The 72,089-nt window shown below is 40.1% G+C and overlaps 1 protein-coding gene across 1 annotated transcript; it reads left to right on the top strand.

The window, feature by feature from the left end:
- The first annotated feature begins 32,453 nt into the window (after positions 1 to 32,453).
- On the top strand, positions 32,454 to 41,112 carry LOC134004764 (pleckstrin homology domain-containing family A member 5-like). The gene is made up of 4 exons (XM_062444150.1): positions 32,454 to 32,571; positions 32,702 to 32,778; positions 33,748 to 33,805; positions 40,979 to 41,112. The coding sequence occupies exons 1-4, from the start codon at positions 32,480 to 32,482 to the stop codon at positions 41,061 to 41,063; spliced, it is 312 nt and encodes a 103-aa protein (XP_062300134.1). The 5' UTR covers positions 32,454 to 32,479; the 3' UTR covers positions 41,064 to 41,112.
- Positions 41,113 to 72,089: the final 30,977 nt, after the last annotated feature.

Consider the following 72,089-nt stretch of genomic DNA (forward strand, 5'->3'; position numbering starts at 1 on the left):
GACCTTTGTTAAGGTATGTAGTATTGAAAATGTGAGTAACGAGGAAAAGAGACAGAGAGAGAAAGAACAATAGCAAGAAATATAGAAGCACTGCAGGATGATAAAGAGTAAGCAAAAATGATTAATATAATGTTTAAAATAACAAAACTGTCTTGGATTAGTTTGATTGTGAGAATGTGGATCGGGCTTTATGGAACCGCTGTAGCCTGATCTCATTTGTTAGGCTCATTCAAGTCAGGTCTTCAACAATAAGCGCCGCTTTTCTGAGCTTGCTTTATGGAACGGACCCCAGAGATAGATCAAATAAGCTATTGTATGCTAAACAACTTACTGATAGGAGTAAAGGAAAATGATTAAGTTTGTATGATAAGATATGGGAAGTGGGATGTTTAACCACTTAATGGAAAGAGTCAGTATTGTCCCCATATGTAAAGCAAGTAAGGATACAAGTTTAGCGAAAAATGACGGAAGAAATGATTAATGAGAGATTCAGGTATCATATAGAGACAAATGAACTATTAAAGAATAACCAAAGTAGATTTAGTAAAAGAAGAGGCACAACTTATCCAGCTCTGTGTTTCAGAAATGAAATGAGGGAAGCTCAAATTAATAAAGAGAGTTTAGTAGCTATACTTTTGATGTTGGGAATGGGTATGACATGATTTGGAAGCAAAGCTTAATGATTAATTTAAGTTAAATGGGAAGAAGAGGGACAATGTATAGATTGGTTAAAAACTTCTCAGGCTGATATCAGGGAAAGATTATAATACCAAGTATTGAGCGGAAAATGGATCTCCTCAAGGGAGTAAAGTCAGTCTACTTGTTTTCAGTCATGATAAATGAAGTGTTTAGTGGTGTCGATAGGTCTATTGGTTTTGCATTATTTGCGGATGACAGAGTTTCGTGAGAAAAGGGGATGGAATATAGATTTTATGGTTGAAAAAATACAGGAGGCAATAAGGGAAGTAGAGACATGGGCACTGGAGTGGAGTTTTAGATTTTCAGTGGCAAAGACAAAGGACATTCAGGGTCAGGTTAACCTTAAACTTTATAGAGAATGTTTAAAGTAGTTAGGTATCTAGAATATTACTTTGAAAAATGGTTGAAAATGAAAAAAAAAAGTATTGATTAGGTTATTCTAAGATGTTTGAGGGCCAGAAAGTGGGAAGCACGTAGGCTTTCTTTGAAGACCAGATATACTGGGTTAATCAGGGCAGTTATATAGACTATGGCTGCATAATTTATCTGATTCAGTTGCATATAATTCAACATCAGGCCTTGAGACTCTGCTGTGGTGCCATAAATACAACCTCAGTTTCAGCCTTGCAGGTAGAAATGAATGAAATGACTTTGGAAACCACATCAGCATGAACATAGAGGGCCATACGGGGAATCATTATACTCAGAAAGAAGATAATGGAACAGGGATGGGGGATATAATATTAAACCCCACTGTACCTTTCTCTGTTGTCCCACCTTGGTTTTTTAGAGGAGATTGTGGTTCACCTGTTTCCAATAAGTTCATCAGTCCTCTCACTCGGTCCTCTCAGCCGTTGTGTCTCCGTTACAGAGTAGGACCTTGATAGGACCCACCAGACTCTGGAGATGACCTAATCTTTCTTCATAGGTTTCGATCGTCGCGTAATCATTGTGCAACAGTTTTGACCGTGATGTCACCGAGGCGACGCACCAAAAGCATAACAACTCAACAAAGAAAACGATAATCTCATCGTCAGGCCACTTATCATACATCTTCTTGTCCATCTTCATCTCCTACTACTTCTCTTCCACTGGGTTTTTGGTGCTTTCTGTTGACGTCACATCCGCTTTGAGCATACCCAATAGACACCGAGTCAGCCTCAAGCCCCACCCAGACATTTTTCAGGGCCACACAGAGTACATACCCCGAGGCAGGGACTCGTTTTGCCCCTTTAAAAAGTTCCAGGAGATTGTCCTTCAGGTGTGGTTCCTGCCACACAGAGTACATACCCCGAGGCAGGGACTCGTTTTGCCCCTTTAAAAAGTTCCAGGAGATTGTCCTTCAGGTGTGGTTCCTGCTATGGAGACATGCCCCAATTGTCAGGGCCTTGTAAAAATTCCTAGAGTGGAAACAGCCCTCATGAACTTCGTAAAGACCACTCACAGGTAAAATACCTAGGACTCCCCACCAGTCGGTCATGAACTGAAGAAGTGTGAAAGGTGAAACGTCTTCAAGTATCTTCAATCAAGTCCAGTTACCCCGATCCTACAAAATATAAGTGCTAATGTAACTGAGTTTAATATGAACAGGAGTTTTAGGAGGCATTCTAAAATGACAGAATCAAAATGTAAGCTGTGTCATCTGTCATCTGTCAGTAGTAAATCCGCTTAAATCTTTTCCTCTTGCCATGCTTAGATCTCATCTGGCCTGTTCGTCATCCACAAATATCCTGATTATCCATTTTTGACAAGTGTGTTATGGTGTCAGCTGTCTGCAGTCGAGTCTCCTGGGAGGCTGTCAGAGGAGCCAAACGTGTCCCTGGCCTCTCCGAAGGAATTCGATGACAGAATCTTTGGTACACTGATACATTTGATTGAGTTGATTCAGTCTAATCACTGGATACACAAAGCCAAGGAGGTCAAAAGAGTTCAAGAGGGAGAACGTTGTTAGTCATAAAACTGTATGAATTGAATTTGTAAAATGGTCACAGAGGTTATTATTCTTGAAAGTATCACAGCTGAGCGCACACATGCCCTGTAACAATCACAGATAAAGTTGTGTTGCAGTGAAGTGAATTACCTTTTCGAAAAAATGACATTACCTGACCGCCTCCAGCTAAAACCAATCCCACCCAGTCAGAGGACACAGCTTGGATTCATTTTACACTCAAAATCACTTATTTCATTACCTACTTACAGCCTCAAATTGCTTTCAACTTCAGTTCGGTGTCTCTCTGTGAGGATCAATCAGACATGCAGCACTTTCTAATTCATCCCCACATGAACCGAGGAAGCTCTAAAAGACAGAAGGGTTATTACGTCACTGGGTAGTCTGTGAACGCACATTGGTGTCACGCTAGAAAGCTCTTGGCGCCATCACCATGGTGGTGAATGGACAGAGTGTCAGTTTAAGACAAAGGTTATTGATCTGGGTGATGGAGACGGCGGTATGTTGGTGTGTCGTTGTTTAGCTGATTTCATGCTAAGGACAAACAATCAATCAATGTGACATTATTAATACAGCAGCTTTCATACAGGTTCATGTGGAAATAGGATGAGGAAATAATATACATAAAAATAAGAGAGAATAAGAAAAAAAGACAATAAATACTTCTTAACCAAAAGCCAGGCTGAACATGTAGGTTTTGAGGTTTTTTTTTAAATAACCAACCAACACCCAACAGATCATTTACTTTTAGTTCCAGGGTTTTCAGTCTATTTCTCAACCTCTGCATGTCTCATTCACTCACCAAACAGTCACGGACAGTAAATCTGAGGATACAACACAAAAACTCTGTTGTTTTGAACTGCCAGCTCAAAAAACTGCCAGATTTTGGACTGCCAGATTCAGGCTGTTCTCACCAGGAAAACAACAGATTTATCATTTGTTCAAGCATTTGAACTGTCCAACTGTTTAACCAACCTCGTTATTGTCACGACTCCCTCTATACCCCTGATTTTGTTCAGTTTGCCCCTTTGTCACAGTCTTTAATCACTTTCCATTTCCCTTCTGGCCTTTTCCCAACCTGACAGTACTGGTGGTGCAAATACTGACTGCTCTTTGTGAAAAGCAGAAGTGGAAGTAGCATGACCTTGTCATATATCCTACTAACAATCAGCGTTGGTTTCTTTTAACCCTTACATACTGTTCATATACTGCACCCTAGCGGTATGTTCTGGGTCAATTTTGGACCTGGTATAAGAATCCCCTCATAAAAAGTGTCTATACCAAATGTTGAACCACAGATCTGTTTAGAAAGCATCAATAGTGGATCTGCTCATGTGATGATAATGTAACTTTGATTACACTAACTACCTTTAACTCAATATTTACTGTGATGATCACCTGAAAAAATGGCACAAAGTGTATCTCCTTTATTGGTATTAAAATACAATACACAATATACTGTAGGTCTAAATGTCATAGAGAGTTTACATAGGGAATATCTCCGCATTTCCAAAGGTCTTACAATTCACTAAAAAATGATAATACAATTTTATTTATCTAGACTATAATACTTGCTATAATCAATCACATTTAATTAGCCAAATTCTTACTATTCCATCTGTGCCAAGTGTCCTCAGACACAAGGTCAAGCATTTGAGCCCCGCCTGGATAAGACAGATCAGGGACCGTCTCCTCCCTGAATCTCCCCCCCAACACTCCCATATCTTTATACCCTGCTTATTCTAATACGCCTTAATGCTGAAGTGAAAATAAGCTCCTCTCCCTCTTCAGCCCTTATTTTTCTCCCTTTTCCATTTCACCTCCTTTCTAGAACTGATTATTCTAGGGTCACAGGACAGCTGCAGCTCTTCCACGTCTTATTTGTGGTAGACTAAGCTTCATTTTTCTTACTGTCGTTGTCATTGCTTTTGTTAAAATGTAAATGTACTAACCCTATTATTCAGCACTTTTGCACGAACTTTAACACGGTTTCACAGCAGGCGCCTGTTTTTTTTTGGGAGAAAAAGCTCTAAAAAGTTACACTGTACACTACAGCAAACACACACAGTTAGCTGGAGACTAGCTGGTGAACATAGTGGAGCATTTAGCAGCTAAAGAGATGGATATTTCCCTCAGGAGTTGGTAGAGAGTATAAACAGAGGTAAAAGAGAGTGAATGTTGGACTTACATTCAGCAGGTGAACACAAACACAGCTCCAAATGTTGCTCCATAACTGCTGGATGTGGAAATGAGCAACTATCAATTTGAAAGGTAATTTGTCAGTGTTGTGTTCACAGATTGTTTCCTCAGTTATTGCAGGTTTAACAAAGTAGCGATCTTTCTTTAACTTTAACCACGTTGTTTTTGTGCTTAAATCTAACCAAAGCCACAGCGTCGTCATGAATTTCTCCTTCATCAGCTGGCAGGGTTGGGAAGGTTACTTTGGATGTTAATAGGTTACAGATTACTAGTTACTCTATTTGTACATGTAATAAGTAATGTAACTAATTACATTTCATTCATTTTTGATGACTTTTCCAATTTTCTAACCAATGTTTTCAGCTGTTAGGGTAAATGTTCCCATTAAGCACTAAAATCTAAGTTCGGCTGTTTTTCATGGATACTGACATGATTTATAAGAGAGATCATTTCTTATAAAGAAGATTTATCTCTCATTTGAAAATGTATTCATTAGTTCATGTAGATTTTGGAATATAAAATAAAGATATTTGATGAATAAAGTGGGTTTAATTGGTACTGTGACACCATTTAAACCCATATGTGCTCGAAATAAGCCCACGTCAGGATTTATTTACTAAATATAAAATAATACTGTTTTCAAAGAATAAAAAATAAATAAAAGAATAAAATGTGCTGCAGAGACGAGAAATGAGTGAGTGATCCATAAAGACAGAAGTACATTCATACACACACTCTCAGATACATCACATATTCTGTAGACTGTATTGTGTAATGAAATGTCACAGGTACATCAGTCATCCTATGTGTGGACAGTGTGAGTGGGAGCTGTTGCAGACCTTGCAGGCTGCAGGGCAGGAACCTGAGCAGCCTGTGGGCCGCTGAAATGAAATGGAGGTCAAACGGTGTGCTTATAAGGGAGGAGAAGAGACAGAGTGACATTATGGAGGAGGGACGGGGGAGAAGGATGGAGGAGGATGGAGCGCAGGTACTGTGGTGAGTGATGAGGATGCAGTCAGACAGAGGAAATGTATGGTATACTGAAAATTGAGGGAGGTGAAGAAATATGTAGATGGATGAAACTAACATTTGATTTCTGTCAATCCAGAGTTCATCATCAACACAATGTTCCTGCCCTGGCTGCTTTAACCCTCCTGTTGTCCTTGAGTCAAGAAAGGAAGGGAGGAAGGAAAGGAGGAAGGAAGGGAGGTAGGAGGGAGGAAGGGAGGAAGGAAGGAAGAAAGAAGGAAAGGAGGGAGGAAGGAAGGAAGGAAGAAGGAAGGAAAGGAGGGAGGAAGGAAGGAAGGAAAGGAGGAAGGGAGGGAGGTAGAAGGAAGGAAAGGAGGAAGGGAGGAAGAAGGGAGGAAGGAAGGAAGAAGGACGGAAAGGAGGGAGGAAGGAAAGGAGGAAGAAGGAAGGAAAGGAGGAAGGAAGGGAGGTAGAAGGAAGGAAAGGAGGAAGGGAGGAAGGAAGAAAGAAGGAAAGGAGGGAAGGAAGGAAGGAAGGAAGAAGGAAGGAAGGAAAGAAGGAAGGAGGGAGGGACAGAAGGAGGGAGGAAATAAGGAAGGAGCAAGGGAGGGAGAAAGGTAGGAAAGAAGACAGAGGAAAGAAGGAAGGGAGGAAGGAAGGAAGGAGGGAAGTAAAGAAGGAACAGTCAAAACAGACGGGGTCAATTTGACCCGGGAGGCCGACACGAAGGTTAAAGTCATGTGGTTTAGTTACAGCAACTGAATGGGGAGCCAATTAAAGGTGATTACATACAACACTGTAAAAAAAATCCGTAGAATTTACGGTGAAAAACTGTCAAATGGCAACAGTCAAAGACCGTAAAATCTAAAATAGTAATACACCGTAATAAATACATTTAATTACTCTGAATCAAGAAACAATACATAACTTTAATTTTTACAGTGGTACTATGTAGAAAACACAGCCTCTTTCTGTCAAAATGAAAAAAAGAGTATAATTCATGGGGAAATACCGTAAAGTCACAAAAGAAAAATTATTGTAAAATTAACGGCATTATAAAGCACCTTAAAAATCTTATTAATTTTAGAGGCATCTCAAAACATGATTTTAAAAGCATCTCAAAACTACAGTATTTAAAAGCATCTCAAATTTAGGGAATGTTATAAATAAAAATAAAAAGTTATATTTCCACCACTACAGCTTGAAAATTGTGCATTGGTTGACATTAACGCGCCGAGTTTCAAATAGGCCAATCAGGATTGTGCATTGGTTGACATTAACGCGCCGAGTTTCAAATAGGCCAATCAGCGCACTTCATCTGACTCCTGTCTGACCTCGGTCAACCTGCATGCATCTCCGGAGCAGCGGAGCTGGCTAACGTCGTGTTCGCCCTCAACCGTGTTCAACCGAATCTCAGCAGCGGTTTTGGAGTTTGGGACTTTGCCTCAGCCAGAAGTTCGGTAAGTGAATCAACACTTAAATGCTTTAGTTTAATTGTGTTTATTCGGTTTATTAAGAGGGTTGCATTACAGAGAGTTAACATTGTGCTGTCCCTTGTGCTTTACGTTTAACGTTACATTAACGTTAAGCTTGATTTACTGTCAACAGCCTGGATAGGCTATAACGTTAATACATGTGCAGACGATTTTAGGAGACAGACTGTTTAACTAGTAATTGTTTTTCATTAGTTTGACTGCTTTTAAAAAATGCGGTGTGAGTTTATCCGCCCTGCGGGCTAAAACAGGATCCGTCTATGTGGAGCCCGTGGCTAACTAGTTTGCAGTGTTTACCCGCCTGGCGGGCTAAAGCATGATCAGGCTATGTGCTGAAGCTTATTGTGGATATAACGGCGGTGGATTTGACTATCTATGATGTACTCTTGTAACATATGTGGAGAAAACGTTCAGTCTTTAAAAGCATATGTTTTGCATTGCAAACTACACCGCAATGAACCCAGACATATTTTTAAATGTGTCGGAGCAAATTGTAAGCAGGTGTTTTCAGGCTATACAGCTTTAAAGTCGCACTTCTATCGCCACCACAACAGTAACGTTACTCCAACCGTTACTCAGGATGTGACCATAACGCCATTAAAATGCACCGTCTCACTTTGTGAACGCCAGTGTGAGGGAACTAAACCGCTGATTGCTCACTTGAAGGAGCACATAGCAGAAGGGCGCCATGTCGCTTGTCCAGTGAGCGGATGCAAAAGTGTATTCACGGGAAAGACGTCTTTTACCTCTCACATGTCCAGAAAGCACAGACATTGGTCTGAAAATGTGATTTGTGCAGCAATCCAAGATACACACTGTGAGACTACCACTACAAGTGCTACCATACAGGAAGCTGCAAGTGTGACAGATGCTGAAGACACTGTAGGGGATGTGTCTAATTTCTGCGACCTGTATCTGAGAAATATATGCATGTTTTACATGAAACTTCAGGGACAGCATCTTCTTCCAGTGTCTACCATCCAGAACATTGTTGAAGAAATGCAGAATATACATGAGCTGGGACAGACATATACTTTGAATCGTCTAAATTTGCTACTAAAAGATATGTCAGTTTCAGATGAAGACATTGTAAAAATTAGTGACACAATGAAACAATCTGACCTGTTTACAGCTTGCCACACAGGGCCCATGAGAACTGCTTACTCAAGAACCCAGTACTTTAAAGACATGTTCAAATATGTGGAGCCCAAAAAAATCTTGTTGGGCAGAGATGAGAACAGGACAGAGAGGTGTGCCTATTATATTCCTGTGCTAAAAACTTTAAAGAGTATGCACGAGTCCGGTTTTTGGCAGGGCCTCATGTCAGTGGATCCTAATAATGTTTCCAAAACAGATGTTCTCTCTGACTGTTGTGATGGTAAGGTGTTTATGTCAAACACATTTTTTCAGGAAAACCCAAGTTGTCTCAAACTGGTTTTGTACCAGGATGCTTTCGAAGTTGTTAACCCATTGGGTTCTGCCAAAAAAAAGCACAAGGTTTTGGCTGTGTACTTCTCTCTTCTCAACATGCCCCCCCATGTACGATCAAATGTTGATCACATGCAGCTGGTATTATTGTGTAGAGAGAAGGATTTTAAGGATTTTGGCCATGCCAAGGTTTTTTCTGAACTGCTCACTGATCTGAAAGAACTGGAGGAAAATGGGATAACAATGGGAGATGAACTTGTAGTAAAGGGAGCTCTCTACTGCATTGCTGGCGACAACCTGGGCTCTCACACCATTGGTGGTTTCACAGAAAATTTCAGTTCATCTAAGTACTTCTGCAGATATTGTCTGATTTCTCGAACTGATTTTCAGGGTGCTGATCCTAACGTCTGTGGTCTGGAGCGGACTCCAGAAACCTACAGCTCTGCCATTGAACAGCTGGAGACAGAGAATGCTCCACAAGTGCAAGGGATAAAATTCAGGTCAGTATTTAATACTCTACAAAACTTTGATGTTTGTTCACCTGGCATGCCCCCCTGTCTTGGTCACGACATCTTTGAGGGTGTCCTCTCATACGATGTTGCTCTGTACCTCAAGCACTTAATCAACAAAAAGAAATGGTTCAACTACACAATTTTGAACAGGCGAATCAAGCAGTTAAAATACAAAGCAACAGATGCTTCCTCCAAACCTTGTGAGGTCAGTCCTCACGTACTGAAACTGAGTGGACATGCTGTCCAAAATTGGAACTTTTTGAGACTTTTGCCTCTTATAATTGGAGACAAAGTGCAGGACTCCCAAGATAATGTGTGGCAATTAATATTGCAGCTTAAGGACATTGTTGACCTGATTTGCGCTCAGCAAATTTCCAAGGCTCAGGTCGCCTATCTGGATGTTCTCATCCAGGAATATTTGGAAACCAGGAAGGCACTATTTCCAGAAATCAACTTGAGACCTAAACACCATTTTTTGCGGCATTACCCAGGACTGATCCTGAAATTTGGCCCACTCATCAGACTATGGACTATGCGTTTTGAAAGTAAACACAGTTACTTCAAAAGATGTACAAGACATCTGAAGAATTTCAAAAATCTGTGTTCGACTCTTTCAGAGAGGCATCAGATGTTTCAGGCCTTTCTTTCAGCTGGGTCAGTGAGTCCTCAAGCCTTGCAAATAAAAGACGGATCACCATTTTACTCAGAGCTTTACAGTGAGCAAGTTAAAAGCACAATGCTCCATTTTGGCTTCACTGAAAGAAACACAAAAAATCCTAATGATGTGCAGTATAATGGGATAAATTACAAGAAGGGCCAATTTGTTGTCACCAAGAATGATGATTCAGTGGAGTTTGGTGAAATCATCCTCATTCTTGTGAAAGATGACTGTTCACTTCATTTTCTGATGAGAGTGTATGATGGGGAATTTCTTTCACACTACCACATGTACTCTGTAAAAAACACTGGAAGATTAGAATGCAGACTTGTTAGTGAACTAATTGACATGTGGCCTTTATCATATTACATGAACAATGGATACCAGATTGTCCCATTGAAGCACAGTCTCTTGTCACACTAAATCAGTAGGCCAAACTGTTTCTTTTTTTCTTTTGTGTCTCTTAACAGATATGGCTGAATCACAGCAGATAATCGGTGCCATAGCAGCAATTCTACCAGATCTTCCTGATCAAGTTGTCAAGTCAGTAGAAGATACTTTGAAGACACTTGGTGCAGTAACGACAGATGATTTGCAGTACATTACAGAGGGAGACTTGGTGCCAATATTAAAGCCCATACAGGCCAGGAGACTGGTGGCTGCCTGGGCCCAAAAGGGTGAGTGTAAAACATTGACACTACCACACAGCACATTTCTCTAATACGGCTTCACAAGTAATTTAATAGTTAAGCACTTAAGAGTAGAAACAGTCCGGGTATAAAAGTATAATATGATTTTCTGTGAAAAACAACAAAAATGTAAACAGCGCCTTCTTTTCCTTTTTTCATTTTAAACCAAAAATGGAAAAACATTTTTTCCTGTCAGCATCAATAAAACAATAATATGAAAAAACCAAAATCAAATAACGGCCCAAATATGTTTTTGTTCTATTCTTTTCTCATCAATGTAATGGCAGACAGACCGGAAGCGCAAGTGAAGTGTAAAAACTTCAAAATAAAAGTAGCGCGCTAACTTATTATCATACAAATTATAGCGTTCTCTTTATACCCCCAGGTAGTAGCTACAAACAAAAAAGTCAAAGAGGGCGCTGAAAATCGGATTATACTTTTATAACTGGACCAAAAACATTAAAGGCTTTATGATTTCAAGTCTCTTTTGTTGTATTTTTACAGACTCATTCACTCCAACTCCGGCCCCGCCATGTTCCTCTCCAGTGTCTGGCATTTCCTCTCTGTCATCAGTCTCTTCCTCACCAGCATCATCCACAGCGACATCACCAGCCTCAGGAAGCAGTTATCGACTTGCGCCAAACTGGATAGACAATTTTAAAATACCTTGGCAGAAGCTATCTGAAGAGTTAGTACAGAGTTTAGAGAGAGAGAAAAGACCAAGTGCAAAATTACGACGGGAAATGATAAGGATTGTGGTCTCTGAGATGATGAAGATTTGTAAGAATCCAACCAAACACCACACCACAGAGATAGCAAAAAGAATCGTGGCCAGGTATCCCAAGTCTTTTCAAGATGTCATTGATGGTGACGTTATTGGACGTGGATATCATTCCCTGGCAAAGCAATTCCAGTCAAGAGTTGAAAACGTCAAACGACCTGACACACCAAAGATACATAAACGCAAATCAGTGTCAGATGATGACACTGATGAAATATCTGCTGAACAAAGAGCAAGTGTTCAAGACACGTATGGCTGTGTCAACTGGATGCCAAAACACCTGCCACTCCCTGAGACTGTGGAGAGTCAGCTAGAAAAAAAAGAAAAAATGAAGATGTTTGAAAATATGAATGACAATACAGATGCTGTGAAAGACTTAATCAAGTCCACCTATTTCACGCAGCGTAAAGAGATCAATAATGGTGCAAGCATCACAAATTTAAGCCAGGAATGGCCACTTTTGTTTAAGGAAGTTGGTATGGCAGCACACTTCAAGGAACTGACTGGTGTGAGTTTGATTGAGTCCTTCCTTGCCAATGTGGACAAAAAGGGTGCACGTCTCTTAAACTTCTTCAAACGTGTTGATGCACATAAACACAAACAAGTTCTGGATGCTCTTCTCAAGCTTCAGACTGAAAGAGGTCAGTCCACTGGTTGCTCAGAAGAGGTCATACAGATGGTGCTTCTATTACTGGCTCATTTTGATGAGAAGGAAGAGCATCTGTTCCATTTCGTTGAGAAGACAAGCCTTGCTGAGGAGGTTCAGATGGAGAATGTTCCACCAACACCCTGCCTTATTGTGTGTGGTAAGTAAACTGAACCAAACCTGCAAGCTTTCTCTATCGGTATACTAGCACCCACTTGTACTTGGCTTGTTTATTTTCATGTTAGCTTGTAGCCCACTTTGAGACACTGGCTAACATTTTACCTTATAAAAAGTTCTACCAACAGTAGATTGTATGACTCTCATCAATGTATTTGTTTTTTTATTCATGTTTATTCTTAGGGTCCTCCTGCTTTGCTGCTGAGACATTTATGTTGAGCATCGACAAAGTGGTTGTCAACGACAACATCACTTCCTTCACATCTGCCATCTGCCTGATGTTTGGCAGTTACTACTGCCTCAACATACACTACCCAGTGGAGCTACGGTCTACACTGGAGTTTCTCCAACGGTACATTTTTTTTTTCCTTTTTATAACATTGAAAAATGCAAGCTATTTGATATCCCACCTGAGATTGTTCTCTGTCTCTCTCCCTCTCCCCCCATAAAGGTGTTTCTTTGCAATAAATCCCGAGAAAGGCACCAAAGTCGAGTGGAAGAAGAAGAAAAAAGTGTTCTCAGTCAATCCCAGAGTCCTCACTCTGATCTCAGACCTGGCTGACCATGAGTGGACCTTCCAGTGAAGTTGAGGGAAAATATGATAAAAGGTTTTGTTTTGTTCCAAAAAGTGCACTTAAGTGTTCTCAAATTAAGTGTAAAGATTTTCTTGTTACAGTTTGTAAGCAAAGTATGTTCAGTTAACTACACTGGTTTTGAAATTAGAACAGTATAGGTTATATTGTGTAAGGTATATTGTGTAAGAATTACTCCCATCTAGCGCTGCACATGTATATGGCAAGAAACGCAGTCATTTTTTTCATGCTGCATTCATAGACGGACAACAGCGCCTGCTGGTAAAATTTTAAACAAGCCTTTATGTAAACAAGTTACCGGAACACTTCAGTTTATTGATGGGGGTAATTATTGATTGAATCGATATTCTTGAATAGGAAAACTTGTACCTTTTAAAATAAATTTGTGAACAGTTCTTAGAATGTTGTTATCATTCATTCATTTTCTTTACTTGATAATTTTAGTTCTGAATTTCAGGGTTTTCTTATTACAAAAAGAAGCACATTTTTTAAATTTAAAATCAACAGTAACAAAATATTTTTTTACCATAGAAGAGGAAAATGTTTTACCGTAATTTAACGGTAGAGTTCTGGCAACCACTGCTGCCAGTATTGTACTGTAAAAAATAACAAGTTTTCATGTAAATTTTCAGGTAAAACATAGTTTTTTTAAAATGTAAAAATTTTAATTTTTACGGTAAAATATTGAATTAAGCACATTTTTTAACTGTAAAATGAACAACTTAATGTAAATTTTAAGGTAAAACAATGTTTTTTTTAAATGTAATTTACTTATTTTTTACGTTAAAATATTGAATTAAGCACATTTTGTAACTGTAAAATCAACGGTACCAATACGTGTTTACCGTACACGACAAAAATGTTTTACCGTAATTTAACGGTCGAGTTCTGGCAACCACAGCTGCCGGAATTTTACCGTAAAAACAACATTTTTTTTTTTTACAGTGAAGATATATGGAAAAACACAAACACAGATTTACTGTAGGCTGTACAAACTCATATGAGATGTGAGTTGGATATTTTTGCACTTGTGTGAAAAATTGGTGCTTATCCCGAGGCATGTGTAACTTTACTTCATAAAGGTACAAAGAGAAGAGGAAACAGAGAGAATGGAGTTCCTGGTGAGTTCAGAGATCAGTCAGAGGCTGAGCTGCCATAGACACACGTATGTTGTTAACTAGCTTACGGCTAACATCTGTACAGTTGGCACAGACTGCAAAAAGACTCCATTAGCAAAAGTCATGCCATGAATGCAAAGCGGTAAATATGATCAAACCATGAGTAGAGATGTCATTATTAACATTTTAACTGCCAACTGCCAACCGATAGCCATGAATGTTAGTATGGATATTCATGGTGCACTGAGGATTTATCCTAATGATTTTGGCGTTCCCCTGAACACTCCTTTCCTTACCTTTACAATACATTAAGTTATCCCAACTAGAACTAAAAGAAGTCCAGATACTGGAAGAAATACATTCCACTATCCCAAACACTGCCATTAAATTAACTGAGCACATTCATGCTCCCTAGAGGATGCACTAAAGCTTTCTACTAACACTGACTAGAGGCTAAATTATGAAATGGTTTATTTGGTATCTGGTAAAATAAGCTACCACATGCACGGACTGCAAAAAGACTCCATTAGCAAAAGTCAGTTAGTTAGTAAAACATTTTAAGAAAGGCACCTGAACAACTACTGCCAACCGATAGCCATGAATGTTAGTATGGATATTCATGGTACACTGAGGATTTATCCTAATGATTTTTGCGTTCCCCTGAACACTCCTTTCCTTACCTTTACAATACAAAGGTATTCCAACTACAACTAAAAGAAGTCTAGATACTGGAAGAAATACATTCCACTATCCCAAACACTGCCATTAAATTAATTGAGCACAATCATGCTCCCTAGAGGATGCACTAAAGCTTTCTACTAACACTGACTAGAGGCCAAATTATGAAATCATATTGGTATCTGGTAATCTAATGGGAGATTGCAATGCAATTAACTGAGAACATTGAATGATCCCATGACCTTTCCTTCTGTGCTAGTCTTACAACAATCTCACATATGCACAGTTCAGCCCCCGCTGGTAAAGCTCTAATAATAGAAACAAGTGTGTGGCTTGGTCTGTCTGATACTTTAGACTGTTTGGTTGTAATCAACGTTGCAGCTTCTAGGGGCTGATGGTAAGGCTTTAGATTCACTGTGTTGTGTTTAGATGTCGTATGTAAGACAAACTCAATTCAACTTAATTCTTTGCAAAAAAAAAAAGGTTATTTGGTATTAAAAGCAGGACAAAGAGTTTAACTGATGTGATGGCACGTTGTATTAAGACAAAGCTGTGTAAGTGGTTTCTTAACCCTTACCAACTCTTCATATTCTGACTCTTAATTCATTAATATTAATGATAATAAATGTTTGATTAATCCTTAATGAAGCTGTCAGAGAGTGTATTCTATTTATTAATGATTTAAAAAAAAATCAGAATCACTATATTATGGTCCAGGAGAACATTTTATAGAATATGAAAAATACATGTTTGAATGGTGATTTTCTTTAATAAACACAGGTCGTATATATTGGCATATACAAAAAATGTGTTTCAGCTGCACACACACACACACACACACACACACACACACACACACACACACACACACACACACACACACACACACACACACACACACACACACACACACACACACACACACACACACACACAATGCATTTTCTTTCTTTTTTGTATATTCTAGGTTACATTAGGAAAAGTCCAGGAAAAAGAAATGTGTATAGGATGTTTTTTTTTTACAGCTCTCAAATGTAAAATATGGGACCCTGAACAGTATGTAAGGGTTAATTCAAATTAAATGGAAAGTGATGAGACATTTTCATCTCAGGTCTTTTATTTAACTTTTGAAACACAACAGCAAACAGCAAACAGCATAAGCACAACATAACAAACATTAGAAAAGAAAATATACAGAAAAGAAGGCAATGACGTGTGACAGATCTCACAGTGTAGCCTTATGTACCGTATGCTGTTTTTATTGTGTAATATATTAAGGGGAAGGGGTCACCGAAAACAAGGCAATATGTAAAATGTGGTTAAATTGGATGGGAACAGTGGTCACAGCAGACCATCATTAAGGGTAACAGCAAGACACACCATGATGTTTACTTAATATTCCATTACAAACACTGCAAACTACAGCTTCAATAATGACCGCTGGGCTGAATAACATCTCTGGCAGTCTAATATAACATTATGCGCTTCAACAAATGGGTATTTCATGCAAGGCAGTGTACTGTAATTGATTGTCCACCTCATGGAGAATCAGAGTAAAGGCGCAATTAAATACCAGGCACACATCGCCTGTTCCGTGCGTTTAGTATATGTTGGACATGTTTGCATGTTCTCTTCACGCTCAATTAAATCTGTCAGATGTGTTCATACTTTGTGTTTCTGCATCCATGCCTGCACATTAATGTCATTGGACAGTATTGTTGGGGTTTAAGCATGTAAAATAGGTCATACATGGCGTTGCAGAGCTAATCTGTGGAAGTAACCCCCCTGACCAGCGGCCGGTGGCCCCCGTAATGTGGCTACTTAACTACAATTATTAACAGCCAGTGGGTTTGAGAGGATTTTCAGCCTGTTGCGTAATGTTATTTACTAAGCTGCTGTCTTTGAAGAAGAAAACTTGCTGAGACGGTTGTTGAAGGAAAAATAGCGGATGGGGAAGTCACTAGGGAAATTATTTATATGAGGAGTTTGAGTGTGAAGCCAGATATCCGTTATTTGAAAATTGTGACATGTACTCTGACAAATTGACTGCCAGCATGAAAGCAAAACTCAGCTCTTAATATATTTCTAGGAGCTCTCTGCTTGAAAAATAATAAAAATGTTAAAGAACGCTCGTCCGTATTCTCTTAACTGCTACTCTTGTATAGGTCAGAGGAGGGCTGGAGCCTTTCCCAGCATGCACAGACCAACTCTGTCTGCTACTCAATATGTTCATATACTGCTTATTAGATTTGACAAACGCACTCTCAAGGACGCATGGTTGCTGCCTGGAATACGTTGAATGGAAACAGTATTTTGTAAAGCTTTAGATTACGGTCTGTAATATAGAGCATCATAATTTCCAATTTACAGGGTCATTTCTTGTACTGACAGTACAGTACTGATACATACAAGTTAATAGGGAACAAAATGTATGTTTTTTTTCAAGTAAAATAAATCTTTCTACCCTGAAACTAAAAAAGCTAAATGGAATTCTTTAATTTTATTATTTACACCTGTGATTTTCCGTTTGTCACATGCCAAAATTTCTTCTGTGAAAAACAGCAATTATTTGGTGTAAATTGTCAATAGACGTATCAAAACTACCTGTTTTTGGAATAAAGTCACCTGTAACCCAGGTTACTATGCCCTTATTAGAAGTCCAGTTATTAGTGAAATGAATAAATTCATACTTTTATGTGACAGATGAATAAATAGGATTTATGATTTAAAATCTTAAAATGTGTCAATAAATAGGAAAAATAATGATGTACACACATTCATTTTATATCTGTCAAAAAGGGTGTTTTATTTCATTTCAAAGTGTGGTGAACGTGCTTTTCTTAAAGTGTACAAGATTCAGGTGACATGAGGGAGTTCACATGATGTAATGTAGCCAATCAGACGCCGTTACGTGTCACCGTGTGTTTTTTTTTCTCTGGCTCTCTCTGCTGGACTGTCGTTGAGGTGACCGCATGCTGATTTTGTTGCTACAGATTATTTAATATTTGTGGAAGAGAGCAAGATATTCTGGTTTATTCCTGCTTTAATCGGCGCAGAGAGACAAATCCTTATTTTTTTCTTACCGTGGATTGATAGCGGACCGTGTATTCTGCAAAGAAAAACGTGAGTTGTTTATTAGCAGCCATGGCGCTAGCTTAAACTATTAGCTACATGAACCTAGCTAAATTTCATTTGTAAAAAAAATACACATTTCTGAACTCCCGTGTCCCTTCTTCTTCTAAAGTGATATCTGGACTGATGAGAGCTGTGTGATCTGCAGGGGATGTGTGTGTATATATGATTGAGCCTCTGGTGAGTAAACTGTACTGACATTAGTTACATTAATGGAGTAAAATGTGCATTTGTTAGTGTTAATATGGATTAACAAGACATTCATTTCATGTATGTTGTGTTTTAAAAAGAAAAGAAAAATTGTTTTTAGGCAGTGTTTTATTTACATTACTCTTACTCTATGGTTTCTGTGAGAGTGAGTGGCGGTAAAAAAAAGATGAACAGAGAAGAAATGTTAGCCATTTTGTTTCATGTTAATATCTAAAGTATGTTCAGTTCATTTGATGGACAGTAAGAATTTTGAGTTATAATGATCATTGAGAAACAATATTATGATGTACATATGTTTATATATGTGTGTTTATATGCATATATTTTTATGTAAAGGTATATTTTGGTTATGAGAATACTATAGTAACCTATTTCTGGCCTATATAAGCCGGGTCTTTTTCTTTTCTTGGTTCCTTCCTTTGAATGGTCCCTGGTTTGAAGATTTGTATGAAGACTTCCTCTACTGGGATTCTTCCTGTTGTGTAAGGTAGAGGGGAATCTCAGTGGTTGTGGCGAGCCAACCAACCAAAGAACTGATTTTTCACTGATCTGGGATTTATTGTTGTAAACTGTGATCTCATGTGTTACTGACACTTTATTGTTTTATTTTGGTTATTTTTTAAATTTTGATCAAGTCAATACAACACGCATAAACGTACCTGTTGGTTGTGAGAGTTCTTTATTCTGTCACTAAATGTAAATTGCTAATACCCCTTTCTCCTATAGCGGGTCTAGACTTTTGATTTTGCTGGTCCACAAGGTAATTAGTGCACTGACGAAATATATCTGTATCATCCAGTCTTTACCACTAACAGTAAGAGCTGAGGTGGGTTACACACCCCACTAGGTATTGTGTGATTTTGTCAACATGAATAAACTGAATAAGTGGAGGAAATGTGCAAAATCACAAAATAATACTTACAATAAACAATATAAGTTAACTTATGTTAACATGGAAGCATTAATCATGAATAAAAACATGAATTGTTTTTATTTTGGAGCTTTATCATCAAACTATTTTTACCCATAGAACTAGCAGCTAGGAAAGGCCTATACTGTAGCTACCAATCAGCAGCAGCCTCAGAGGAAGATGTTGCGCTGCATGGCTGACACAGAGTCCAGAGAACTGTGACTCAGACCTGTTACCTCCAGGCCAGTTAGACAGAACACTCTCATGAGGGACAAACAGAAACATCTTGTCATATTTGGCCCCAGGTTCCTGGCTACTGAGTGACTGTACCTCCCTGTTTTAGAGACAAGACAGTCAAATGTGTCAATGTTGACTTTTAATCATCAGGAGCTGCTTGCACCAACTATTCATGAGATCAAAGCTAATAGAAATGTACCCATCATTAGAATAAAACCAGTTGCACCACTCAAAGTTCTTCCATTCTAATGTTAAGTAAAGATTAGTTGTAATATTATATTCATCAGGCACAACTGCTGAATGGACCAACTGGCAAAACTAATGTTAGCTTGCTAATATCTGACATGTTTAGACGGAAGTCTTTAGAGTTTGACAGCTGGACCATTTATGTCTCCCTTAACAGTCTATCCTAGGGTGACCAGACGTCCCCGAATTCCGGGGACAGTCCCCGTTTTGGGTGACCTGTCCCCTGTCAAAGCTGTCCCCGAAAATGTCCCCGATTTTGACACTGAATGAGGGAAAAATGTGTGCTGACCCAAACACCAGTTATTACGGTAGCCATCTAACGCATCGCCAGAGAAGACGTCGTATGACGTACAGACGTCAGGACGTACGACCAGACGCAGCAGCGTCAACAACAACATCTAGAGGCGGCAAAAAGGAAAGAAAAGAAGACCAGCGGCCGCAATAATTGGTATGTTTTGTATGAACTTATTTATTTTGTGAATTGGCAGTAGACTTGTCTGTGTGTGTTTGTGTCTGAAGTGATGTAACGTTAAAGTAAGTATGATTGTTTATCTGAACTGAAGACCTAACGTAACGTTATAAAAGTCAGTGAACGTTAACATTATGACAATGTTTTCATATCTGTCATTAGTGAAGCTGTAACGTTAACGTTAGCATAGATTACCAGGTGATGACATTGTATGTGGCTCTGTTTTGGAAGAGGGGGAGGTGGAAGACTGCTTTTGTAGCATATGATTTTCCTGTAGGCATAGGAACATGAGACTGTTAAAAATAATTAATTCATTAATAATAAGTCAATGGTTGACTGTAGTAGTTATATATGCAGACCATCTGATCAGCTGATGCCCTGAGTCACTGTTTCGTATGTCACTGTTGTTAGTAAAGGTGTAACTTGTTATATTAGATTACCATGAGATTACAATAGTATCTCTATATTCTCTATTAGGGAGAAGACAAGTATAGGAGAGACTGATAGTAAAGAGTGAAGGAGAGAAAAGGAAAAGAGCAGGAGAACAGTGTGGAAAGGCAGAAATAAAGAAGTAAATAACAGAGTGATGAGTGACTTTTGTGGATGCACTTTATAAATGTAGGTTTTGATTTTAATACACTAGTAAACTATTACTATTGGCTCTGTTCTTACAGTTTTTCTCATGTTCTCTGCTCTTATTCTACCCAGGCTCCTGAGGCGGAGGTGGGTGAATGAGGGGATCACGGTAATGTCACCCATTTTTTTGATTGCCACCTTTTGTGTCATAAATATCAGTTCAGTATTCAGTTGTGAGTAGAAACTTTTGACCAAAAAATCCATCCTAACTCAAGCTAACAAGACTAAGATATTGTTGTCTTCCTCAGTGGATGGATGGTTGGTGATGTCACCCATTTGTTCTTTGTTTGATTGCAACCTTTTGTGTACAGCCTTCTTACTACAGATGTTTTCTTGTTGTGACTTTTTTTGTACTATTTGGGCCAGGCCCACAGTTTCCAGTGGCACACATTATGTGATCCACTTACATCTTTTTATATGTTTTGACTTGGTAATTATTATTAATTACATCTTGATGATATTTACTAGCTACTGGTCTGGCAGCTGTCTTTGCACATGACACTTAACTTTGGAAGAGAGATGTTTTTTCTCATGTATTATTCTATATTTGTGTTTTTGACACTTCTGTGCGCTACTGATACATGATATTTGTGGGTGCTGATATTTTGATTTATTAACCAGGTCCTTTTGTGTAATAAAAGCTGGTTAAAATACATGAAAAGTACTTGTTTAATATTTAATGATTTTTCACCGCCGCATTGAAAATGTCCCCGATTTTCATTTCAGAAAACTGGTCACCTTAGTCTAACCCTAACCCTTAACAGTTAAACACGACAAAACAAATACACGTTTCCAATTCATGAAGACGCTTATTTGTGTCAGTTGCATCGCTTCACACCACGGTGCTACACGTGGCCGTCTTGTGCCTTCTGGCATCTTTGCCTTCACTTCCCACATCTCAAATGAGCTTTGTGTTGTGTCTGAACAGTCAGGGGTAGTAGTGTGAAATATGGTGGACATAGCTGGCCTCACACTTTACATCTCACATAAGTAATTCAAATAGCAAAACATTATGTCGTCGATGTTAGCCTAAATGACCAAATAACATTGGTTAGCTTAGCATCTTAGCTTAGCAATCAGATATCTCCCTCTCAATGTAGACTGCATGAGTACTTCTATAAAATATGATATAAACACATGCATTTCTACAAGTATGACCATAGTATTATAACAAAATTGTAGTAATATTCACAAACTCCTGTGGCTTGTTTAAAAAAAAAAAAAAAAAAAATTGACAAAAGTTTTCTTTATGCTGAAGCATCCCAAGCTTCATGCTAAAGCTTGGGATGCTACATGACTTCCTTTTGACATGATTGATTATTAAAGTGTTTGCTGGTTAATCATATCAAGTTTTAATGGTGCAACCTGATTTAGTAAATGAGTTTGAATCTAGTCAGTTTCTAAGAATTTAAGAAGGCTTACAAAGTTAATGATGGATTTATGAACAGCTGATGCAACACAGTCCTGATCCCTGTTTTATTTCCACTGAACAGAATGAAACATGCACACACCATATTTCCACACCTTAAATCAGCCGTAGTAGAACTTTATCTCCAACTGAAAAACAGTTGAGAAAAAACAGAAAAATGAGTGAGTCTGAATCATGTACAGGAAGAAGAGCAAGATGGAGAGCAAGGGGGAGGAGTGTGTCATTCCATCACTGCTTCCATATCTATTCAGTATAAACACACAGCAAGCAGACAGCTAGTTATTGTATCAATGATATATATGTATAGTATACTGCTGCTGTGACTGATGAGCAGCATTAATCATGTGTTGTTTAATCTCCATTTTCCTAAAACTTTAGATAAAAAAAATAAACATTAGCATATCTTTTATATAAATGATACTCATTGGCTAACCCTAACCCCATCAGAGTCGTCGTTAATTGAGGCACATTTTAGTCAAACTGTTAAATTTAAGTTTAACTGAAAGATAAATGAGCCTTAATGAGTCTGCTGGTGTGTGTGTGTGTGTGTGACAGTGATCTGATTTGATCTGAAGGAGCACATTAGTGAAGATTTATGTCATTTCTAATGTTGATCTAATTTGTTGTTTGCTTAGAGAGCAGAGTGTCTGCTGCTGTGTGAAATATCTGTGATTATTACTCTTCACTGTTTTGAGTGTTCACAGCAGAGGTAAGTGTTTTATCAAACACGCACCATGCACCATGTCTAAAACTAAATAACATAAGTGGACCAAGACTGCACCCATTTTCAGCATGTTTTGTACGGAGGGCAGACAGTGTCTAGTAAATTGTTATGGAGCAACGTTTTAAAAAAAAAATTCCATCCATCCATCCATCTTCTTTCCGTTTATCCGGGGTCGGGTCGCGGGGGCAGCAGCCTAAGCAGGGAAGCCCAGACTTCCCTCTCCCCAGCCACTTCGTCCAGCTCTTCCCGGGGGATCCCGAGGCGTTCCCAGGCCAGCCGAGAGACATAGTCCCTCCAGCGTGTCCTGGGTCTTCCCCGGGGTCTCCTACCGGTGGGACGTGCCCGCGTCCGGGAGGCATCCTTACTAGATGCCCGAGCCACCTCATCTGGCTCTTCTCAACGTGGAGGAGCAGTGGGTCTACTCCGAGCTCCTCCCGGATGACCGAGCTTCTCACCCTATCTCTAATGGAGAGCCCAGCCACCCTACGGAGGAAGCTCATTTCGGCCGCTTGTACCCGCGATCTCGTTCTTTCGGTCACTACTACTAGAGCTCATGACCATAGGTGAGGGTAGGAACGAAGATCGACTGGTAAATCGAGAGCTTTGCCTTTCGGCTCAGCTCCCTCTTCACCATGACGGATCTGTGCAGAGTCCGCATTACTGCAGACGCCGCACTGATCCGCCTGTTTTAAAAAAAATTAATTTCAATTAATTTATTTTTGTGATAAATTTGTTGTTCATTTGAGGGGAGTAACACCATTATATCATATATATGACATACAGCAAAGTGAAAAAAGCACTCCCCTTCATACCCCTAGTTTCCCTTCCATCAACCCTCTAACCCCTGACATGATGAGCCAAGGCTTTGTACACAATAAAAATTACTTTTAAAACTTAAAATTTTAAATTAATTTATAATTACTTTGGCAATAAAATATGTGTGTACTGAAATAAAATTAACTGAATTCAATTGATCTGAATAAATCAATTGTTATACAATATTTAATTAGAAAAAGCACATCACCACAAACATTTCACAAAGAGGAATTAATTAAAAGATTAGTAAAAATTAATCTTAGCAATATCTTTTGATAACTATTAATAAATAGATTTTTTTTTAAGAAATGGAATTTGAAAATGAATTTCAGCTGAATTCACAACTAAATTTAACAATGACAAAATGTAAGAATTCACAAAGTGATGTAGAGAAATCAGATGGAGGGATTGTATTTGTTATCACTGTATCATGCTATTATGTTATGGGACCTTTGTCAGATTTCAGCAGACAATGGAGAGCTATAGCACAGGCCAGTGTCTCACTCTGTGACTGTAAATGCTCTGAAGATGGCAGAATTGAATCACAGTTGCGGCACGATGTGGTTTATTTCTGAAGGTCTTTCCTGAGCAAGACTGTCAAGTAGGACGTGAGAAAAAAAAGTATGCTGTTGATGTTTAAAGCTGCATTATTTGCTTTCTTGAACACTTCGGGGCAGTAGAACCAGCTGAAAACACAAAATCTGAAACCTTACAAAGTTCTAACAAATGTGTTACATCCTACATTAGCATGCGCAGTCATTTTTGTGTCTACCTAATTTATTGAAATCTTCACACAATGCTTACATGCAGTATATAGACTATATAGACCTGTCTGGGTTACACAAATCACGTTCTTATCTTTGTCCTGATAGACACCTATAAGGGGTGGAAGTAACAAAAATGAATTGATAAAAATGGAGGTAATGAAAACATGTGAATTGAAAAATAGAGATAAATGATCAAATTCTTTGATTAATTTAAAGTTGATTTGATTAAAACAGTCGTGATATAATGAAAACAGCCAGGTTTCATCATTTTCTCAGTCTTACATTCATCATCACAACACAAAATTACCATTTATCATTTAAGAAAAGTAACCTCAAGGGTGGAAGTAACAAAAATAATGTTAAAAAATGGAAGTGACTAAAATGCTTATGAATTAATAATAGAAGGGATTAAATGTATGTGAATTGAAAAATAGATAGATAAATTGTCAATTGATTTGATAAACTTCATTCTACTATTCATCATTCATCACACCTAACCCACATTTATCGTTTACAGCAAGCATTTTTTGTTACTTCCGCCCAAATGACAAATCTAAAAACCACGCCCACTGACTAGCTGATGGAGTTTTTGGCTCTCAACTTGCAGGCCTGGCCTTCTCGTGAGCTTAGAAACGTATTTATTCTTTTAAATGTATAGCAAGCGATAATAATCCAATACATTTTTTGTCAAAATCACAGAATGGCCTAATTTCACATATTTGGCGATTTTTTTTTTAATCATTCAAATTTGGGAGGGTGGTTAACAACACACTTTTCTGTGGTATGTCAAACTCAGAACACATATTTATTCTTATTTTACACAGACTTTAATCACTTCTATTATTAATTCATAAGCATTTTAATCACTTCCATTTTTTAACATTATTTTTGTTACTTCCACCCTTGAGGCTACTTTTCTTAAATGATAAATGGCAATTTTGTGTTGTGAATGATGAATGTAAGACGGAGAAAATGATGAAACCTGGCTCTGTTTTCATTATATCACGACTGTTTTAATCAAATCTACTTTAAATTAATCACATTATTTGATAATTTATCTCTGTGTTTTCATTACCTCCATTTTTCATCAATTAATTTTTGTCACTTCCACCCCTCATAGGGACACCTGTGGATTTATCACCACTGTTCTGTCCCAACTCAAGTATTCTACTTTATCTGAGCTTTTTCCACTGAGAACAGCTGCATCCATCCAGCCTGATAATCCCCTTCACTTCATTCAGCCTGATGTTATGTTCATATCTGCTACGACTCATTGCCCTAATCAATCAGCAGCAGTTAACTAACAAACATCTGTGAAGCGGCATCAGTTACCTTTTTTTCTGTCTGCTTTTCTTTTACAGGTGTAGCTAACTATTGTTGTAAGGCTTGCCTGAAAAGCTCTGAGAGGATGGATTGTTCCTCGGCAGTTCAGACATGTGGAACCATGCTGCTGAGAGGGTTGGTGAAGGTTCATTTAATGGGCTGGAAATAATCTGCTAAAATAGAGGTTATCTACCTGAGGCACCCAGGAACCCGCAGAGGGGTCACATCAAATGTAAGTGGTTGCAAGATGATGAACAGAATTGGAAAGTAGCTTTTTAAAAAAAAAAACAATTACTGTAAATTCTACTCCTTAAAATAAATCAACGCATCACTCTGTAGTTGAACTGGTTACAACTGATACTCATATGCAACTAGGGGTCACATGTGCTCCATAGAGGCTTCCATGTTCATTTAAAAAATATTGATCAGTGTAGCCTTAAGTTGATTTTATATTGTAATTAAATTAAACTATTAGGTGTAGATAGACCTAAAATTGCATCATAGTATGTGATATTTTTAACTTAAGGGCTAAAACACTAAAAACCATCAGTACTGTCTATAATCAACCAATGAGATTACTCCTCACCTTCAGAGCATTTGAGGAATCCACACTGACACTCAAGGTATTATCATTACACTTACTTGAGTCAATGGCTCTCCAGACTCTTGTAAAGGTATGGATAATAGCTGCAGTCAACACATTACACTCTAACACTGTTTGTCCCTCCTTGACCTCCATAGTGTCAGCGAGGGTCTGACAAGCATTTCTGTGTTGACATGCTCTCTAATCGGTTCAGAACCTGCCGTTAACGGGGGGGCGGGGGGGGGGGCTTAGTAATTAAATGGCTTTATGGGGGTTTGGGGGCACGCACGCACACTCATGCACATAGCAACTGTTCTACCATCACATAAAACAGAACTTTTTGATTTATAATGGTGTTTATTGGTCATAGTAATAATGCTTTTCAAAATAAAAGCCTTACAAAACTCAATTACATTTATCAGCATCAACAACAAACATGACAACAAACAACTTGAGTGTTTCGGCAGCTGTTTTCAGTGAAAAAGTGTATGATGTATTTAGCAGCTAAAGAGACAGATATTTCCCTCAGGAGATGGTGGAGACCAAAATCAGAGCTAAAAGACGGTTACAATTGGGCTAGCATTTTCTGCTGGATGAGTAGAACCAACTGCATGTAAGCCAGTGTTAATGGTGAAGTGTTAATGGCTAGTTCAGCTGCCCAAGTGGCCCAAAAACAATCTATGAATGTGTGATTAAATAAAAGTGACATTAACTGAAGTTTTTGGATTTAGACCAGATGTTCAAGTTTTAATTGTTTTGGTGTCTGAATTTCACCAATCCCAATCTGAACAACTTTATTTTTTTGACTTGAATTTAGATCAGAATGTGACAAACTGAATCCAATCAACTATAATATAGTGTGTTAGGGAATTTTCCATCATTAATATTCACTGGGTTAAACTAGGCTTTGCGGTCATAGCAAGGCCACACCAAATGTTGGGTTTAGACACTGTGACTTGAGATAGTGGTAAGCAGTGAGTCTGCTCCTTTTGGGGAAAACAGTCTGATAGTGTTGCTATAGCAGCCAAGGTCAGATATGTCTTTGATTGTTTTCCCTGAACGGGGTAAAGGTAACTGGAGTCAGAGGTTTGATATAGTGTTGGATGTAGGACAAAGGTCCTGAGTGAGGTCTAAGCAATGTTTTGTCTATAGACCAGTAGACTACATTCTGTATATTGTAGATGTGTTGGTCTGCCCATATTTGGGCATGGCTCAACCTGTGGCATTATCTGTGTGGTTTAAAGTCTATCCCCGGAGGAGAGAAACTTCAGAATTGAAGGGAGCATCAGAACATAACATGTACTGATCATTCATTCACTTCTCCTTGATCAAGTAAATAAACCTTTTCAATACAAGACATCCTGGACTCCTGTCTACTCTCTCCATTGATGTATGGGCTGCATAATTAAAATCTCTATCATAGTGTTTGTTTTTTCCAATGAGAGACGTTAAAAAACTTTAAGTTCAATACAGTCAAGTTTTGTTTTTTTTGTTAATTACATAACTTGAAATTAAAATTAACCACAGGCAATTTCAAATCACATAAATGTTCTTCAAAATGGAATATTTAAATGGTAATTCAATTTCAACATTAAGGTAGTGATCAAAATTCATAATTAAACATTCAGATTGAAATCCTTTAGGGATATTATTTGTCTCCACAGAGGGAGGCAGAGGAGTGTGGGCAGTGGGCCAGAGGGGTAGAAGTGATGTGTTGTGTAACATCTTCAGTATTTGGCCAGGACCTTACAGTGGGAAGGGATCCTCCTCTTGGAAGACCATTTGACCTCTGGGTGTGTGTGTGTGTGTGTAAGGGGGGTTAACGGGGTGTGTCTGCGTGTGTGCTCAGTATGCGAGCTATTCCTGACCCAAGAGACAGTTAACAACGTGTGTGTGTGCTTTGTCTAGCCTCATTAGGAAGCGTGCGTGTGTGTGTGTATCGTTGGAGCGAGGGGAGGGGGCTGATAGGTGGTTTGTTTGGGTGGCCTGGGGGATTTCTAGCCAGCTAAGCTTTGGCTTGATTGGCCGGCAGCAGACGGATAACAGAGCTACAGAGAGGACAAACTATGCCCCACCAGCTGATCAATATTTGAGCAAATACTCAGCTCCAAAATAAGCTCCCTGTCATCTGAGACAGGCAGGCCTCCTAAAGGAGCTGCTCATTACTGAACATTAGCGCTGTTATTAGCTCCCATAAGAGCTTTGCTGCAGAAAAGTGGGATTTTTAGGATTAAACCATCAGTGCTTTTGAAGTATATCGCAGATTGACTGCTCAAAAGTGGTTTTCCAATTAGACAGCCCTGCCACTGACTGAAGGTATGTTTAATTTGGATAATATGTCTGGAGATATTCATGAAATGCACAAACCTGCTGCATCTCCCTCATATGCAACAACCAGCAATCCTTTGATTACTTTCAGAGAGACGCCTCTGTAGAGGAGAACACAGAGCACAAATGAGAGGAAAATGCTTGAATAAATGTGGAGAAACATAATAAATGATGGTGATGCTTCCATACAGGTTTCACACAGGAAAAACACACAATAAAGACAAATCAGAGTGATGATTAATAATAAAAGTACATGGTCACATAGAGCACATGGTGACAACAGCACAAACCTACAGGTGAAATACCCAAGCTGTATTATATTTATTCATGTATTATTTATGTTATGTCTTGATAGTGGGGGAGAATCAGAGGGGGAAGGAAGAGAATTCATCAGCACCAATAGATACTAGTAATTTCAGTTCAAGGTTTATATATATATATTTCCCCTTTAAATATGTACAATAACAATATTGTACTTATTATTTATTGTTCTTTATTCTTTTATTGATGCTCTTCTATTTTACTGTCCACTTTGCTGCTGTAATGATGCAGATTCCCCATCGTGGGACTAATAAAGGAATATCTTATCTCAGTGTGATATGGGGACAGTTCTATAATATATGGGGAAGCAAGACCATTCAATGCCTTGTAATCGATCACCAGCATTTTAAAATCAATTCGGTATGTTACATGATGCATGTGGGTCTGCATCTATCATGTATGAAGGCAGGCAGAGTTCTGTTTGTACTACATTGGTTGCTGCATTGATGGAAATGTTCATACATGTGTAGTCACTGTAGATCTACATGGAAACTCAAATTCTGGGTGTTACTGCAGAGGGTTGCAGGTGTGTATGTGAGATTGACAAGTATGAGAACCAAGGAGCATGTCTGAGGCAGTTACATACAGTAACATACAGTTACATGCAGTTACATGCAGTTACATGCAGTCACATATAGTTACATGCAGTTACATACAGTTACATGCAGTTACATACAGTTACATGCAGTCACATGCAGTCACATACAGTTACATGCAGTCACATACAGTTACATGCAGTTACATGCAGTTACATGCAGTTACATACAGTTACATGCAGTTACATGCAGTTACATACAGTTACATACAGTTACATGCAGTTACATACAGTCACATGCAGTCACATGCAGTTACATACAGTTACATGCAGTTACATGCAGTTACATACAGTTACATGCAGTTACATGCAGTTACATGCAGTTACATGCAGTTACATAAAGTTACATGCAGTCACATGCAGTTACATGCAGTCACATACAGTTACATGCAGTTACATACAGTTACATGCAGTCACATGCAGTCACATGCAGTCACATGCAGTTACATGCAGTTACATACAGTCACGTGCAGTTACATACAGTTACATGCAGTTACATGCAGTTACATGCAGTTACATGCAGTCACATGCAGTTACATACAGTTACATACAGTTACATGCAGTTACATGCAGTTACATGCAGTTACATGCAGTCACATGCAGTTACATACAGTTACATACAGTTACATGCAGTTACATGCAGTTACATGCAGTTACATACAGTCACATGCAGTTACATACAGTTACATACAGTTACATGCAGTTACATGCAGTCACATGCAGTTACATACAGTTACATGCAGTCACATGCAGTTACATGCAGTCACATACAGTTACATGCAGTTACATACAGTTACATGCGGTCACATGCAGTTACATGCAGTTACATACAGTCACATACAGTCACATGCAGTTACATACAGTTACATGCAGTCACATGCAGTTACATGCAGTTACATACAGTCACATACAGTCACATGCAGTTACATGCAGTTACATACAGTCACATACAGTCACATACAGTTACATGCAGTTACATGCAGTTACATGCAGTTACATACAGTTACATGCAGTTACATGCAGTTACATACAGTCACATGCAGTTACATGCAGTTACATACAGTTACATGCAGTTACATACAGTTAAATGCAGTTACATGCAGTTACATGCAGTCACATGCAGTTACATGCAGTTACATGCAGTTACATGCAGTCACATACAGTTACATGCAGTTACATGCAGTTACATGCAGTTACATACAGTTACATGCAGTCACATGCAGTTACATGCAGTCACATGCAGTTACATGCAGTTACATACATTTACATGCAGTCACATACAGTTACATGCAGTCACATACAGTTACATACAGTTACATGTAGTCACATGCAGTTACATGCAGTCACATACAGTTACATACAGTTACATGCAGTCACATACAGTTACATGCAGTTACATGCAGTCACATACAGTTACATGCAGTTACATGCAGTTACATGCAGTCACATGCAGTTAAATGCAGTTACATGCAGTCACATACAGTTACATACAGTCACATGCAGTTACATGCAGTTACATGCAGTTACATGCAGTTACATGCAGTTACATGCAGTCCCATGCAGTTACATGCAGTCACATACAGGTACATGCTGTTACATGCAGTCACATACAGGTACATGCAGTTACATGCAGTCACATGTAGTTACATACAGTCACATGCAGTCACATACAGTTACATACAGTTACATGCAGTCACATGCAGTCACATGCAGTTACATGCAGCTGAACCTTGAATGTGCAAAACATAGCTTTCATAGCAGTTGGCTTGTTGCTCTGTGGTACCCAGAGTTCCACACACTTGGAGAATCTGTTTCCATATTGAAGCTGTTCTGAAGACTAATAATAGACCAGCTCCTTGTTAACACACTGTTTTATTTAATGTTGGCCATCTGTATATTATAGATATAAAAAAATATATTATAAACCAACTGTGGATCACCATAAGTGCCCTTTATACGTATATAACAATGTAGCACCATATGGTCTCAATCCAAGCATCTAAACACACTTAAAAACATCTTTAATTATTTTTCATATGTTTATGTTCTTCTATGGCAGTCAGTTATGTTTTATACATGAGAAAAAATAAATCAATAGCAACATATAAAAGACAAAAAAGGTGGAAATGAAATTCAGTATGAAAGCTACAGTATGTGTGTAAATATGAAGGAAGAACATATATGCTTCTGTCTGTATATGTATTGCATAAGAAAGAACATAACTAATAAATCTTGCATGGGTTAACAAATATACACACATAATGATAATTCTACTGTATGTTTATATTGTGGTGGCATACTGGGGTGCATTATATTGAGTGGTGTTCCTATTATTTTGCCCCCCTCATGTATGTTAATCGAGTGGACAAAATATTAGGAACACCATTCAATATAATTGTTTGTTTGTTAGTTTATTTCCACATATAGAAAAATTGAAAATACACAGTAAGAATAAGCACAGAGGAATATGATGAGGGAGAATTGCCCGAAAACCCCTCTAGGTGCTTCCACAGTGACATTCTCCACGCAGCAAAACTACAAACACATAGTTCCATCTTTCAAAGAATGAATGCAAGTATACAGTACATCATCACTTTTATTATATACTCTACTATTATTGTTACTGTTTTTCGTACTTATTTATTGTTCTTTATTCTTTCTTATTCATTCTATCATATCTTATCTTATCTTAATAATATTCCGTTTAATTCACACTCATACATCATGCATTTTTAATTCTATTCATTATTTTTAATGTGTTTAAGCAGGTTATTAACTGTCATAACTTATTCTTTGAGTGACGTTTGAATTTATTTGGTGCCAAGTGAATTGATTCGATTGGTTGGTTCATTGGTAGGTTGATTGATTCCTGACTCCCACCTGAGCCCTGAAGCTCTACTTGAATCTCCTGTAAGAATCATAATCGTGAACTTTCATTGGGGCCAATTTAGTCACACACTCATGAGGACGTCTGCCAAAAAAAAAAAAAAAAACCCTCCTCCTCCCTCTACTTGGCAGAAAATCATTGCTTGTGTCTTTATCCTCCGGGCGCGCTCCCGCCTCCTGTAAGCGCGCGAGGGGTTTACCGTGGGCGCGCTCTTGGCACGGCGCCGCGCACTCCAGCCCGTGTGTAGTAAGCCAGAGCAGTAGAGCTCTCAGCTAGACATGGCGGCGGATCCTAAGCCGGACTGGCTCTCCTGCCTTCCCTCTTCTTGGAGTTATGGTGTGACTCGGGATGGACGCATATTCTTCATCAAGTAAATATGACGCGGATACTCGGATTCATGGATGCGCACTGGTTATTTCTCTGACGCATTTGGCTGTTTGTCTTTTTTTTTTTCTCGGGTTCTCTGTTCACCTTTTCCCCTCGTTTTCTTCCACCAACAGCGAAGAAGCAAAGAGTACAACCTGGTTGCATCCTGTTACTGGAGAAGCTGTAATCACGGGGCACAGAAAAACTCCAGGTAAATAATCAGAGGATTTCTTTTTTTTTTCTCTCTCTCTCTGCTAAATAAAACACGCACATGCACGCACGCAGCGCTTTGGGGAAAGGTTATCCGCGCGTCACGGTTGGAAAAAAAAACAAACCAGGGGAGACAAGTTGCGGAGAGAAGCGTGGAAGACGATGAGAGGAGATTTAGTTGTGTGTCTCTGCAGCAAAGCAACAGCCTCCTCTGCTCTACTCCTCTCTCCCCTCTCTCTCTCTCTGCTCTCCTCTGGCGGACCATTACGCACGGCGTCCCCTCCTCCTCCTCCTCCTCCTGCTCGCTCCACCTGGACACTTTGCGACACACTTTTTAAAAGTTCCGTCACGTAGGCGTGAGCTGATTTCAGAGCCGATTTTCCCTGCAGTGACATTTGACAGATTTCCCCCTGAACCCCCCAACCACCACCCCCTCCCCTCTGCTGCACTAACTCCAGTATTTTCCAAAGCACGTAGAGGCAACCCGCGGCCGCTTCAAGAACAATGCAACCGTCTTTACACCGGTGCGTCAGTGTGAAGACGATATTCCAAAAATATAAAACGCACATCTGGAAAAGAAGGGGGGTGGGGGGGTGGGGGGGATGACGGGTGGGAAGGCACCGCTGCACGCAGATCAGCAGTGTGTTCAAACAGCTGGAGGCAGAGCAGTGAACGCGTACGGCCACAATGATTGAGCAATCCCACTATATCTGCTTTGGAAATTGGGGAGGGGGGAGGGGGGGGGGGGTGGATTTTTTTGCGTAAAAGGGCACAAGCCAAATGAGCTATTTTTTGGTCCAGACACTGCATTGCTGTGCAGGTGTGTGTGTGTGTGTGTGTGTGTGTGTGTGTGTGTGTGTGTGTGTGAGAGAGAGTGCATAATCAGCTTCATATCTCTCTGCACAGCTGTTTATGTTTCTGTCTTCTGTGCTTTTTTTTCTCTTCTCCCATCTCCTCCCTGTCCTCACAGATTTACCAACAGGATGGGAGGAAGGATACACGTTCGAGGGAGCTCGCTGCTTCATCAAGTGAGTTGGAATGTGTGGAGAGAGAGAGAGAGAGAGAGAGAGAGGGGGGAAGAGATTGATAGATGCAGAGAGAGAGAGAGAGAGAGAGAGAGAGAGAGAGGCAGCGGTCTCAGGCGGTGAGGGGCTGCTTTGTTTGGTCGGCAAGCAGAGAGATTTCCCTCCGCTCTCATCAACGCCCACCTCGCTCCCTCTCTGCCCTGCTGGAGGAATTCTCAAATATCTCTGTTTGCTCCTGCTGTAACACACACACACACACACACACACACACGCACACACGCACACACGCACACACGCACGTAGACAATCTGTGTTAATGAATAGCTCCACCGTCTTGTCTTTCTCTCGCTGCTGCTGTTGAGGCTTTCTCCTTCTATCAGTCACGCTCTCGCCCTTCACCTCTCTCTCTCTCTCTCTCTCTCTCTCTCTCTCTTTCACTCTCTCTCTATCTGTCGCTCTCTCTCTCTCTCTCTCTCTCTCTCTCACACACACACACACACTCCAGTGGAAGGATTTGCTCAGGAACAAGTCTCTGCTGTCAGCGGGACGCAAGTTTGACAAGCAAGTGTGACTCGGAGGCTGCTCTGCTGCGCTGAACAGGCTCTACTTGTTGGCGTGCTGTGTGTGTGTGTGTGCGCGTGTGTGTTTGAGACCTAGCCAGGGCGATCAGCGACTCATCTCCTCGTTCACATTTACTCATGCTACATGTAGATTTTGCGGACCTGTTTGACAACGAAAATGCCCTGCAGCTCTAAGCCAACCATACACACACACCCATAGCTGACACACACACACACACACACACTCCCTCACACACACTTTGTTAGCAGCCACTTTCATTTGTTCTACCTACTTTTCCCACCTAGTTTTCCCTGCTGTTGCTCGTGCTGTCTGTGGCCATTTTGAGAGCAGCAGCTGACACATATGGGGAGCTAATATAGCCGCTCCTATAAATAGCCCAGAACCGCTGCTCATTGGTATGTATGAATGCATGCAGAACGGCCACATGCACACCCTGTGAGTATGCAGGGACACACACACACACACACACACACACACCCACGAGCTTGTCCAGACATGTAAATATACAAGCATGGTTACGTATACTGAGTCCTCACACAGTCACTTGCATGAGGAGGCAGTGAGATGTGACAAGTGGACAGTTTTGAGGCGTCACACACGTTCAGAGGTGGAGAGATGTAGAATAGAATCCCCCATAGTGTGTTCATATACATATAGATAGGTTTTCCATATGTTTTTATGATCGTGTGTGTCATGCTTTTGATTAAAAACACACACACACACACACATGGCGTCCTTTCACTCTGAAATGAATCAGCGGTCATCGCAGCTGCAGGAATCTCACAAACAGTCAGCAGTGTTATTTGATCGATCCTACCTGCAGAGATCCAGAATGAAACCGATAGCGCGTCGCAATGTAAACACTATTTCTAGTATCACAGTTGAAGAAGTCACAAATAGTGAGGATCCTAGTGCAAAACACTTATCTCCACCCACACCCCTGTTTAAATAATGCATGTTAACATTGTAGATCGTTACATCATAATGCATGAATGAATATGATAGTATTGTGGTGCATATTCCCAAATTGAACTAATGCCAAATTTATTCTAACTCATTTGTAGTCATTTCTCCCCAAGTGAAAGCAATATTAAAAAAGCATGATGATTGGATATATTTTTAATGCTCCTCACAAGGAGCTGATTCTAGGGTGAAGTTGATCAGAAATGCACATTGGAGGTAGATCTTTGCATCAGGGCTCAGCAGCAGTCTCAGTATCGAGCCACAGCGAGCAGAGAGCCGCTGAGCTCCTCCTGGTATTGTCTGAGTCAGAGCGGAGCCGCAGGCTGAAGAGTGGCACTGTTACATTCACGCTCTCGAATACAATGAGCGGCATTGGACTCGGAACAATTAAGCACAGTCTCGTATACTCTGCACAACGACTGAATCAGCAACAAATCCTTCAGATTCTTCCCAAATTCCTGCACGGTCACTTTTTCTATCAGCCCATTATTGGAAACCCCTCGGCCCCCCCCCTCCCGCCGCTACCCTCCGCTTCGTGGTGTTGAAGGCTGCCCTCTGAATGCCGGTCAGCCCCTCCAGGCTCAGGCCTTCAGGGTGGGGGTCAAACCGCTCCTGGCTTTTGTTTGATCTTCAGGTTTCAATTTTGGAGCCGTTTATATCCTCGGTTGCTTCAATAAGCTCGTTCGGATTGTTTGTTTGCTGTAATAAAGGCCTGTCAGGGTAAAGTGACTCCTCACATTAAATGCCAATGAGTTTAGTTTGTAACAACAAACACTGACACAGGCCTGATTTTAAGAGCTTGCAAAGCTTCAGTGAAATATGAGGAAGAAGCACGAGCGGTCTTGTTTCAGTTTGGTGACTTTGTCTTCAGCATGCACATTCCCAAACCGCTGCTGTTTCATGGAGAAGTGAAACATGGAGGCCTGGCTGCTTTTCTTTTTTTTTTTTTTTTAAAGTTGGTTTGTTGCATGTTTCTCATTTAGATTCAGATCAGAGTTGGGAGCTGCTGCAGTGTCTTCCAAATGCCTTTCAAAACCCTTTTTCTTTTTTTTTCCTTCTTCTTTCTTTCTTTGATTGCCAAGATTTTGAATTCCTGCCAAGCTATTTAGCTGCGTGCTGCTAACTAATTGTTCCGCAGCACAACAAAGGAGCATCAGGCCCCAAGAATGAAACATTGGCAGCACCTCATGTGTCATGATAGAATGTGTGTGGTCACTCCTCAGCCGTGTGTCATATAAAAAAAAAATCTGTTTACGGCACATTAGCCGCCTGCAAAAACACCACGCGGCGTCTGTGAGGTCATGCAGCGGTGTGAAAACAATGGCGGGGGCTGTAATGTGAGCTCATTATTCTGCTGGAGCTGAGACAAGACAAGCAAGACACATGTCAATCAAGGCGAGGTCTCAGGCTTCATATCTTTACAAAAGGAACAACGGCTGTTAACCTTTTCAACGCCGGGCTTCTTCATACAGTCTCAGTGAGCCCTGCTGAATATTGTCATTTTTAGAATAATTCGGGCTGTTCAGAAAGGTCATGAATTTGCATGTGAGCGGTGCTACATGTGTTCTGGGATCGCTGTTATGAAAGAAAAAGTGCTAGAACCACTTTGATTCAATTTATTTAGTCACTTGAGCGATTCGTCTTTTTTTCCATTTAGAATAGACGTGATTTGTGTTTTGAAACTACAGTTCCCATCATGCTTTAGGCCAGTATGTTTACATTTAAGCAGTGGTAGTTTTTCATGGGCGTATTTAACAGTAATGTGGCTTCTTGATACTAATCGGATCCAGAAGATTCCAGATCACATATAAAAAAATCTAATAAGTTAACCTTAGGATACTTTACATATAGAAACAAAAGATGATTTGATGACATGTGAAGATATAATATGAGCTGTCACATGAGGAGTTTGGGGTCATGCTTGTTGAATGATCCTGGAGCTGACATCTCTGAGGCCTTTAGAGGAACTGAAAGTCCCACTCTGGTTTCAGCACTCAGTTTCTGTGGTTGTGGAATAAAGAACTGGCACCGAAAATCCTTTAAAACATGGAACTGATCAATGCGTGTTGTCGTATGTATCCATCACGTGCTCATATTGGTGATATATGAGTGGTGACCAAGTACCGGAGCTGACAAAATCATTCATATTCACATCATATCTACATATTAACATTACGGGGTTTGTGTCATACATGTTGTAGGATAAGCTTGTATTTGCATGCTGAGCCAATGTGCTGGTTATCATTTCCTTTCAAATCTGTTGTTCATGTGGCTCAAATCAGAGAGAATAACACTCCTGATGTCACGAAGGTTATCAGCAACTCTTGAGATATTTTGAACTGAAAGTCTGTGACACAAATTGAGAGTTTTGGAGGGTGGCAGACATGAGGATTTATCAGGAAAGGGGGGGGGGGGTCTTGCATCATGGGAAATGTAGGATCCAGAGATGTTGGAGACGTATTAATATGAGGGACTAAATGTCAGGATATATCTCAGCTGCTCCACTTTTTTCTTTTACAGCTTCATGGCGGTTCAAATCACTAAACCGCTGATTTCCACAGCGATCAGCTGTTTATAGGGTGAAATAGTTTTAGTGCAGTTAGATTCAATGATTTGACTCTTTGTTTATGGTGTTACAGTTTTTGGTCATAAATGATGCCGTGTGTGTGTGTGTGTGTGTGTGTGTGTGTGTGTGTGTGTGTGTGTGTGTGTGTGTGTGTGTGTGTGTGTGTGTGTGTGTGTGTGTGTGTGTGTGTGTGTGTGTGTGTGTGTGGGCTCGGCTGCCCTCGTCTCCTCAAGTCTCAAAGTCCAGGAGAAATCTCTCTTCTTCTTCTTTTTTGACAACTCTGTCTGTCTGTCTGCCCCCCCCCCCCCCCCCCCCCCCCCCCCCCGTGTGTGTGTGTCTGCACACTTACAGCTTACCTCGCCTTTTAAATTGTCCCTCTGTGTGTGTGTGTGATTTTTGTACAAGTCATAGAAGCCTAGAAGATATTGGAAGTGTGACCGAGCTGCTCTCATACTGTGTGTGTGTGTGTGTGTGTTCACTGATCCAGAACACAGATACATCCTGATCTGACTGTCACTCTGCTCGGCTGCTGACACGCTCAGAATATTTGATTCCGTGTGATTCCCGAGCTCAGGACACACACTTAAAAACACACACACGCTGACACACACACATACATACATCCTGTTCATTAGTGTGTGTGTGTTTGAAGCTCAGGGTTTTTTAATCCCACCTCTCAGTATGTGGTGGTGTGTGTGTGTGTCAGGGCTCGTGGGCTGTGTCCATGCATGATGAGTACAGCTGATGGAGGTTAGTGATATATATAGATATAGATACATACATACATATATATACACACACATATAGCAGGAGGGAAGGACACACTGGACCAGAGCTCAGCAGCACGTTCAGTAACCGCAGGCAGAGATGGAGTCAGCTGACAAGCAAATATAAATGATGTCTGAACCATAAAGATAGATTTATTCCTCAATAGACAGCTCGTAACATAATGTCTTTTTTTTTAATTAAATGTTGCTCCTTTATTTTTCTATTTGAGACGTCTTCACCAAAAAAACAGCATCTGTGGTTTGTCATCACATGCTTCCCACAGTCTGTTTGTTTCACTGCAGTAGACATGAGGAGTGTGATGTAGGAGGTGACAGTAGAATGAAAAGAATAGGTGAGGAAGGAAGGAAGGAAGGAAGGAAGGAAGGAAGGAAGGAGCACTTTCCCTAAATGTAACCATTGAACCACGAGGAGGCAGATCACATTCATACAAATGGTTTTTGAAGCTGTCATAGGTCAGTGACAAATAAAGGTTGATAAGATGAGCAATTCAAAAAACTCTTTGTTAAAATGTACATTTAGTATTTTAGTTGGTTTTATATCATTTGAAATGACATTTTTTTAAACCAAAAGTAAGACTGAATGCTCCTGAAAATGTCAAATGGTGTAACCACAAAATATGATAAATTAAGATAAAATGTAATATTTACAACAAGTATATTTCATTATCCTTTAATTAATATAAAAAAAGTTTTCATTTGAAAAATTTGCATTTTTAAGCAAAGTTTTTATGGTTACACCGCTTAGACATTTTGGCCATAATCCTCTAATATATTCTCTCAAAATGGATTAAAAGCAGACACAAAAAAAGACATTTATTTTACCATTTTAACCCCTTTAAATTTAAACCACATGACCCTTTATAGTGGTGATTTTGGTTCTTTGTAGCTGGGAACAGTATGCTGGGATGATACGTATCTAAGGTGACATATTCCATATTAGGAAGTAGCGGGTTAGGTGGATGTGTATTGATCCTAACTTAACTTATGAACCATTCTGTACTCAATTACAGAATTTAGGAAGTAGCATTAAATGAAAATGAGATGTCTGATGCAGGGGTGATTGCTCTGAGACAACAAGGGAAGCTCACCTTCCCTTAAAATTGTCATATTAAATTCACACTAAAATTACAATTTACATCGCATCAAATTTGTACTTGAATGCGTTCGATTTTTACAACTATGTCATCCTGTAACCAGCTGTTTATCTTCTGACGTGACACACTGGCAGTCCGCCGCAGACTCAGAGCTTCAACGGTGTTCAATGAGGCTTCTCCCAACAGCTGTTTTGGGCCAGGGGGCGGGACAAGCCAGGATAAGAAGCTCATTGGATAATGCGACAAACTCGTCCCGCCCCTGGACGCTCAGCTTCTCTGGCGATCGATGGAGCAGTGGGCGAGTCAGACGCTCTGCTGCTGTATGATGATTGGAGGAAATGTTTGGAGGGCTCACAGCCCCTGATAGACAGAGTACCGTATTTTTCGGGCTATAAAGCGCACCGGATTATAAGGCGCATTAAGCGAAACAAAACGTGTCTCAGATAAGTGGAACTTTATTCAACTCATTCACAATAAATCTCAACATTGTTCAGTTGTAACACATAAAATACAAAACAATACACTCTCTTAACAGGTGGGGTCCTTATATACACACAGTGTAATATTACCGGTATTTTGAAGCACAGTACGTGTTACTCTGCGAGGCTCCTGACTGCGGTAGCCGTAATGCTCCGCTAATCCATCAAGCGGTGCGTCTCCGTAGCTTACCAACGTCGTACTAAAACATTTGTTGTAACTGCCTCGCTTAGATATGACACGTTTTAGACGTAAAGTGAGCTTCCCCTTGTTTAAAACACCAGCAGCCGCCACACTGGTCTGATGCTACCATGAATGAAAGCTACGACCTTTGTAACCAATGTAGCCCAACACCAATCTGTTATGAAGATATGTGCTCGTGGTTAGTTTTCTGGAAAAGACGATGATGTGACTGATGAAGGTCTGAGAGACTGAAACGCTGCAGTGAGCGGGAAATGTTTTCTATTTTTGGAAAAGACGAGAAAAATGAAACCAGGATTTTGAAAACGCAGCACTCTTCCTGGAGTTCCCCCCACTCTCCTCTCTGTCCTAAACGCCTCCCACTATACTAACACAGACACACACACACACACACACACACACTCTATTTCCTCTGGAGGCACAGCAGTCTTTAGTAAAATGTAAACAGGACTGCCTCTAACCTGTTTGAATCTCTTTCATTGTCCCCCTTCCAAAACCTCCTCAGTCACCAGTCCATCAGAGAGTCCCAGAGCCACGAGAAACACCGGGACCCAGAGCCGGCTCAGTGTCTGATCCGAAGCCGCTTTTGACGTCTGGGTTCAGCTCCATTGAACGTCTCTCACTGCTGTGTTGTTGTTAAGAGTATGCACTGTTCAGTTTCAGATCACATGTTACTTTTCCTTGTGCTTTCTGTAGATATTTCCATCTATCAGTTAGTATTCCTCCTATTCTGCTGAGCCTGACTCAGACTCAGGCAGGTCCGATCATTTCCCAAACTAAACGACGCCACGGATAACAAATGGTTTCTCTCCAGCAGCTCACTCTGTGACTCAAGAGTTGAACCCGTTTCAACTTTTAACGTCTTTTTTACCAGATTGCTCTATGTGCTCCCCCAATGCTCCCCTCATTCAAATGAATGAGAGAGCTGCACTTTTCCCACACACAGCTAAAATCAGCCTGAATGCAGCCTTGTGATGATGAAATTTCAATCTACAGATTTGTGTACATCAGGACCGTCCAAACCATTCCATAAAGGTTCATGTAGCTGCAGGTTTTCATTCCAACCAATCAGGAGCACACCAGGTTTGACTCATTTAATCAACTGATCTCAGTCTTCAGACAGCTGATTGGTCGAATCGTGTGCTCTTGATTGGCTGGGACCAAAATCTGCAGGCACACACGACCCTTTATGGAATAGTTTGGACCTGCCTGGTGTAGATGGACATGAATCTTAAGAGCCTGTCAAGTGATTATATAAGTCGACACATGATATATTTGGAGTTAGTGTGTTGGATGGATGTGTATTGATCCTAACTGTTCTGTTCACAGTTACAGAAGTTGTTGATGTTACCATGAATTGAAAGCTACAGACTTTGTTTCCTACGTTTCCCAGAAGTCAAAGCAAAGCCTGGACAGTGTGAACATGCTCTGCTGATAGGAGGTGAAAGTTCTCCTTGATTGTTGGTGTGTTGCTGCCAAGTGTTAAGACACAATAAAAGGGGGATGAAAGAGTTCAAGAGGTGTAAACTGCCGCCCCCCCCCCCCCGTCTGGTTTGTGAATCTTGACTTAACTGAGTGTGACATGCAGCTGACCTTTGACCTCGCGGTGGCACAGCTAACAGACAGGATGAGGATTATTCGGCTGTCATTTAGCCTGACGCACATGGAGATGAAAGAGCAGCAGGGATTTTTCAAAGAGCTGCAGAGCCTCATGATACTTCAGCTCTGTCTGCGCACGCACACAGACACACACACACACACACACACACACACACACACACACACACAGTCATATGAATAAAAAATGAGCAGAAAAAGGGTGTAGAAATGAAATGAAAGAGAATCAGAGAGTGGATGGAGAATGTAACCTGGTGCTGACACACAGAGGGGGGGAGGGGGGGGAGGGAGGGGGGGGTTAGTGGCCTCTGCCTGTTCTTTTCTTCCATTTTCAGTGTGAGGACATGTTTCCTCCTCTCCTCTGTGTGTGTGTGTGTGTTTTTGGTTTAGCTTGGCAGCAGCTCCGTGCATTTGGGAACGCCACAAAATAAACAGTTAGAGTAACAGGACCGAAGCCCCGGCCGCTCCCCGCCCAACAGAAAACACAACTCACTGCTGCAGCTGATTGTGACTCACTGTGAGAAAGTCAGTGATGCTCAGCAAGGCTATAAAACTCCCTAATAAGTAACAGTCACCTCAATAAGTGGATGTTTTGATTCAGAAAGTCTCAGTTTCATTTGATTCCGTTCTTCAATATTCAGGTTAACCTTTATTATTACCAACGTTTCATAGATGTGAATATATTCCAGACATCAAGGCTTTATTCATTCATTTCAATAATCTGTCTATTATTTTCTCATGGTGAAACATGTCAATCACTATTTTCCAAAAACCCAAGATGATGTCATCTCATGTACACAACCCAAACATATTCAGTTTACTGTCATATTTCAATATAGAAACATCGTCTCATTTCACAAGCTGGAATCAGACAGTTTGATCTTTTTCTTAAAGAGAATTCTTCAAACAGCACATCTTCAAGTTTAATAGTCATTTCATTTAATAGTTTGCAACAAGTTCATTAAGTGATACAAGAAACACTTTAGCTTTATTTTGAAAATAAGAGTGACTCCAAATGATGAATTATCAGAATAGTTTAATAGGCAGTTCATTTAATAGTTAGCAGCTAGTCTATTCATTCACTGATTGTTACAAGTACAGCAAACGCTGTTGCTTTATTTTGAAAATAAGATTGCTTTAAAGCACAAAATAAAAGCTCAACCGTGGAACCATTTGGTTGTCATAGAGACTAAAACATTTTAACATCAAATAAGCTGGAATCAGAGAATTTGCTCTTTTTTCTTAAAAAAAATCCAAATGATTAAATGTTCAAATAGTTTATAGCAAGTAATTGAATAGTTGTAGCTAGTCCATTCATTGACTCATTGTTGAGATTCTCTGGGAACTTAAATGTATTGTAAATAGTACAAGTGAGAAACATTTTATTTTGAAAATAAGATTAAAGGGCAAAAGAAAAGTTAAACTGTGAATAACACTTTACTGTCATATAACTGTGAATGAAATGAGGTGGTTTACTGTATGTAGGTGTTATAAGCAAATGACTCAGCCTACTCCTTTTCAGTTGGAAACTCATTTATTTATTCCTTTCTTTATTTATTTATTTATTTATTCCTTTCTTTCTTTATTTATTTATTTATTCCTTTTGGCTCTTCACCATCTCTAATGGAGATGAAGGACAAGGACATATGATTATTGACTTTATTTTCTACATGTGTGTTTGAGTTTAATGACCAAAGTAGACAAAAAAAAAAAAAAGGAAAAAGTGTCTGTGGCTCAGGAGGTAGAGCGGTCGTCCACCAATTGGAAGATTCCCGGCTCCTCCAGGAGCAGGTTGGCACCCTGTGTAGCAGCTCCTGTCATCAGTGTGAATGTGTGTGATTGGGTGAATGTGACTTGTATGTAAAAGACTAGAAAAGTGCTATTTAAGTATGTTTAAGTGTGTGTGTGTAAAAATGTGTCTGGTATGTGTGTGTGTGTACATTATGTGTGTCTGTACTGAGCAGTTAACAACGAATGGGGCGAGGCGTGATGAGCATGCAGGGACAAATGAACCAACAGAAACACAGAACAGGTTTTTTGGGAACATGTGAGGACAGAATGAAGAGAGTAATGGATGTGTGTGTGTGTGTGTGTGTGGTGTGAGAGAGCAAGGAGACTGTATTTGCTCACCGTCTGGAACAGGTGTGTGCTCAATGTGTGTGTGTGTGTGTGTGAGTCCGTAACACATCTACTGGCAACCAAGCAGCCGTATCGTGTTTATCGGAGCGATCGGTGAACTTCAGCGAGTGTTCAGATGATAAGTTGACTCTCAGCTCTGAGGTTTGGTGATATGGTTTCATACACAGTTTGTCAACCATCAGAGATTTTTTTTCCATTACTGCAGCTTATCCCTTATCATCCAACAATCTGCTCGTACACTTTGTCGTATTAAGTCACGTTGCAAAATCATCAGGAGGTACGGCTTCATAATAACGCTGGATTTTCTATCATTTTTTTGCATCCAGTGTGTACGGAGCCTTTCCAGGTTTATTTAATTCGCCGGATTAATCAAAAGCAGTCGCTCCCTGTCATCGTCCGCCAATACCGAACAGTTAAAGAGAAACAGCTGCGGTGTTAGAAGATGAGGAGCGAAGACCGGGCGGCCCGGTGGTGTGTATAGAAAGCTTTGTGTTTATGTCACGTATCTACACAGACTCATTAAAAGCACGCAAAAAAATACCTGAGATGAGTCAGTGGAACAGAGCTGGTCGGCTGCAGCTCCGAGGCGTCTCGCTTCAGTTTAAAAGTTATTTTGTCGCTGTGTGCTTTGATTAACGCTCCAATTTTTTGGTTCTGTTGCCATTGTTACAGCTACACACATATAATATATATATAAGCATATCATTTCCACTGGTTTCACAAAAGGGGGTTATGTTAACCTCAGTGTCTCTAATCTCTGGTTGTTGTCATCCAGTTGATACACTCTGCATTAATACAACATAATGATTTAGAATAGAAGAGATACTTTATTGTCATTGCACTGATAAAACAATACAAGGAAACTTAGTTCAGCAGCATTCCATATAGCAGCATCCTCATTGTCATATAGAATAGTCAGTCTTTCAGTAATTCAGTCATAGAAAAATAGAGAATATTGCACTGCTTTGCATTCTGGATATTGTTATTTCCCAAGAGCTTAGAGCTTCATTTGAGTTGACTTTAATTGTTATCACACAGCCAGCTGTGGCTCAGGAGTGGAAGATCAGAGGTTCGATTCCCAGCTCCTCCAGTCCATATGTTGATATGTACTGATACTTAAACCCCAAAGTGCTCCAGATGTGCCAACAGTGTGTGAATGTTAGTTTCCTCCTGATGAGCAGGTTGGCCCCCTGTGTGGTAGCTCCTGTCATCAGTGTATGAATGTGTGTGAATGGGTGAATGTGACTTGTAGTGTAAAAGAGCTTCGAGTGGTGAAAAACACTAGAAAAGTGCTATATAAGTACAGTCCATTTACCATTTACCATAGCTGAGTGAAGCTTCATGACTGTGGACTGTCCTCTCTGCTGATTGGTGGAACATGTTGAGAGACAGCTGGGAAAAAATGCATGATATTGGAAGAAGAAAACAATCATTAAATGTATACTTAGATGTACAGGTGTTGGTGTGTAATGATACTGGGTTTTTTTAAACATTATTTTTGGGCTTTTTTGCCTTTTTTAATGGACAGTTGGTAGAAGAAGCTGCACCTAACCAGGGGCATTGTGGGTATTTAGCATGCTCTGTAACCACTCAGCTATGAAACGGTTCTGATGAAAGAGAAAATACAATTAAACATCAGTCAAAGCTAAGGAAGTAAAAAAAAGAGAATAGATTGGTTTAGACTTTTGTATTTTTTATGTATTGTGTTTTATTGTGTTTATTCAGCTGTTTGTGGTTAAAGATGTACATCATGGAGCAGAGGTTTTAGACACTAAAACCTCTGAAACTGAATTTAAAAACATACATATATTAAATTTGTATTTAAAAAAGGATCAAAAATTAAAAAATATCTGCACATATCGGTCAACATATTCACTGATACCGATATATATCTGTCATAAGGTCAATAACAGCTGATAGCATTGGCTGATCTATACTGTATATGGGTCAGGCTCTAACCTGCACACAGTGTTTCAGGTACTCAATGGGTCGGTTGTTGCTGCACTTCTTCTTCTGTGGATTTCTGTGTCTTCATGTAATCCCAGACTGACCCCATGCACAGTGCTATAAATCTCACTTTTGTACCAATAACACTGAAAGTAATGTTTAGGATGGTTAGTGTGCAGGGATGAAAGCAGGAAGGCACTGTGAATGATTTCATTAGAATTAATCATTTAACAGGTCAAGATAAATGTGTGCAAGGAACCAATCTATATAATTATTGAAGCTGTGTGCAGTGCAGTGTGACCATATATGTTGTTGCATGTGCAGCCTGCAACAGTCCAGCTTCTCACACTGAAGGCTGGACTCTGAGAGCGCTTATCACTGTAATACAAAGGTGTGTGTGTGTGTGTGTATCTGTGTGTGTGTGTGTGTGTATCTGTGTGTATCTACAAGCCAGCAGTTAGAGCAATTATGTTGTGTTGAGGAGATCATATGATGGAGAGACAGATAGGAGGAGAGGAAATGAAGAGAATTAAGAAGCAGAAGGAGAGAGAGATAGAGAGGAAGAAGACAGAGGTGAAGAGGACATGTCACTCATTCACACGTTCTGCAGGTGTTTCCATCTTAACAAGCGGCGCTGACAACACTGTGACAGCAGGGGTGTGAGAGAGAGAGTGTGTGTGTGTGTGTGTGTTTTATTACTAGCTCTGCAATATCATGAGTGGAGTGTGTGTTTTTTTTGGGACAGAGTTCCTAAATGGGTCGTAGGCTGGGTGGGGCAGATCAGCTCGTGAATCGTTTCCTGTACAGTCTCAACACACACACACACACACACACACACACACACACACACACACACACACACACACACACACACACACACACACACACACACACACACACACACACACACACACACACACACACATCTGCACATCATTCTACACTCCAGCTCTGCATTAAAGAGGCCTGACTGGATATTTTTTCACCTCCTCACGTGAGCTTTGCCCTCATACAGTTAGTGGTTGTGTCGGTGTGTTCTCTCTCAGGATGAACTCATGCTACATGTTTAGTAGAGGACTGTAAATACTGAAGAGAGACTGTCTGAGATTGGGGACGATCCCTGAGGGGGGAGCTGACCCACTGTAGAACAAGTAGCAGCAACCTGAAAAAGCTACTAGTGGGAACAGATGTGCAAAATGATAAACCTTCTGTAGCTGTCCTATTGCATTTTTTGGGTCAAATGTTTAATTAGAGGCTTAAAGTATATGAGTTAAACATTTCAAATGATGCTGACTGGTAATATGAAAGGATGGTTTTAAACATATAACAAGATTCTATGCCTTCTAGCAAGGTTGACAACACAAATACAGAAATATAAGTAGCAGTGTTAGAAGTACAGTAGATATGAGGCCAGATGTTCATGTTGCCTGGCAGTGAATCACACACAACACTGACATTTGAAGCCATGAGAACAGCTCAGAGAATATCACTTACTGTAAAATCAGCATAAAGACAGGTCCAAGCATGCTACCATTACAACATCATGTTGTGGGGGGTGGGGGTGGGGGGGTTAGGGTACTTCATTAGATACTCATCATGTGAATAGAAACAATGTTGCAGAAGAATATGTTTAATCATATTACTACCGTTCCCCGTTTCTCCATGTATAAGTTTTCCACATTTTGACTTCAGGTTGTAGCTGCTGTGGCAGTGGGCCAATCACGTCACATTAAGTCGAGGAACACTTGCATTGATTGGCTGTGAGCAAGTCCATACAAATAGTCATATTTTCTAGTTATGAATGTAAAAAGGATCGATTGCAGGTATCGTTTGACAGGAGATGGTTCCATACTACTGATTGATTCATTTTGGTCGAAACCTCTAAAGGTACTGATACTGATATGAGTACTGTCCGTACTGATACCCAGCCCTAATGCTGTCCTGTCCTGTCCTGTCCTATTGACTTCCTGTTTCATTTAGAATCCAGATCAAAATTCTCACTCTCACTTTCAAAGCATTTCACAGTCAGGCTCCTGCATATGTGGCAGATCTCATACAGCCATCTACACATCAGCTCGCTCTCCTGGGTCAAATCTGCTCAGTTCCATACACCTGCCTAAGAACCCATGGTGATAACTGTTTATCAATGATTTTCCATCATTAATATGCACTGGGTCAAACTAGGCTTTGCGGTCACAGCAAGGCCACACCAAATATTGGGTTTAGACACTGTCTCCCCTTGAGATAGTGGTAAGCAGTGAGTTTGCTCTTTTTGGGGAAAACAGGAGGCATCCTGATAGTGTTGCTATAGCAGCCAAGGTCAGATATGTCTTTGACTGTTTTCCCTGAACGGGGTAAAGGTAACTGGAGTCAGAGGTTTGATATAGTGTTGGATGTAGGACAAAGGTCCTGAGTGAGGTCTAAGCAATGTTTTGTCTATAGACCAGTAGACTACATTCTATATATTGTAGATGTGTTGGATCTGCCCATATTTGGGCATGGCTCAACCTGTGGTATTATCTGTGTGGTTTAAAGTCTATCCCCGGAGGAGAGAAACTTCAGAATTGAAGGGAGCATCAGAACATGTACTGATCATTCATTCACATCTCCTTGATCAAGTAAATAAACCTTTTCAATACAAGACATCCTGGACTCATGTCTACTCTCTCCATTGATGTATGGGCTGCATAATTAAAATCTCTATCAATAACTTTTAAGGCTGTTGGGTGTAAACGTTGGAATGCTCTACCTGCACCCTTACAGTCTGCTGACTCTCTTTATGCATTTAAACCCCCCCCCTCCCCCCCGCTAAAAACATCTGTGTAGACAGGTGTTTGGCTCACCTATGGACAGCAGGCTTCAGCATTTGATTTGTGTTACTTTTACTTATAGAAACATATATTTTGTGTGGATTGTTGTATCATCTGTTTATGTTTTATCTTGCCCATGTAAAGCACTTTGTGACTTATGTCTGTGAAAAGCATTATATAAAGATACTTGTTTTTTTATTACTAAGATTAAGGCAGTGGGTGGATCATTTTGGTCTAAGAACATAATGAAAGGGTTGATGATGTATGTGTGTTTGTATAGGTGCTGAGTGATCATACTGTGATAATGTAATGATGCATATTGCAGTATTGGCAGACTGTGTGCAGTAGCAAATGTTGTGTCAGTAGCTGCAGAACAGTGCACAGTGTAAGATTATAGCTTTCATTCAGTCGTACAGTTTGTGACTTGTAGCCCAGCTGTGGTTTTTATATAAAGTAGCCTATGCAGCTAACAGCTTCAGCATGTTGTATGCCGAAGTTGTATGTGCAGGGAAACAATAGTAGTTAACTGATATTCAGGCATTCAGGGCGATATCAGGACACAGCTCCACCCCATTCTCTGACTTCACCTGACAAACCAGGAAACACAGTCTGTTGGACTTCGTCACTGAGTGGTGAGACACACACACAGTGAGAGAGAGAGAGAGACGATTCACCGTCGGGAAAAAGCGACACATTCGAGCTCTCGCTAAGAGTGGACCGCTATAGGACCGAGTTCCAGGAATATAGTTGGAATACTGCCACTACAGCACCGAACGCTGAGCAAGAGCTTTAGAAAAAAGAAGCAGTTCGAAGTGAAACTTACTTCCAGGAAATGCTGTGGAGGAGGGGCTGAAACCATGCTGCACTGACTCCGCTCTGTCTGTCTGTCTGCTGTGAGTTCAGCTTCACTCATGGCTCATGTATCTTATTTCCTCGAGCGAGACCTCTCGTGTCCGGTCTGCCACGACATCTTCAAAGATCCCGTCCTCCTGTCATGTAGCCACAGCTTCTGTAAAACCTGCCTGCAAAGCTGGTGGACCCAGAAAAAAATCCACGAGTGTGTGGTTTGTAAAAGGAGATCGTCGAGGAGCGACCCACCTTCCAACTTGGTGTTAAAGAATCTGTGCGAGGCTTTCTTACAAGAGAGAGATCGGAGAGCTTCGGAGGCTCTCTGCAGCATTCACTTTGAAAGACTCAAGCTCTTCTGTCTGGACCATCAGCAGGCGGCGTGTGTCGTCTGTCGAGATTCTGAAAAACACACCGGTCACAGATTCAGACCCATCGATGAAGCTGCGAAGGATCACAGGGGGAAACTGAAAGGATCTCTCAAGCCTTTGCAGGAGAAGCTGAAGCTCCTAAGTCAAGTAAAAGGAAACTGTGATCTAGCAGCGCAACACATTAAAGTCCAGGCTAAACAGACAGAGAGGCAGATCAAAAAGGAGTTTGAGAAGCTTCACCACTCTCTAAATAAGGACGAAGAAGTCAGGATGGCTGCTCTCTGGGAGGAGGAGGAGCAGAAGAGTCAGATGATGAAGGAGAAGATAGATGCTCTGAGCAGAGAGATAGCAGCTCTTTCACACATTGTCAGAACCACAGAGGAAGAGCTGAGAGTTGAAGATGTTGACTTCTTACAGAACTACAAAGCTGCAGTGGAAAGAGTCCAGCAGCATCCCCTGCTGGATGATCCACAGCTGCCCTCAGGAGCTCTAATAGACCAGGCCAAACACCTGGGCAACCTGACCTTCAACATCTGGAACAAGATGAATCAGATAATCTCCTACACTCCTGTGATTCTGGATCCAAACACTGCTGGTTCAGAATTGATCCTGTCTGATGATCTGAGAAGTGTGCGTTGGGGGCAGAGATCGCAGCTTCCTGAAAACCCAGAAAGGATTACACACCTCAGCTCTGTCCTGGGCTCAGGGGGCTTCAACTCAGGGACTCCCAGTTGGGACATTGAGGTTGGGGACAATGAGTACTGGGAGCTGGGTGTGCTGGCAGGGTCTGTCCAGAGGAAGGAAAATGTCTCATCTGGACTTTGGAGAATACGGTTCTACAACGGTAAATACAGAGCGTGCTCCATGTCAGACACAGACACTGATCTACCAGTGAGGAAGACGTTCCAGAGGATCAGTGTGCATCTGGATTGGGATAAAGGAACGTTGTCATTCTCTGACTCTGATACGAACACACACATACACACCTTCACACACACTTTCACTGACAGACTGTTCCCATACATTAACTCTGTGAATGAACTCCCACTGAAAGTGTTAGCACGTAAGGTTGTATACAAAGCCCACACAGGAGAAATAGTGTGAGCAGACCGTTAGCAAAGCAGCAGCAGACTGTCTACACAGGAAGTGGTCAGGCCCAACACACACAGTCACTGTAGTTAAGCATCAAAATATGAAAAATAGACTTGAAGCGTGACGGTATGTTTGGGGTTGCATTTACAGACATAAAGCATGAGTGACACACTTGATGTGCAGCCCTTGTAGACAGCTGTTTTGTTTTAAAATAGAAGTGTATCTGTTCTTTTGCTTTAGTAAAAGAACAAATACAACAATGTAAAAAATACTTACAAGTTAAAAGTATAAGTACATAATAGCAGTATAGTGGTAGTAGCAGTAGCTCATAGTATCATGAGCTAGATATAGTTTGCAGTTAAAGTAGTGGTTTGGTCCCTCTGACTGATACATTATTATTATTTTGGTATAAATATAGACTGTTATATATATATACTGTTTACTGACTACCACATAACAGAGAAATGAATCATGTTGGTAATTTTTTTCCTGATCTTTAAGTTACACTGGGTGAAGTTTATGATACAGCACCACCACACTTCAATGGTGATGGCAAGAATAGCATACATGCCAGTATCTTGAAGTGAATTAGAAATGAAAACCCCTAATGCATGAATCATACATCCATAAAAACCCATTTTATACATGATCCATGATAATGAGAATGCTGAAAAATAGGAGTGAGTGGCAAAATTAGCATATTGTCAATATTTTAGAGACCCCCCCCCCCCCCCCACACACACCCCCCGAAATTTCACAAATCATGTTTTCAGAAGAGCTCATGTCTTATTAAGAGGAGCCAAGCTCCCCGTGGCTCCCCTGTAGTTCACACCCTTTATATATTATAAGTAGTTCAAATGAGCTCCAACTCAACCAGCTACAATACTACAATGCTACTTACACAGTGATGCATGTGTTATAATGATATATAGATATAGAGTATATCACTGACTGTGGTTGTTTCTGCTGCATAATGAATATTGATACTTAAGTGTATGTGATGATGATACTTCTAAATGACTTGGGGTAATAAGTAAAGGAATGGAATATGAAAACATCATTGTCATGTTATGTGTACAGTATATGAACAGTCACCATGTCATGTCATTTCAAATGGAAAAGCTAATTAATCACTATGCTTACCAGTACTCTCACCAGTAACATTCCACATTTCTTACAGATATAGTATATAAGCATTGACCCAGTAGTCTTGTATGTCAGCAGGTATTGTTTACACCAAGGAAGGTATACTTTAATGTCTGTTAACTAGTTTGTTTGTGTGTCTGACAGCAGGATATCTCAAAAAGTGCATTGCTAATAAATTTGCTGCACTGATTAGCCTTGAGCTAAAGAAAAGTCAATTAGATTCTGGTGGTGATCCAAGTCTGGGATTTCCACCATTAAACAATTATTGATTGAGCCACAGCTGTGAAACTAATGGAGATAGAGGCTTGATTCTAATTCCTAAGGGGGTGTTTGCAAAGTCAAGAAATCAATCCAACTTCAAATTGAAGCCATAGGAATGATGCGTTCGGATTGGAACAGTAAATTGGAGAATTGTTTAGCGTTGGCGGGGGCTTGTGCTCTCTGAGTGTCTTGCTGTTTTGCAATAGAAGGCTTTGCTTTGCTCTTATTCTCATTCCAGAATGAAACTCTTGAAAATGTCAGGGAGTTGTTTTGCAGCTCACTACTTTGTTCCCTGTGTGGGTGACTCTGAATGCCTCTCTCTCTCCGTCCCTGCTGACAGTCTGACACCTAATCAAGCTTTCGACCTCAAAAACACAAATGGGCTCGGCCGCCGCTGGAAGCAGAGCACGTCATGGAGCCCCAAAGACGCCACTGACCCTGTTTAACCTGGCACTCTGAAAATGGCTTTCCTGTTATTCCGGCTCAGTTAATCGGAGGCGTCCAGATATGTGCATGTAGGCCGCCGGTACCCAGAGGGATTTGATTGCTGGGTGAATCTACGCTGTGATGCTTCACTGAAGACTCAGACTAGAATCAGGGCACAGTTACCATCAGCCACCCCCATTTAAGACCCTGATCCTAAATATGATCACATGGTTGAGAAGACTCTGCGAACCTCGTGACTGATGAAGTTTCAACCAAAGACTTAAGAGAGTACTTGCTTTAACTATGTGTTTGAATGTGCATGAAGGCTACCTTGTCTTGTTTATATTGTGTTCCTTTTGGAGGTTGTCACAGAAATGAATGCAACACCATGGCCACAATCAATTACTCACATGAAAAGTGAAGTAAGGTCAGCAGTAGACTCAGAACAAAGGCCAACCCATCAATAGGGGTATGTTATAAAGATAAATACAGCTTACTTGAGTTTAGCCTTGTTCAGTTTTGTTTACATTGTACTACATTTGAATTCACAAGGAAGATATTGGTCTGGAATCATCTGGCTGTCATCTGCTGCCTAGTGAATACCTTTTTTAATCCTCCATGTACACACACATGCAAGCAATTATGTGAACATTGCAGTTCCCATCACAGCAGCTTGTCTCTGCACTGTTAAAAAGTGTTTAAAACTGTTAAGAGTATATGATTTGACAAAATAATCTCAACTGGAGGTCGAGCTTGACCACGCTACATTGGCTAAGCTGTCTAGCATACACCCGTGAGCATGCTACATAAATGTGCAAAGAGAACTGGATAAGGTGTCGGAGGGAGGGCCCATTTCATTCAATGAAGCCAAAAAGGTTTGACTTCTTCTGCATAGCTTCCACATTTGTGGGGCCCATAAAGCAAGCGCGCTAACGTCTTCCACTGGCTAAGCTTGCTACTTCCAGTTTAGCCCTCCAGCTTACAGAATGGGGGTAAAACAATGTGTGTAACTCTTCTAGATATTCCAAATGAGATCAGACCCAATGGATCAAATTCTGATAATGAAACAAGTTTAAAGTGTTTGTGACGCTCAAACAAATGTATCCACTGATTAACAGTTGTCTCTTTCACAATGTTAGTCCATGGGCCAAAAGTCTGTTTGAGCCCAATAGCATCATGTGACGTAATTACACATTCTGGCCACTATGCCAAATTGGCTTCAAAGCCCAGTGCTCTTCTTGGGGGCTTGGCATGCTACTACTAAGTGTTGTGCTGCCAAAATGTTCTGGGAGCTCACGCTCTGTAATTATTGTTCCATGTTTCTTTGTGACAGTGTTGAAGTTTTTTTGGTGTCATGTCGAGGTTTCGGAGAATTCCTCCTGACACAATAAAGTTTCACTTTGACATGCTGAAGGTTTTTTTGACAGTTTAATTGCAGCACATTTCGACACATTGAAGGTAAATCTAACATTGTTTGACAGCTTCTGATGCTGCTGGTGTCAAAGCAGTCACACTATTGTTGATTTCATAATGGCAGCAGAATCAAGTGTTTAATGGCCGAGAAAATTCAAACTTATCTCTTATCTTTCTGTGACTTTACACACAAACTACATTAGCATTTACTCACAGTCAGCCTCGGGAACGCAGGTTCATTAAAAGTAATGAAGCATTTATTCTTAAAAGGTGTTTTATTGACAGTCCACAAGAAACCTTTTGTGAACAAACTTTTGGCTGTTTTAGTATGGAGGAACCTTGGCTGGCTGGATTGATTTGAATTGAGCCGGTGTCTGCTGCTCAGCGATGGAGAAACACATCCCGATGTGGCTCTTGAGACGGAGAGAGCGCACAGGCCTCAGACTGAGTTTGATCAAATCACTCGCGGATCAACAGGCATTACTTTGACCTATTAGGTGTGGAGATGGCAGTAGAACTCAGATTCTGTCTATGTCCCTCTGTTTCTACATCCCCATCTTTCTGAGGACAGTTTTGAACCACCTGAGTGACTCAGACTTGCCTTATCTGCAGGGCTGGACAGTCAAGCTGCCACTGAGTGTTTTATCAGATTAAGAATAATAGGGCTGGGTATTGGTACTTGATACCTTTTTAAGGTAAAAAATATAAATTGATACCAAATAGTATCAAAACGTCTCGTCTCAAACAATATCTGCAATCGATCCTTTTTGCACACAGAATTACAAAATATGACTATTTGCATGGACTCGCTCACAGCCAATCAACACAAGCTTCTATTCACATGATGGGTATCTAATGAAGTAGATTGATATTGGTATATATTTTGAGGGTACTTGGATTGGTGCTGGTATCGTTATTTTTTTAAACGATACCCAGCCCTATATAGTGACCATATAGAACATTACATCTGCTGAACATCAGTATGTTATGTGACAAATTAGATGTAAAATGGGTGGTGGATCAGAGAACATCATCAAATAAAGAAAGAATTATTCCAAGCCACAAAAGGTAATGCTTGATGTTTTGGTCCTACCTGGATCTTCACTAGCATCCTCACAGAGCTGCTATCGTGACTCTGGAGTCTTGGTTTCATTTTATTGGTATTATCACAAGGCTCCATGCTATCTGGTGAGCTATTGAGATGCTCCAGATTCCAAAGATTCCACTCACATAGACCCTTCCACTTAAAAATAATGTGTGTGCATTGTTCTTATCAGTCCACCAGGAAAAAAAAGACTTGACACATTTGAGTTATCTCGAATCTGTTGCAATTCCTGGGCAGTCTCCACTTTGAGAGTAAGGACCATTAAGCAGTGAGTCTTCAGAGCTAGTTTTATATTGGTCTAGTGTTCTGTTAGCATTGTATTAGATGTTTCTGCTCCAAAACGTTCTGCGCCAAAAGCAACAGCATTCTGTCGTTAGTCATTTTCAATGTCAAACAAAAGGGTAACAGGTTATCACTTTGTTTTACATTAAGACTCATTCTGAGCTCTTGTGCCATTTGAGAAAGTAGTTCAGTGTGAGGTTGAGTGTTGTGGGTTTGTGAGGTCGACAGACTGCTGACATTCGGATTAAGGAGATGAAGCTTTTAAGTGCTTCCAGATTCCTGCAGCTGGAGGGCACGCCACTTCACCTGACTCTCACAATCACAGAGACCACTCAGTTAAATTGCTGATAGCATGGCCTGCAGCAACAATCAAAACCACATCAAAGATCAAAAGTTTCCAAACCAGAGATTTAGTTGGTGATGCCACACAGTGAAGCTCAGAAACAGCAGATTTAGTGATCCTCTAAAGGAACAGACAGTGACACATCTTTAAAAACCTTACTGTACATGACAGATACCTTTTTCTCTTTGCTTGCCACAATGACATTATGGTAGACAATTATAGATTTCTTGTTTGATCCCAAAGAAATTGATCATATTTTTATCAAAGCCAACCCAAAACACAGTTGAAGGGTATGGAAACGGGTACACAATGATCTTAAAATCCGAGCTGTAAAAGCCTATTTTTAGCTGTTTTTTTTGTTTTTTTCCTTGGCCTTATCTTAAATCCTCAGTGCTTCCCCCCCACACACACACACACACACACACACACACACTCACATATGTCATCCTCCCTCCACCATGTACTGCAGCGTGACAATATAATTCCAGGTGGAGCAATAAGAAAGCTTTTCTGCACACTGGTCGTCCTCTCTGTCTCAACCTCTCACTGATTCAGAAGGCCTGTGTGTGTGTGTGTGTGTGTGTGTGTGTGTGTGTAGGTGTGTTTTTATTCAAGAAAAATCAGCCAATGGAGGACATTTAGCGTCCACAGAGATAAGGAATAAGATGTAGGTTGCTCCTTTTGTTCTTTTATTTTCTTGATTTGAAAGTACAGCAATTGTGGAAAATCTGTCACTTCCTGTGCAATGGCTCTGGTTTCAACAAACCTACTGAAACAAAGGCTCCAACTAATGATTGTTTTCATAAGTGATCAATCGAGTTGGTGATTAATTTTTCCTGTTAATTGACTAATCGTTGCAGCTCTAGACTTAAGTTAATGGACAATGTATGTTGGAGTTATAAAAACGTCCTATTTTATGGCGAAACATCAAAATTCACCGCATCGCCACGCCCACCAGGTATAATGGAGGTCGATGGAGGAAGTTAGTTGGGTTAAATCTGTAGGAGGAATTCAAGTATGAGGCGTGGAAATGGGAAAAATGGTGCCAAAATTGAAAATTTTAATCAAAATGGCCCACTTCCTGTATGACTTAGGGTATGGCTCCAATTTTTTTATGCATCTTTACATGACACATACCAAATTTCATTCATCTACGTCAATATGGAGCAAGGGGCTTGGGCCCTAAACATGTTAAATGGTCAAAATATCCATAACATTGATTCAGTTCTGTAGTTTCACACATTATAATGCAAATATACTTAATGATGGCCATGTAAAACGTGAATATGTTGGTATGTCAAAGAGTAGAGCAGAAAATGAATTGCTCAGAATTTTTATCAAATTCAAAATAATCACTTAATAGTTGGCTAATAAGTATTGTTGGTAATTTTAGTAATGAAAATAATAGTTAGTTGCAGCACTTCTCTTAACAACATAGCCTGTGTAATCAAATAAAAAAAATAAAAAAATGTCTTTACTGTGATGCACTTACACATAAATGCCCTCATCCTGTTACAGCTTGTTGTTGTGATCAGTAGGGAAGCACGGGGACAAATAGATGACTCGACCTTGCCGCTGCCACAAATCAATGCAGAAATCTTAAAGAGAACTGTCTCATTTGCTCTCAGTGGCCGGTGATAAATAGGCCTGCAGCGGACAGAACTGAATAATCCCGGGTGAAGCCGGTCTATATCAGGCCTCACAGCCCACCGACGATACAGAGAGATGACTTTGAATTACCTCTCCTGGCTGTGTGGGATTATGGTTTATGTTTGTGACTATACCTGCACCACCTGGATGCTCACTACCATCGGAGTGGCTCCAGAGCGGAGGTCATTAAACCATAGACGAAGAAAGACACGAAGGGGGGAAAAAAAGCCCAGTAGGAGACGAGTGCAAACAGAAAGTTGAAAGATGGAAGTTCTGATAGATATAGAGTTTGTCTTATCAGCACTCTTGGCCCCAGTTGGAAGATTTGAGGTTTTTTTTTTCCTAATTGGCTGATAAGAACTTTCAGTGGGAAATGGATTTTGAAATGCTGCAGCATGAGGGGAGGAGAGGAGCTCCGTCTGGACTCTCAGATCTGCGTCTCTCAGCTCTGTGCTCAAAAAACCCAATGATGAAACTGTTGTGTCACCTCGTAATAAGTGTTAGAACAAATGTCTCACAGAGTGTTCTCAGCCAAGGATTATCCTCTTATTCATGTGGATTCTGCCTGTTTGTTCACTGCTGCTGTTCCACTGCAGGATGTGACACATGTAGAAATGTATGTCGGGAATATAGAGAAGACATTTTCGAATTGTTACAAATCTCGAGCTCTGATGTTCTCTCTATAAAGTTGTGAACACTGTTTGGAAAGCAGCAGAGACATTCTACCCTTTATTCCCATTATGCAACTAATAGCATCTTTCCATTGGAAAGCTCCCCGTCTAAATGTACTCTCCTTTCTACAACCCACAACACAAGCTCAGACAACCAGAATTACATCACTATGACATCATCAGGGTTATTTCCTCACAAGTGACAAAGCTCTTCCAGACCCACAGAACACTTATACAACTCTTTACATAGGCGGAGTAGTACTAATCATCAGTAAACTCAGTGGAGTGTCCCTTTAAGATGAACCTTTACTCTAATCACAAGAGCAGTTTTATGATCTTGACATCAGCAGCTGTCACTTATGTTTTCTTGTAATCACAGAATGACTGATCTTATTATTCTGGAATGGAAAATATATAATATTTTATGCTACTGAGAAATCAAAATGAGACATATCTACAAATGTGTCCCCTCTAGCTTTCCGTACTCAACTGTGTGAGCTGTATTTGTAATAATGGACACAGTGGTCGATATAGCAAAGTAGAACAGGTGAAAAAAATGTTCCTTGAGCAGTTTGGGAGTTAAGGGGCCTCATCGGTAATGAGGGAGGGGCCCAGACAGATTGATCCTGGGATCAGACTGGCAATCCCTTCCCTTTCACAGCTTGCTTCTCAACAACAACCTTTTTAGGCTTGTACAACAAAGTAGTGTATTGATGACATCATCACAGGTTAAGGGTAAAATCTTGTCATTTCAGTGCAGTCACAGTGATCAGTGGATTTGCGGACTCATTTTTACATTGAACTCATAGTGAACTCTCTAATTTGCACTGTTGACTAATAGCATGCTGTCTTGACAGTGCTGACCTTTGGATGAACAGAGTCCAAAATTCAGCTGTGTTCCACCGCCCACTTTAATTCAACCTCCTCTGTTGGAGCATCAACTCCTAAAAAAAACAGAGGCATGCTTTGCAGGGCGAACGGCCAAGCTAATAAGACTCCTTTAACATACAAAATACTAAGAACACTTCACCATCACCCACTACAACCACAATAATAAACTTAAAGTAGAATTTATAGCAGAGCTGTTGTATTGGATTGAATTAGACTTCACAAGTGTACCTGATTGAGTGGACAGTGAGTGCAGTTGTCAATTTTCTAATAATGAATCAATGTATGAATCATCTAACCATTTCTGCACTATTTCCTACAACGGGTTACTTAGCGGCGTAGGCAAAATGTTGTAAATATCTTACTATGGGAATTCCTTATCCCAAAAAAAATTCCATATCCCCCCAAAAAACTACTGGTAACAATACACAGACAATACTGTGTGTACTAGGTATTCCTAATGTTGTGGGGACTTAAATCTGTTCACACAGTTATGTTATGGGGACTCGCCTGTATTATGGGGACAAAAAGCAAGTCCCCTTAAGGGAAATGATTTATTTTAGGGTGAAGACTTGATTTAAAGTTAAGTTAAGTTTAGGATAAGGGTTAAGATTAGGCATGTAGTGGTTATGGTTACGGTTAGGATAAGTGTCCAGTAAATGAATGTAAGTCAATGTAATGTCCCCTGAAGTGATGGAAACATGGTGTGTGTGTATGTGTGTGTGTGCGCTCAATGATTTACAGGCCCTCCTAAGTGATCTTCAGGAAGTGAGGTCAGAGGGCCTACAGGAAGCGCACTCATGTGTTTCCTGTGCAGAATCTTCACAGCCCCCACTGGCTTGTTTTGGTCTGGAAATGTGGTCCATTTTTTTCCCCCCTTTGCTGTTTTGAAATGCAGCATTCTCATTCTCAGCCTGTTGTGCAGCGTAACCTTGGCAGACTTTTTGTCCTCACTTAACCTTTTTTTTCTCTGACTTTGTGAGTCCAAACATCCTCTAACAGTTTTCTCCCACGTTATTCAGTGTTCCCAAAACACTTCAGAGCCCGGAGGCACATATTGACTGTTTAACTCACTGGCTTTCTCAATACATCACAGATTGAAACTTTAAACCCTAATTCGATAATACTGCTACTGTGTGTGTGTGTGTGTGTGTGTGTGTGTGTGTGTGTGTGTGTGGAAGAGCGGTGCAAGTAGGCATTAAGCACCATTATGCTTTTATTCATCTTAAAGAATGTTTTTAGTGGTGTTTTGGCTTTACCATTGCATACATCTTTTTAGAAATTGACCAATCAGTGGGCTGAAAATTAGTTGGGTTTGGTTGTTTGTTTGTTCAGGATGACTACACCATTTTTTTTGTGTACAAAAATGATCAAAATCCACAGAGCAGCATACTTCCTGAGCACATTCAAACAAACGAACCATTTCTCATTTTGGAGAGTTTTCCTCTAGTTCCACTGCACACAAAATATTGAACTGTGAATAAGATACTGATGCCAGCCTCTCATTTCATTTCACATTTGATATTATTGGTCTCCAGAGGATGGATATTAAGTTTGTTTTGGACACCATGGGACCAAACATTTAAGTTATGTACATTAAATGTCAAGATTTAATAGGCAGATCTTGGACTTGGGATCATAAATTTCATAAAGATCATAAAGCTTGACATTTAATTTTTTGCCCCAGGCCTCCTAACAGGGTGATCTGTTCATGCATACATCAGTGCATAATGTATAGTTACAGTCTGAGAGATGTTTTTCATATGTGTGTTTAATCTCTAGATAGCAAGCTAAAAATAACTCTACACTTGAGAAGTTCAAACCAATTCCTCACCTCAGAAATGATTTGAGTCATTTTTCTGATGTGTGTGCTGACACGTCGTGTGAAGTCGAGTGGGGTGTATTCAGGCAGTTAGTCTCCGGCTGAGACGTAGCATGTTAGTGAGGGAATGAGTCTAGGGGCTTGTCTGCTTCTATGAGCCAGCAGACGAGCAGAACATGTTTGACACATTTACCCAAACGCTGTTGGGGGGGGAAAGACGGCGCTGGAGGAAAAAAAAAAAAAGAGCTTGTATATTAACGGTGTAGCCTCCTTCTGCCATCCAGGAGAAGAATCAAACGTGGAATCAGTCGCTTCATGAGCACGATAATCAGTTTTTGTGGAGTACGCTGCCTTCCTGACGTCTCAGACACACTGGATGTGTAACATGCTTTGCAGGTGAGCTGAAGAAAGATGTAAATCAGTGTGTGTGAGTGGATTGTAGCCTACCACTCTATAACATACAGTAGAGAAAAAGCTGAATTAGCCCCCAGCTGTTCCATTAAATGGAGACTTTGGTTCTCTGAGGATTAGTTCTATTGATTATAACGGCACCCTACTGCTGCAACAATAGGATTAGATGAAAAGTTGCTTATTAGAAACATTAAGAATTCACAGAGAGCATTCACGCCCCCGCAGATAGTAGAGATAATGTCCTTGTAAACATAGTTAGCTTCCATCCTCTGTCTGAAACATTTTCTTCCAAAAATAACATTTTATAAGAAATATAAATGAGGAAATCTGTATCTAAAACTAAGTCTGATGTGTTTAGTTGGAAATGTATTCATTCTATCATCGCTACAACATCCATTATTAGCGGCCTGAGTGCTGTTAGCGATGTTAGCCATGCTAGCGGCGATGTTGCGTGGCTCTACAGATAGCGGCAGTCAGTTGTAGTTACTTTGTTATCATTACATTTATCATACCCACAGAATGAATTATAAATCATCATATTCCAAATGACTGAACAAAACTAACTGCGAGGCCCATGTGTTTTGTGCTAATTAGCAACAGTCATGCTATCTACATTCACGCTGTTAGCAAATATTAGCATTCCGAGATTAGCATTTAGCTCAAAGTGACAGGGAAAGATTCTAGTGTTGGTTTAATGAAGCTGCTATAGTCACTTATGGTACTTTTTCATGATACACTTCTAGCACGACTCGGGACCAGGAACGTCTGCACCTTGTCGAAGGACCGCGACGTAGTTTTGCGCATAAGAGCCATGTTAACTCGTGTGAAACTCGCTGTAACTATTGTTGCCGGTATTTAAAAATGGCGGGTATTGATTCTTGTGTGGGACGTCGCACTCATGACTCTTCCAGCGACGATACACTCTGACCAATCAGTGGCCTGCAGTCTGTTGACGTCACATTTAGCATCGGCTCGGCTCGCTTGGAACCTCGGCAGAGCAGGTACTAAAAAAGTACCAAGTACCAGGTACTACCCCTGATGGAAAAGCTAAAAAAAAAACCCAGTAGACTAGAGTTGAGTCGAGTAGTGCTAGAACTGTATAATGGAAAAAATACTTTTCACACTGTAACATATAACCAACACAGTCTGCTGGTGTATTAGCCCTTTAGCACTGTGCACACGGTTGTGGTGTTTCTTTGTGGGGAGGGACGAGTAAAGAACAGAAATGTCAAATATTAAAGTTTGAAATATTCTACATTGATATAATAAATGAAAAAAGTAATTAATTAAACAGTAATTTAATGTCATCATAATTGAACTAAACCACAATCTTTCACTAACCTTAACCAAGTGTGTTAGTTGCCTAAAAGTATCACTACATTAGAAGACAGGATTCTCATACTAGTTCTTACTCCTTTGTGTTTCACAGTCTTAAAAACTCTTTAATTTGACCCTCAGAAACTTGCACATACCTGTAAGCAGACAGTTCGAGTGATTCATCTTCCAAGGAACACACACACACACACACACACACACACACACATTCCCAGAGGTCCCTCCCAGCAAGACACACTCAACCCAGCAGTAATAACACCATTTAGATAAAAACAAGGGTGTGAGTGGATGTAGAAGAGTCAGCAGTCCTAGAAATGTTATTACTGATGCTGTCACAGTCATGTGTCACCAGGTCTGATTGTTCAAAACCTGTGTGTGTGTGTGTGTGTTTGTTCCTGGGAGGGACATCTAGGAATGTGTGTGTGTGTGTGTCTTCAGAGATATTAGGGTTATAAGTCATAAGAGAGTCAAAAAAGTGTCAAAGGGTTATATGTTTTTTTACATCTACTCTAAACACTCTAAACTGTGGATAATAAAACCCATTAACACGCATACACTTAATATATTAAAATATGTTAAATTGATACTTTAATGAAACACATCGGGGGGTAAGCAACTGGATTTGCACTAATTTAAAACGTATCTTACATTATAGATATGAATGGGTACTTATTATGTTTATCCTTTAATTCAATCATTTATTCATTAATGTAACAAATCTATGAAATATTTGAGTATTTTAGATCAGGTGGTGGTCGCTCACAGGAACATCTGAAGTGAAAAGTGAAAATGAACCACTGAACACTGAGCTGACTTTACTGGGACTTTATTTTGACATGTTTCGTCTGCAGCTTCCTCAGGTTCACAAAAGCAGGTCACATGACCAATCAGAGGACATATAGCAAAACTGTTAATAGCACAATTATTTTTATTTTACTGTGGGTTACATATGGAAAAGTCCGGCTAAAAAAATGTACAGTGATTTTACAGCTCTCAAATGTAAAAAAAAAAAAAAAAAAAAAAAAAGTATCAAATTTGACCGTGAACAGTACGTAAGGGTTACGTTAACAAGAATTCAGATGTCTCCTTCTTCAGAGCTGCTTAATCAAATACAAATCTATTGCTCTTGAAAATATTTCACAACCTTAACCTAAATCATAATCCTGACCTCAGTAACAGCTTTAATGAATAACTGATTTGGAATTCAAATGAATGTAAAACAGAAAGAGTGAAACAATGAAACAGAGGGAAGTCATTTCCACTTCACATCTACTTCATTCTTGATATGAAGGTGTTGTTAAAGGCTGTGGTTACTTTACATCCTTCATTTCCATTTCAGGTGTTTGGTATGTTTCCAAGTGTAGAATCAGCATTTATTAAGGCTATTTTAGGGAGTAGTTGTTTCACACTTTGTATAAATGAATACATTACAGTTAACATTTCATCTTCTTTTGGAAGTGTTAGGAGTCAACTTGGCAGCTATGGTTCTGTGTTTTGTTTCCATTTGCAACAACAAAGATCTGATTTCACCACAGCTCTGATTTGTGCAGATGTTTGATTTTGGAGGCTGTGAAACAGTATGAGAAGTGTTGGAGTGATGCATCTGACTTAGAAAGCAACAGGACTTTGAAAGCATCATTGTTGAGGAAGAGGAACCAATCAGGGACGAGCATGTGGCAGATGTTCATGAAGTTGACTGGCTGTCAACGTGTCAAACACCTCTACTCCTTACACACACGCGCACACATACACACACACACACACACACACACACACACTCACACATATACATCTCACACATATACATCTCACACATATACATCACACACACACACACACACACACACACACACACACAAACACATATACATCTCACACATATACATCACACACACACACGCACGCACACACACACATACATCACACACACGCACGCACACACACATATACATCTCACACATATACATCACACACACACACACGCACGCACGCACGCACACACACATATACATCTCACACATATACATCACACGCACGCACGCACACACGCACACACACACACACACACACACACACACACACACACACCTCGATGAGTGAAGTCTTTCAAACTTGCTCGCAGTATTTCTCAAGTGTCCCATCTGGCTCACACAGTGTGTTACAGTGTGTCACGGTGTATTACTGTGTGTTACAGTGTGTTACAGTGTGTCACAGTGTGTTAGTGTGTTAAAGTGTGTTACAGTGTGTCACAGTGTGTTACAGTGTGTTACAGTGTGTCACAGTGTGTTACAGTGTGCTGCTATGCTCTCACATGGAGGCTGATTGGTAGCAGTACAAGTTGGTGGAGATGACGAGAGATGTCAGAATAAAGTCCTAATATTTAGAGTATATTAGTAATATTTAAGTTTCATGTCATTATGAGAATAAAGTCAGAATATTGAGAAAATCATAGAAGTCATATATTGAAAATAAATCTGTAATTTTACAAGAAAAACAATACAGTTAGTGATCAGTCATAATATAATGAGATAGAGTTTTATTTTGACAAGAAAAAGTCATTAAAAATAGTAGTTGTAGTAAAGAAATGTCAAAACAATGATCAAATCATGATATTATGAGTTAATGTTACATTATTTTATAAGTAAATATAAAATGTAACTTTGAGGATATTATTACTCATATTTTCTGTAGATAAAGTTATAATATAATGATTTAAAGTTGTCATTTTGTAAGAAAGTCACAACATAAAGTTGTAATTTCACATCATAATATATCAGATGTAAAATTATGAGTCATTTTACAAAAAAAGTCATAATTATAGATAAAGTCACAATGTAACAAATCCCAAAACTGTCAGATAAAGTCATACATAATGAGAAAAAATATAACTATTGTGCATGAAATTAGACCTTATTTGTCTTTTTTCATAATATGTTCATTTTATTCTTGAAATCTCCCTTTTTTAATAGTTTTATTGTCCCACAATGGCCCTAATACCCCATTTCTGCTGGGGGGGGTTCTTCTCTTTTTTATTTAAATGTTTTTCTTTCTTCTTCTTTTATAATCAAAGTGATAGCAGGCTAATGCAGCGCTCCCCTGTGCCTCAGAGATGGCACACTGCCCTCTGTGCTCTCCATCAGGCTGCAGGCAGGATGAAAAGGTAATCTACTACTGAGGCTGCTCAGGATTACAATGATCGAGGGAATCTGAGGCTACGCTGTGCCAAGCTTAGGAAATTTCTCTCAATCCACACTGGCAGCTGCCTCAGCTTTCTCACTACGCTAATGTTCTCAATCTGGGTTTGGAGAGCTGAGCTCAAGCCCACCAATCCCCTCTTTATTGTGTGTGTGTGTGTGTGTGTGTGTGTGTGTGTGTGTGTGTTCAAAACAAACAAATGGATAACATGAATAGGATTTTTGAGGTGAGCCTGCTCCTCTGGAGTCAATAGGAAGCTTATGTTTGGTTTATGATTATGAATTTAAAAGCAGGAGATGGCAGCATGTGGAAATACAAAGGTTTGTTTTCTTTTGTTCAGGTTCGGTATCACAGCTCACTGGAATGTAAGTTTCTACTCTGGCCTCTAGTTTGACTCTGTATATGAACACACACACACACACACACACACACACACACACACACACACACACACACACACACACACACACACACACACACACACACACCACAGAGCTTTTTCTTTCCACACACACACACACACACCCTAAGTGGATGATGTGGAGACAGTGTGTTCCCCTCTGCAGAGCTTCCCTCTGTCACACACTAAAGCCATAAATCGGATGAAGTTAGCGGTGCGGTGTCGGCCCGGTGCTCTTCCTCTTCCTCCTCCTCCTCCTCAGCAGAGAGGAGTGTAACGTCCACCGCTGCTGTTCACACATTATGATGTTAATGCCGTTTGTGCTCGATTGGATAGACAGTAGCTGCCGTGGAGTGACGAGGAAGGAATTGTTTAAAGGAAAAGTGGAATTAGTCCCATTTTGTCCTGATGGACAGAACACACAGCTGCACTCATGAGAGGATGATGAGCTCCTGTGCTTCTAAACTCTGCCTAGCGATGTGATGACAGTACAGGTGGACGATGGTGGCGGATGATACAGGATGCTTGATGGGTCAGTAACCATAGCAACAGAGTTGTGCCCTGCAGAAGTATGTGGTAACCTCTCACTGTCAGAAAGCACCTGATTGGATAAGTCATGTTTCCTGTCATAATATTCAGCACACTGCACTTGTAATCCATTCATAATCTGTCATAGCATTTCAAATCCTGTCATATCTCATCTCTGTACAGATTAACTGCAGCTGATTTACAAATCAGGATTACATGATTTCTGTCACCTTGTATAAAGTTTTTTTTTTTTTTAAACAAGAACAACCACAGTGACAAAGAACAAGTTCCTGCAGGTTTTGTAGCAAACACTGCTTCTGAAAAAATGAGTCAGCTTTGTAAGAAAAACCTGTTTCTGACCTACAGGAGCCCAGAGAGGACAAGATGACTTTCAGTTTTTTTGTTGTGTTAGAGTCGTTTCATTATCCGGACAAAAGAAGAGAGGCTGTTATCTTGAGGACAGAACATAATGAGTTTGTGATGAATAAACAGAGAAGCTGATCTAATTTATTCCAAAGGTTGAAAATAAATAATTGAAGTGATCACAGGGGAGAGATGAGGGGGGGTTTTGTCCACAGCTTTTCATTTTTATTGTTGACCCTGGCACTTGAAATGTTGAAATGCTTCCGAAATACTACAATGGCACTTCCTTTTTGTCTGGTGCAGGGTGGAGGAGAAAAAAAAAAGGGGGGGGGGGGGGGGTGGGTGAAAGTAAAACCATACGAGAATAGACATGGAGAGTAAGAGGAAAGGAAGAAAAAGGTGTGTGTGTGTGTGTGTGTGATATGTCATCTTAACCATCAAATGAGTATTCAGATTCCATGTCAAACACACAGATGGACACACAGAGATCAGTGAAGGTCAGCAAGATAAAGATAACTAAGGTAGAATAAAATAAAAAAATAAAAAGACATTTGTTCCATCTGTTTTCATTTAAAAGGCACAGTCATTAAAACTAATGTAATGTTAATGTAATGTGACAGTTCATATGCATCTAATGCATGAAAAGTTGGTGTCAAAATTAGGGCCTGACTGATCCTGGATGTTTGGGGCTGATACCAATATTAGGGAGATAAAAAAAAATTCACAACAATGTTCAGATAAAGTCAACAGCTTTAAATACAACTCCTACTGTTCTCACTGTGGTGTTGATAAGCTGATGCATAGGGGAGTCTTTCAATCATTTAAAATGTCTAAGTTAAATAGAGACAGAATTCAATAAGACATAACACAAGCTGTAAAACAAGTAATAATGAATGAAACAGCACAGAAACTGTTAGATGTATGAACGTTGTTCAGTGGATACAAGTCCTGCAGTACACTTTCCCTTAGCAAAAAGTATTATACTTGAAGTTCTTTTTATTAAGTATGCTTGAGTGTAAGTATAAGTATAGCAAGTATACTACGGACCATGTACTTGTAGTGCACTAGAAAGTATACTAATTTAATACCTCTTTGGACTAAATTGGAACATTTTTAAGTTTATAAAAGTACACTTTAAGTATACTTTATAAGGTTATTTTAAGTTTATAAAAGTAAACTTTAAGTATACTTTATAAGGTTATTTTAAGTTTATAAAAGTAAACTTTAAGTATACTTTATAAGGTTATTTTAAGTATACAACAAGTCCACTCATCTATATACTACTAGTGTACTAGGTATATACTTCTAGTCCACATGTTAGTTTATTGAAGTATACTTAAAGTATAGCACAAGTACACTTTTTTATATACTGCCATTGTACTAGTTCTATACTATATGATGTTGAACATATAAGTTTATAACAGGGGTAATACCTCAAAGATAATGTTTTTATTCTGCTAAATGAAATGTAAGCACGAGTCAATGACTTGACTTTATTCTGTACTTGGATCAAGATTTTTTTTATTGGGAATATTTTCAAATTCCATGATTGTTCCCTGCAGAGAGCGGACATGTGACCACCTCCATTCATTTCCACCAGGGACATTTAAAGAGTTTTAGCCTTTCAAATCTGGCATTTTAAAGGCTCATTACACATCAACTATTTAAAACCACATAGAATCATTTGACCCAGTCGTGTAGATAATGTAGATGTGATATATCCAGATCTTTAAAGTCTGTCTCTGTGATCTGTGAACAACAAACAGCTCAAAGCTCTGTAAATCATTTCACACAGATTAAGGCAATGAGTGGATCCTTGTTGTCGTATCATCCTGGGACATTCGTGATGTCATCCTATCCGCCTAACCAGGAAACCGTGTCACGAAAATCATCTTTATGAGAAGAAATTGGGGCATTTCTTCCTCTCACAGTGAAACACTTCATGCCCTTCAGCTAACTTTTAACAAGTGTGTCCCGCTGCAGCTGTACTGTAGCAGCTCTGTGTGTGTGTTTCACCGTCCACCGAGGGAACAGATCCGCCGCTCAGCGCTCCAACCAGGTGAAAAACAAATGTTAGCAAACAAGTACTCATTAGCATCCCCAAATTGAATAAACAGTGCGGTAATAAGCAGAGAACCGCCCGCTTCATCACAGCTGCTGCAGCAGGATGAAAAACATACTGGAGCACTGAGTTGTGCTTCATGCTTGTACATTCTGAGAGAAAAGTTCTTTATTTAGCTTTACTGAAGTATTCATTCGTTTTTAAAAAAAATGAATTTTAACTGTAGTGTGCTTTACTTGTGTAGCTGGTTACACTGAACCTGTGATGTCTTGGCATAGACTGTATATAAAATGGACGTAACATCCGTGACGTCACCCATTGGTTTGCGGACTGCTGCTTGGAAGCGAATAGTTTCGGATCTGGGCAGCGCCATCTTGAAAATTTCAGGTGCATGCTGGGTAAAAAAAAACCATGGATTCTACTTATATGGGCATCAGGAGGAGCAAGAGGCGCCCTCCTGAACCTGTGAACCAATCAACCTGTCAATCACGATGTAGCCGCGCCCTAATGCATACCCTGCTTTATCGTCACATATAAAATCAGGGAGGCCAAAATGTCCCAAATGAACATCATACTGCATTGAAGAAGGCTTTAAACTAGCGATTGAGACCATAAACACATTTTGAAAACGTTTACTGAGGTTAGAAATCAAGTGAGAAGTTGGTGAATTCTCCATTGACTTGTATAGAGACGGAAGTCCTTTTGACACCAAAACGGTCGCCCCCTGGTGGCCTTTTGATAGAATGCAGTTTTAAGTAACTTCCGCGTTCGCATCATTTCAGAGGACCAGAACTCCCCGCCTGTGTCTTGGTTTTGGATTATGGGAAATGATGTTGATTAAAGGAACAGTGTCAGTGATCTAGTGGCCAAACTGTGTAATTACAACTTCCTGGTCCATCAGGTGATGAACACACAGAAAGAAGCAGCTGTAAAAACTGAGAATACATTTTTTTTTTTTAGCATCACATCTTTAAGTCCTGTATCTTTATCTCGACACGGAGCCGGACCGGATTATTACTGATGTCGGTGTGATTTTGAAAGAGGTTTCTTATCGTCCGTTGAAATAACACTTTCACCTTGTGGGGGCGGCCGTGGTTCAGGAGGTAGAGAGTTTAACCACTAATCTGAAAATCTGCGGTTCAATTCCCAGCTCCTCCTCCAGTCACCATGTTGATGTGTCATTGGGCAAGATACTGAACACCAAATTGCTCCCGATGGCTGCACCAATGGTGTGTGATTGTGTGAATGTAGTGTAAAAGTGCCTTGAGTGGTCAAAAGACTATAAATAAGTATATAAGTACAGTCCATTGAGCTCGTTTCAACAGTATGGACAGACAGCAGGTGCCTTCCTGAAACCAGAACAATATATAAAACATAATATGTAATGTTGTCTCAAAGGAGAACACAGGACGAGCACATCTGTATGCTGCCTAAAAATACCAGATGTGTGTAGTTATTGATTCTCAGAGAACAGTGAGAATTTAAACAAGAGCTATATTCATGTATATTTCATAACTTTGAAATAGCACAGGCTCTCTACTGTAAATGAGATTTAAGATTTTTTAAATTTTGTATTGAGACACCCCCTCCCACACACAGCGTGCTCACTCAGTAGAAGACTTTGTATAACAAACAGTCTAAATCCTGTTGACAGAGCTGTAGTCATATAAATCCGGGGCTTGACGCAGGAAGTGTGTGTGTGGATTCATACCTGCGCTGTGGATGTTTCCACTCGTCCTCAGATGTGTGTGTGTGTGTGTGTTTGTGTGTGTGTGTGTGTCTCTGTGTGTGTGTGTGTGTGTGTGTGTGTGTGTGTGTGGAATACAGGCTTGCACTGCTGCATTGAGATGCGCTGCCAGGCGTGGGCTGAACTGAAGATCATCTTTTTTTTGCAGAGACACTGACACGTTTCACACCACTTTCATCCTTTCTCCGAACGAGGTGTTACGACAGCTTTACTACGCTCGTTCCCTCATGCATTCTTCTACATGTAGTCTGACACACTCACATTTAACAACAATGACACACATGGTGTTTCCAGAGCATCGCGCAGCATCACACGGGACAGCCGATACAGCGTTCCTTCACAGATGTGAAACATCGCTTCCGAGGAACATGGAAGGAAGATGCAGCTTCACTACACTTTAAACCCAGTTCACATATAGATACATAGAGACACTTTATTTCTCATTCAGATTCTACAGAAAAGATGCACATTTTCAGCATCACTACATTTTTGGGGGACCTGTTATTATAATATAGTTATAGAGTGAGGTGATAGACAGATACACAGGCTGCTTATTGTCTATATACTATACACCTGTTGTAGTACTTAACCCTTTACATACTGTTCATATTCTGACTCATAATTCATCTCTACACCAATTCATATGTATAAATCTCCCATTAATACATGTTGGATTCATCTTATGGAAAAAAAGACATTCACAATCACTATTTTATGGTCCAGGAGAACATTTGATAGAATATGAA

The sequence above is a fragment of the Scomber scombrus genome, chromosome 22 (assembly GCF_963691925.1).
Source record: "Scomber scombrus chromosome 22, fScoSco1.1, whole genome shotgun sequence".
NCBI lineage: Eukaryota > Metazoa > Chordata > Actinopteri > Scombriformes > Scombridae > Scomber > Scomber scombrus.

Excerpts from the sequence above, each read along its gene's own strand:
- LOC134004764 (XM_062444150.1), top strand. The coding sequence starts at position 32,480 with ATGGCGGCGGATCCTAAGCCGGACTGGCTCTCCTGCCTTCCCTCTTCT. Across the intron at positions 32,572-32,701 it reads GGACGCATATTCTTCATCAA|CGAAGAAGCAAAGAGTACAA; the intron begins GTAAATATGACG and ends TTCCACCAACAG. Across the intron at positions 33,806-40,978 it reads GGAGCTCGCTGCTTCATCAA|TCACCAGTCCATCAGAGAGT; the intron begins GTGAGTTGGAAT and ends AAACCTCCTCAG.